This window comes from Protomyctophum bolini, assembly GCF_963924005.1.
Source record: "Protomyctophum bolini genome assembly, chromosome: 11".
In the NCBI taxonomy this organism is placed as follows: domain Eukaryota; kingdom Metazoa; phylum Chordata; class Actinopteri; order Myctophiformes; family Myctophidae; genus Protomyctophum; species Protomyctophum bolini.
This window is the reverse complement of record NC_137872.1, coordinates 45,431,420-45,503,508: the sequence shown is the minus strand read 5'-3', so window position 1 is coordinate 45,503,508 and position 72,089 is coordinate 45,431,420. Positions and strand designations below refer to the sequence as shown.

The window sequence follows — 72,089 nt, the reverse complement described above, 5'->3', positions numbered from 1 at the left end:
AAAATGAAATGTTCTTGGTCTTTCAAACTTCTAATCCGAAAGAAGGTCAAACAACAAACAAAATAATTACAATAAAATAGAATGTGGCTACCAAAATGTGTCTTTTGTCTACTCCCGGCATTCTTATTTATTCAGTGATATTGAATATTATCTTGTTTAAAACCTTTGACTTCAACATGTAAACAAAATGGAATAAGAGTGTTGACTCTGGCTTTATCCAGTTTGCTGCTTTTGAGTCTGGAGAGTTAAGCAAATTCGGGTATATATTTCTATATAATGCCCAATTTGCATATTTAAATGTACAATTTCATAAAGCTTGTAATACATTATATCATTGTCTTTGTGTAAATAGTCTAGCCGGGAAAGTTTCATGGTGATAACTATTACTTTATCATTTTATTCACCAATTCATTTATATAGGGGGAAATGACAAAATGTGTGATAAATATGGAAAAGCTACTCCTATGGATGGGTTATCATAATATTCATTTGCGTATATTGATCCTATAAACAATTTAATATAGGTACCGGCCGTCCACATTTTCGTTAACAAACTTGTTCTTCGGCAAGCAAGCCCGCCCATTTGATACCATAGCTCAATTTTGGGACGCTGGCTCATGTCATCACTTATCACATTTCTGACAGTATGTCAGGAGGTACAACCACATGTTACCACTCAAATCGAAGCTTAGAACGATGGGCAGCTCTCTATTGCCATTAGAAACATGTTGGGTCTCAGCATACACTTTTAAAATGGGTATATTTACTAGCTTTTTTCAAAATCATCATATTTGGGATGGAAATATTGCATTAAAATGCCATTTAAGCATATATAGAAGTTTTGAACAAGTACAATAACCATTCCAAACAATTTCCCATGTTTTAATTATGCAGAAAAGTGGTTTCATTAGTCTTGACACAAGTTAAGGTTCAAAAGTTATCCATATATTTGTTAGGACATTTTGATGGTGACAATATAGGGGTCCACATATTCAACGCATGATAACCACCACTAAGCTACGAGTTTGCAATGGTTATCATGCCAAACTTTAAAGTAGAGATGTACAGCTAGTCAGAAAATCGAAAATAAAATTGCCCACCCTTTGGATGCATAACGTGCAATTTGGGGATTTTGGCTCATAGCCTTATGTGAAGCGTTGCTTGTTGGTGTGAAGAGGCAAAATGGACAGCTTGGATCTCTTTGTGGAATTTACATGAATAGTTCTCAGAGAAATCAATATGGATGAGGCATTCATTACTGGTCATGTTCAGTTTCAATTCCCGGTTGTAGTTGTATTGTGTTTTTATATTGAACACATGTCTTTTGAAATGTTTCAATTGCTTCTGAAAAGTGTCAATCAGGTCCTCCAAAGAGCTCTCCATTTCCTTCTTCACAACTATTTTGACAGGCACCTTTTTCTTGTCTTCACCATGTTTCTTCTCTCTGAGGACAGTGTCAGTTGTCCACTGGATACACGAAACATGAGTTTGACCATCATACTCATTCTGGATTTCATACTCTTGTTCTTTGCAGTTCCTGCACTCTGCATACATGCAAGGCTTAAATGTTGGATCACAACATGTTTCTGCAGCGAGAGACTCCAACTCTGTGGTCTTCAGGAGTTTAAGTGCATGAAGTCTCTCTACCGTGAATGCCAAATTTTCATGCACTTTGCAGAGGCATGTTTCTCTGTCTCCAACTGTTGGATGGATCACCCAGTATGGACGCACCTGGCAGAAGCTTGTATACGATAGTTTTCTAGTTGGATTTTCCATCAGAAATTTCCGATGGAGAATCTTCATTGTGTCATTCATGAAACGCTTCTGCTCTTTGCACTTTTCCTTTGTTAGTGTCTGTTTTTTCCCTGCTGTTGATCGGCTTACGTCATCCCGTGTGAAAAAGGCAACAACACTGTCATGTAATTTAGATTGTGTGGAGTTGTACTTCTTCCTGGAAAACCGGGCTAGGTTTAGTTCTTCTGGATTGGACTTCAGACACTTGTGGAATCGTTTGGCTGAGACACCCAGTGTCTCCTGAATCATTTTCTGGAGCTTGTATTTCTTCAGTATTTTGCCACATACAATTCTGGATATAACTTGCCTCGTCTTTTCTTGTGACGTAGTACGGTATTTCTGTTTTATATTTTTTAACAGAGCATGGTGGTAGACCAGTGTTCTCCGCACATGATCACTGACTGGACTCCTTCCGAGCATCCTTCTTGTTATTTTATTAGGAGAGTCGATGCTGCACAGTAACCGTTCATATCGCTTCCGGTATTTTTCTGAAGAGTTTGTTTGAGCTTCAAGCTTTTCCTTCAGTTTCAGATTTTCCATGTAAATCTTCTGGTATTGTCTTCCTTTCACCCGTCTTCCTTGAAGCCTCTGTCTGAAATGAAATTAACACTTTATTTTATGACTTTTAATATTGCAGCTTTCACATTTCCTTTTTAAAATAATGAATTGTCACCATGGGATGTTGTATTTTAATCTATCTATATAATTTAATCTAGATATATTTTAATGTTTCATTAGTCATTGTTCGGTTTCAGGTTTTTTTCTACATAACCTTCTAACCTTGATGGTCCTGGTTGTGGAACGGGTGGTGGTTGTGGAACTGGTGGTTGTTCATCGCTGTCAGGACTCATGGCTGGGGTCATGTTGACAACAGTAAAAGCCTGTTTCTTTTTGCCTCTGCTCTCTTTCTGGGCTCTCCTCCAGTACTTTCTCTTCAAACGCTTCTCTCTCTCACTCAGTTGATTCACAGTCTTAACTTTTTCTTCCATTCTCAGTTGTTTCCACTTCTGTCGGCCTTTCTCCAGGAATGCCTCCCTTCTTGCAGGATCGGCATCTCGCCGGGCACGATACTGACGCTGCTTCTCTGCAGCTGATAATCGTGGCATTTTCCTGAAAAACACATTTACCTTTTATAATATTTATGGAAAACATTGTTTTTATTTATTGTACAGTTAGAATAGTAAAATAACAGCTGAAAACTATAAGAACATGTCATGAGTGTCAACTATTTACTTACTTACTTACTCTTAGTCCACTAAGTTACCTATACAAGGGTAACATAGTTGACAGTAACATGGTTGACATTTTTGCTGTTTTCTGACCTAAAATCAACATGGCTGCCTATCACCAAACAACACATGGCATTTTTAGAGAAAGATTCTTCTAAATATTAGATCCACGTTTGAGAAAATTTAATTGAAATTAAAAGTTATTTATATCAATATTCAAGTATGCACTGTTGTCATGCAAAAAATCCACACTTGATTCCACACTACTTCATGTTAAATATTGAAGAAAGAGGAGAAATTAACATACCTTGCAGTCTTGCCAGTCTGTTCATCAGTAGTTAATGACATCATATGGAGCAGGTCATGTGATTTGGAAATGATACACCCCCTTGACAAGTGTTTTTGTAATGGGTAACTTCGTTGACAGTGACTTCTCGGACACGGATAAAATGTGTTATTTTCCATATAATAGTTGATATATTGCCAAAAACATCATAGCGGCCATGATTAACTTAGCTGTATGAAAATAAAATGATCAAAACATTTTTTGATTTTATTGCTGTTTAACTAATTAGAACATGGTTGTTATTACATTCGGACAGTAACTTAGTTGACATTTCAGTGATATCCAGCCATTTTTGTATTAATTAATGATAAAATTTGTATAAATAAGTATAGTATTTGTAAAGACATGATCATAATGATCATAAAAAGCATTAGTTTTTTTAATTTTACTAAAAGTACATACAAGTTACATCCCTCGGACTTCAAAACTCCCGCAATTTGATATTGACCCAGCTGGTGCCTTTCACAGGTAAGATCAGTACTTATGTCACTGCTTGTTTTCAATTTGAATAGTAGTAGACTCTATGAGGGGTTCGCGCACCACCGCACTCTTTAACTAGATTGTTAAAAAAAGCAATAGTCCGGCAGCCGACAGGCTTCTTTTGTTTAAAGTGGGAAATTTGGTATAGTTTTTTTTAATTGGCCTAAAATATTGTCTATATCAGGGGTGTCAATGCGGCCCGCCTGCCTCAAGCAGCTAAAATATAGGCTAATAAGTAAGGCTGCATGATATACGGTATCGAACATGTACCTTCATCAGAGTGGAGAATATAAGTATAAATCAAGTTGAACAAAGCCACTCTTCTCTGCCCCTCTCTCTAAGGCGCCTGTCACACCTATCAGACAAGCATCTAATCAATGTTTTATGGTTTCATCTGTCTTGTCGTTTGTCGCATCAATGTACCACAATGCTTTGCGTAATCTGGGCGGTGCGTGGGCGGTACGAGGACATGCGGAAACAGATCCACGTGTTCGTGTTGCCTGTTGTTGTCCTTACGCTGTTAGCTGCGGGACACAGTAGCTAGTAGCTTGTTGGTTGTGTCAACGTGTTTGTGGTGACAAAATGTTTTTTTGGAGGAGAAAGAGGGCTCTTGTCCTGGCGATGTTGGTGGCGAGGAGAAAGAGGGAAAGGGAGACGCGCCAGAGAGAGCTTAGCAACGACTCCATTATTTTTAATAAAGCGCATCCATTTTACCACAACACACGACTTTGCTGCATTTCAGGCTGTTAGCCATGGGGCGCCTGGGCGCACGGCTCTCTCCTATCTGCAGTCAGACCGTTCAGCGTTACTTCAGGAGTGCTTTGGCATTGCCAGACGCCAGTGGACACCTCGATGTTAATGTTATTAAAAATAATGAGAGAAAAAAAAGGGGGGGAATCATAACATTTCATGCCCAAAATGATTGGGAGCAGTAGCATTTTCAGAAATATAAGTCATGGCTACGACTCTTTCATAATCTCCAGTCCAATGCGCACTGCCCATGCGAACTGAAAACATGTTCATTCATATTAACAGTTTTATTTTATTTTAACAACCAAATCATATGGAATGGTTTGAAGAAACTTCACGGAGTCGACGTGACACCTGAATTATTTGATAGCTTGCATGCAATCTCTTTTGATATGCTACTGTACTGTTTCTTAAGTAGCTCCGGTCCATTCTGTCAATGCAGGGTGTGCGTGTGTACACGATAAATATCTAGTACATTTGTATATTCACGTACAGTCGTACAAGTAGGCTACACAGCATAGGCACTCAGATCATAACACAGGGCAGAATCATATAAGCATTAGGAGTGAAAATGCATGCACCTTGAATTATAACGTTTGTTTTAATTTTCTGTTCGGCCACGACGGGCAGGGATTATATTTTCCTGTTGAATTGCTTACTGGAACAGACCAAACTACTTTACTTAACAATAAAATCATTATGTGCATAGGCTCTTTCCTCTTCCGTGTCTGCACTATGCAGAAAAAAAAACAACAGACTCAGAGTGTGAAAAGACCGCCCAGTGCAGCGTAACAAACGGACCTTCTCTCCTATTGGTTGGCGGGTAAACCCAACCCTCAGACAAGACAAAAAGGGTTGGGTTTACCCGCCAACCAATAGGAGAGAAGGTCCGTTTGTTACGCTGCACTGGGCGGTCTTTTCACACTCTGTTGTTTTTTTTCTGCAGAGTACAGACACGGAAGAGGAAACTTAGGAAAGCGCCTATGCACTTTCGTAACGAAAAGTAGTTTGGTCTGTTCCAGTAAGCAATTCAACAGGAAAATATAATCCCTGCCCGTCGTGGCCGAACAGAAAATTAAAACAAACGTTATAATTCAAGGTGCATGCATTTTATCATTCACTCCTAACCTAGCTAATGCTTATATGATTCTGCCCTGTGTTATGATCTGAGTGCCTATGCTGTGTAGCCTACTTGTACGACTGTACGTGAATATACAAATGTACTGTATCGTGTACTGCCTGAACTGAACTGTAACAGACTTCTTGTTAGCCACTGGAGACGTCACATGAGGATCCGATGTATATATAATTCTGTATGTGTATAATAAATTGTGAACCCTTGGCGATACTGTCTGACTGTCCCGTTATTATCGTTCTCCCGGGTCGTACCAAAGGAATAATTCAGAGAGATTATCACACACCACCCAGCCTGCACACACACACACACACACACACACGCACACGCACACTACCGGTCTGCCAGAACCGGACGAGGGTCCAGTACCTAGAGAAACACAACACCCTGCATTGACAGAATGGACCGGAGCTACTTCTAACCTGCAGAAACAGTACAGTAGCATATCAAAAGAGATTGCATGCAAGCTATCAAATAATTCAGGTGTCACGTCGACTCCGTGAAGTTTCAGATCTCTCGTTCCACCTCGTATCAGTTTGTTATTCCACCCGACCCATAATCAATAGTTATCCGTCTGACTGCACGGACCAACGATATAAAAGGACATCAGTGCTTTACACAGAGGATGCAACATTATAAATTAAGGCCTACTTCAAACCATTCCATATGATTTGGTTGTTAAAATAAAATAAAACTGTTAATATGAATGAACATGTTTTCAGTTCGCATGGGCAGTGCGCATTGGACTGGAGATTATGAAAGAGTCGTAGCCATGACTTATATTTCTGAAAATGCTACTGCTCCCAAACAATCATTTTGGGCATGAAATGTTGAAGGATAAATGTAGATGTGATAATGATGTGCCGTGTTGGCTATGCCCAATGGGCCTACTGTACATTAGGCCTACTTCAGATTATGGTTCAAATATGATTCCCCCCCTTTTTTTTCTCTCATTTTTTTTAAATAACATTAACATCGAGGTGTCCACTGGCAATGCCAAAGCAGTGGCATGCACTCTTCAATCTGTCGTCTCCTCTCCTGAAGTAACGCTGAACGGTCGGACTGCAGATAGAAGAGAGCCGTGCGCCCAGGCGCAACTATAGGCTCCAACTTGGAGACGCATGTCATCTCTTATCCTATATTTCGCCTATAGCCTGCATCGACGTCTGCGTCATGGCTAACAGCCTGAAATGCAGCAAGTCGTGTGTTGTGGTAAAATGGATGCGCTTTATTAAAAATAATGGAGTCGTTGCTAACAGAAAATATTAATTTTCCACAATGATGCCATGCTCTCTGCTAGTCTGCGTACCTGGAGGCTACTATACATACACACGGAATCAGTGCCAGACTTGGCACCTACTGTGGTAGGCTGATAAAGTGGAGACAGCCGTGCGCCCGGACGCAACTTGGAGTCTCCAAGTTACGCGCAGCTGTCCCGATCCAGTCTGGTACTAAATTTCGTTCGACAATCAGTACCAGATTTGTCGATTCTATCTGGCACTGATTGTGTGCAGATATACAGGCTAGTAACCCCCCAGGGACGCAGACGAGAAGAGAGCATCATGGCGATGGCATCGTTTGATGAACGACTGATCGTTAGCGTCTGCAACCACCCCATAATATATAATAAGCAGCATCCCTACTACTGCAGAAAGGAGATGCGTTTTGCAGCATTTGTGGCTATTGGTCGTGAGATAGACGTAGATGGTAAGTAGGCGAGATATAGCCTAACGTAGGATAAGATGGCATGGGATGGGTAACAGCATAGGTTGGCACAATGCAAGGAAGGGTCTGTGCACCTCTATTAAATATAGGCAATTTGTTCCAAAATGTAAAAAAGGACATCAAAATGTGTTTAAGTGAAACTCAGACCTCTGCAGTGTATTGCCTTGGGCAACAATTTGAATAGGACAGAATACAAACCATGTTGATTGAGTGAATCATTCTTTAACGTTTTGATAGGCCTATATAGTACATATCTATACCAAATGGACAAAAAAAACTTTTTCCTGGGTGTCCCTTTGGATATCTGCCATGCTTCATTTCCGTGTCTTGCATACTCAGCACAAAAGTGCTTGGATAGGTGGGCAAGCCTCCGGAGCCAATACACCAGGACCAGGAGGGAGTTAAGAACCCCAAAAAGTGGCAGTGAGGGGAGGGTCACACACAAATGGCCACTATATGACATAATGTCATTTCTGGAGCCCCACGTGACGGAGAGAGAAACGTCATCAAATTTTCCATCTCCAAATGGTAAGAGAAATATTTGTTATGACCGTTTTGAGGCAGCACACAACAGGCCAACGTTTTACAATATATCTTTCAACCTTTATAGACAGCAATCAGCAGCAGGCCAGCCAGGACTCCACATGACTCGTGACGGTTTCCAAATTCAACACCAACCCTTAAAGAATTGTACACAATAAATATGTTTGGAACCTTTCTCAGATGAAACTCAGCATCAGCAGCAGTATGCAGCAGGTCCCAGGCACTTATTTGCCAACGGTGGTAAGATGCATATCACTCATGACTGTTTCCAAATTCAACACCAACCCTTAAAGAAGTGTACACAATATATATGTTTGGAACTTTTCTCAGATGAAATACAGCATCAGCAGCACGTAGGTCACAGCCGCCACCTCTTCCCTGACAGTGGTGAGACGCATATTACTCATGACTGTTAACAAATACAAGACTTAACACATATTTAGAGCCTTTTTTCCTTTTTGTAATTTACTTTTATTTTGGAAAAGAACAGATTATTACATTACAGTGTTTTGCTTTTCTATTCAGTCTTTGTGCCGAAGAGCCTCTGCTCCATTATTTGTCGCACACCTTTCGTTAACATGTATTGTGAACTTGCATTTCCAGAAGACCTTTGTAAAGTCATGAGAGAATCCTAGGATGATTCTAGTTCTAAGCATCTGTACACTTTTAATAGTGCTGATTTTACCTTATCTATGATGACATTTCTGGAAATGTGTTGTAGTTCATGTATTTGTTTATCTTTTGAATCTTGGGAATTCTGAACCTCTATTTTCTTTCCCATTTGTTAATAGACAGAAGTCTGCCTCCATATCAGGTGCCCAGCTCGCCGTTTCCTGCTGAAAGAGGTAATATATGCATGTTAATCATAACAGTTTACAAACAACACCAATCCAAACCATACAGGTGTACACAATATATGTTTGAATCTAACTTCATAGAAAGAAGTGTGCCGCTTCACCACGTCCTCCACCCCTACATTGATGACAGTGGTAAGAGAATTATGTATATTAGTAATAAGACAACTAATTACAAATTCAACATCAAGCCATGAAGCTGTATTCAATAACATGTTAACCCTTACTTTACAGATGCCACTCAGATTTCCAGGCAGGACATGCTGTTGAAAGGGGTAAAAATATTAATCAGAACAAATGTTTACAAGAAAAACAAAATCAATAAATGTTTGAACCTTACTTCATAGAAGGGAGCCGGCAGAAGCTTTCTTATTCCTTCGTTGCTCTAAATGTTAAGACATGAAACCTTACTTTATAGACTTTATACAATTTCAGAGCCAACTCAACGTGGAGCTGACATGGACGTGGCAAGGTCACCAGCAGCCTTTGAGGATGATGACCCAGAGTACACCATAGACTTGGTGTACCTGAATTTACCAGGTAACATGTGATAGTTATCCAAATAACTAAATTACACTTTGCTAGAGTTTTAGGTTTTGTCATAAGAAAGCCACGACGGCACTCCAAACATTTGAGAGTTGGATTAAAGTTGCTAAAGAATCCAGAATAATCTCCTCATGTACAGAAAGAGGAGCAAACGCCAAAAAGATTCCATCAATGTATCCTAAATGTAGTTGTGCTTTAGGGCTTACAAATCCAATAGAAAGGTCTACTGACATGTTTGCAACATTACCTAATAGAGGACGAGCCCAGCCAGTCCCAGTCTCTGCTGTCAGCGCCAGCCAGGGAGCGAGGTCCACAGCCTGCTGAACGTGGTAAGATGTACAGACAAGACATTGACATTTAGAAATGAAACAAAAGAAAAACAAGCTCAATATCATATGATTAAACTTCTTCATAGTTGCCAGTCACAGCGCACCACGGCCAATCCCAGCCAGCCAATCAGCAGGGCAGAGTTGGTCAGCAGACCACAGACCCATCACCCCTGGACCCGGGTCTGGGTATATGCAGTCCCCAGCTGGTGAAACTGGTAAGGTGTAAAAGACAGTCATTGACATTTACAAATGCAACAAAAACTATTATAGCTCAATATCATATTATGATTAAACTTTACTTCATAGCAGCCAAAAGGGGGAAAGGGCCCAGTCGGTCAGCAGGCCACAGACCGCCGACCTCAGTACCTGGGTACCAGGCAGGTCACCGGCCCATGCTGTACACAGCTGCTGAAAGTGGTAAGACATTCCAAATGAAGCCATTTCCATTTAAGAATCTAACCCAAAAACAATTCAAGGTCTATATCAAATTGTGATTAAAACTTACTTCATAGAGGTCAGCCACACTGCCACCAGCTGTGCAACAGCGAGAGGGAGAGGGAGAGGCAGAGGCAGAGGACATCTGACTGGACCACAGGCCTCTGCAGAGTCGGCAAACCAGCAGTGGTCCAGTCAGGTGACTGGACCACAGGCCTCTGCTGTGGTTGAGCAGCCTGTGCCATCAGCTAGTGGAAATGGTAAGATCTTTAGACAACTCATTGGGATTTGCAAGTCAAACACCAAATAATACAAGCTCTATATAATGCTATTAAATCTTACTTCATATCAGGCAGTCACACCTACAGGCAATGGAACCCTGCCACCAGGAGCCATCAGGCCAGACCACCAGCCTCTGTTGGTCAGCCTCTGTCAGAGACATCGAATGGTGAAAGTGGTAAGAGTGATAAACACTCAACCCCAATGTAATATTTGATTTAAACTTTGTGTGACTATAGTCAGATTTGACATGATGGTTGTGTAATACAATACAAAGTCAATGTAATAAATGGTTGAACCTTTGTTGAACAGGATCCAGTCAGCAGCAGCAGACGGCCTCTGGGTCTGGGCAGGGTGCAGGCCCTGCAGGGTCAGAAAAGCAGCCCAGCGCGTTCGAGCGGGATGTCCTTCACCAGCTGAAGGACGGACGGGACCTGCAGCCTGACACCCACCATTTTGTCCATTTCATTGGCCATGAAATGGACAAGCTGACTCCATTGGCCAAAAACAAACTTCGCCTGGCCATTCACATGGCACTGGCGGAGGCACAAAACTTGGACCAACCCCAGCCAACGCCATCAACTGCAGGAAATGGGGAGAGAGATGGGGGGGAAGACACGCAGTAAAGGCCGTCAGGACTCAGGATCGGGAGTGGAGCTGGAACAACATATTTTCAGATGGGGGTCGGCGGCCATATATTTTTGGGGTCCTTGACATGAAAAACTTTGTCAGTTTTGCCAAAGTATCAAAAAGAAACTTTGGGTTACTTTTGTTTCCCTCTATTAGGGATGAATAATAAGTGGCTCTGGCCGTGTCGAGAGCCTTTTTGTATATTTTGAGGCTATTCTGCCAGTCTATACATGATTCTTTCTGTTTGGTTGAACGCCATTTCTTTTCGAGTTTGCGAGACGTTCGCTTGAGGTTTCTAGTTTCCGAGTTGTACCACGGGGCTAGCCTTTGTTGCTTTATTACCTTCCTTTTCAGGGGAGCAACAGAGTCTAGCGTAGTTTGAAATGAGCATGTGACACTATCAACAAGTTGATCGAGTTGATGAGAACTATGTGTGTGAAGGTCCTCTATTTTGTTGAAATATACTGAGTTGATGGCTGATGGAACTATTTCCTTGAATTTGCTTACAGCGCTCTCGGATATACTTCTGCCAAGGACATTTTTGTCCAGTGGTGTATAATCGATCAATGTAAAATCGAAGGTGATCAGATAATGATCAGAGAGATCACGGTTTTCTGGAAAAACTGTGAGGTGCTCTATTGTAATACCATAGACCAGAATGAGGTCAAGGGTATGGTTGTGAATGTGAGTAGGTTTGTCTACACATTGAGAGAAACCGATTGAATCAATCAATGAGATGAACGCTCTATTCAGGCTATCAGTTCCTATGTCCGCGTGAATATTTAGATCACCAATTATGATGATTTTATTAGACTCGAGAACTAGACTTGATAGAAATTCTGAAAACTCTGATAAAAATTGTGTGTAAGCGCCGGGGGGGCGGTACACTGTAATGACTATCAGCGGCTGTATTGATTTCCAGCTTGGGTGTGAAAGGTTGAGAATCAAGCTTTCAAATGATTTGTATGTAGCTCTAGCTCTAATTGTTAGGCTTGCATTGAAGATGGCAGCCACTCCACCTCCAGTTTTCCCATTGTCTCTAGGTATATGTGCATTGGTGTGACTTGGTGGGGTGGCTGTATTTAAACTAACATATTCTTGCTCACCCAGCCAAGTTTCAGTCAGAAAAAATAGATCAAGACAATTGTCTGATATGATTTCATTTACTAATGTTCCTTTTTTGCGTAGAGATCTAATATTTAGAAATCCACATTTGATATTTGTATTTTGTGGTACAACTGTATTGGTTTTGATTTGTATCAGGTTTGTATGTACAGCTCCTATTTCCTTTTGCTTTTGTTTGTGCAGCCTATATGGTTTGTTCAGCCTGTACAGAGACTGTATAGTTTGTATAGTTCTGATTTGTGGGACAGGTTGGGTAGGCGGCTGCACTGGAGGAAGCTCTCCCCATATAGGCCACGCCCATTTGCGTCTCGATAGATTTCCCGCCCATTTTTTATTTATTTTTGTATGTATTACCATGTTTTTGTTTTTTTCAGAATCAATTCCTATGTTAATGTAACCCTTATTTGACTTTTTTGTCATGAATTAAAAAACGGCAGAGGGGTGGCTAGACATGTATGTGTGTGTGTGTGTGTGTGTGTGTGTGTGTGTGTGTGTGGGGTTACGCCCTCTGTCCGTAGCCTGAAATGCATGCCTTTTCCTTTTTTTAATGAGCCTATAAGTGACTATTAAATGTACTCACTGTTTTTCTTCACAGATATTTGATAATATCCAAAAACAAAACAACCTTCTGTTGTAGTTTGTCAGTGAAATAATCTTCCACAGGAATAGCCTATTCTGTCAATAGATCCATGGCCTGACCATGTCTCATTTGCATATTTGGTTACGTTTACAATGTCCTGTGGGGAACGCTATCCGGACCAAAAGAAATAAGCAACAATTAAGCATTTGGTCCCTCTCCAGCAAATTTCGTTTGAACCATGTCTAAAAGTAAATTCGGTTGGTAGCAACCTAAGCTCAGCTTACACTATATTAAAGTCACACTTTGAAACAAATTAATAACTAAATAAGTCCTGCGGAGTAGGTTGCAGGATACACTGCAGTTAAGTAATTCCAAATGTGTCGCATTTCAACACTTTTAAAGGGTTACACAGTAGACGACTGAAAATCGAGCATTTTCTATAGCCATTGCTGATCCATTCGTCCTAAATGACTTCGCATGAATGATTATGACATGTTTTTCAATGGCTATTTGTTAATGTTTTGGGTCACATGAAAGTGAGCATTGTCTACATACTTCACTATGGGAGACCATTTGCACCAAGTGTTACAATATCATGATTACCAAGTGACTCAGGAGGTGGAGTGGCCGTCTTGGAATTGGAAGGTTCCCTGTTCCATCCTCTTGTCACCTTTCTCTGATGAACGTACTCACTACGTGACAGCAGCGGTGAGGGGCTATGGTATGAGGAAGCTTTTGGAAATGGAGTGATGGACAATTCCAGTGCAAAGATATCTGTAATAGAGGTACACAATCATCAATGTTAACAAGCATGGTTGATAATTATAGTTCAGGTGTACATGGATGGATTAGAGCAAAAATATAATGCCAGTGAAATAGTGTTGAAAGGAGCGTCCCATATGCTAGTGGTGTTTCCTACACAATGAACAATATTCACAATGATAAATGTTTTAGTATCCTAAATAGTATTCCTGCTGTTCTACATTCTGCCAGCCAGACGAAGGCCTGTGCACCAATAGTTCAATCCACCTACTGTGTCAAGCATAGTAGGAGTGCCATTCCAGGTTGATCTTGTTAACAAATTCAGGACGGAAACCCCTTTTGGTGTTTTAAGCGTTGTTATACTTTAGCTATTGAAGAATCTGCTGTTTTTGAAAATTTGTGAAACTGTGGTGCAAATTTGGAACATATATTCTTTCAAAACAAACGTTTTTAACTCAAATGTTTGCTTCTGGGAGGTCCCTGGAACAACATATTTTGAGATGGGTGTCGGAAGCCAAATACATATAATTCTAGGGGTCGTAGTTTCAGGACCACTGACATAGAAACATAGGTTTTTCATGATTTAGAAAACATTTTGTAGAATCGAGCTGAAGTCTTAATGGGTTCATTTGCAAGGAGTGCACATTATGACAGCACAGTGTCACTGTATCTCACCGAGGCATGGGCAGCTTTATAGCCTGCAGGCTGGAGAAGGCTGTCTGGTACTGGGAGATCCACTGGTCAAGGTCAGAGAGCCTGGAGAAGGCCGTCTGGTACTGGGAGATCCACTGGTCCAGGTCAGAGTACCTGCACACATGTTCACACGTATTTTTATAATCTCTGGACATACAGTAGCATATCTGCAGTGGCTGGGGAGGTGGTATCCAACCACAGCAGTATATCCAATCTTACTAACAGAGTTACACAGGCAGACACATCATTTCCTGACCTTTGCTCTAGAGATCAGGTGGTCTGGTCCCTCCAGGAAGGCCTCCTCTTTGAGCAGCTTGGCCTAGATCTTATCCACTTGGCACATTCTGCAAAGATAGGTGGACATGAATCAAAGACAGCAGATGTACATGTTTGCACTGAGCAATGACAGTGGGGAATGGGAGAATACAGATTATTACATGTTACTAATGCTTTAACAGGGACGTTACCTCGGATGGTAGTTTATTTTGTAGCTGCACTAGGAATCCTTTGGTTTGTCAGCGTGACGTAGGTCAGCTGTGGAAGTAGGAGGAATAGTGTGTAGCTCCTACTGTACATGTGTTACTTGTTCATGGGGACACTGCTCACTGTAGACTGATCATCAACTTCTCGTGTCAACTCAGCTGTGATGAGGGACTTTGGTACGTATGAGGACGCTTTTGCAAATGTAGTGATATTATTTACCAGTGGCATGGTGTCTGGATAAGAGGAAGAGAAAAATCAATCGCAATGTTAACACACAATCAGAAATGACATGTAACAACTTAGTTCAGGTATATATAAACTTAAAAAGCATGTGTATACTGATTTCAGTGATAAGACAGTATATGTCCAAGCTCAGTGTGTTCAATAATGTCAGTGGGGAGATTGATAATGCATATTACTACATGTTACTACTGCTTCACAGGGACATTTACCTGGGATCATAGTGTCATCTGTCACTGCATATATATTTCCATTGGCCAATCCTACGGTTCACTGCAGCACAACAGTCAGTGTGAGGGGGTGGTCAGGAGGTGTCTATGAACTCCACGTTTAAAGGCTTGAAGGCCATTGGCTGTGATGGAGTCAACTACATGCTCTGGTAGGCTGTTCCACCCACAGACAGCTGTGTTGAGAAAGGTTCTGTCCAATGTGCGTGTATTGGAGCCTAGGGGGGAGGGGGGGTGTTGGAGCTGTGCCATATAAAGTGGGTGTTTCGCCATCTGATTTGTGGTGGAGGGAGCATGTCCTGGAGGTCCCTAGGGCAGTGGGGGGGGCATTTTGTAAAGGACTGTAGCAGCTGCAATGTGTCTTCTGTGGCTATGGCTGTCGATGGAGAGTGTTGTACTGGCAGTGTCCTCCTGGTCAACTCAAATTATTTTTATTATTCCTCTGAATATTTTCAAGTAGACTGAGATTTGTAGGTGGAGCACTCATCATGGAGTCATGGAGTGAGGCGTACTCCATGACACTGGGGACCTGTAGCTTGTAGACAGTTGCTTGTAACAGTGCTGTTAGCTTCTGACCGGGCCGGATGGAGATTTTGGTCATTTTGGTCGATTTGGTCTATTTTGACTGCAGGATGTCCAGCTCATTTGTGGTGGTCATCCACTGTCAGGTGAAATAAGGGATGTCATGTGTACATTCACTTTCGGGAGGATACCTTTGCGTTTGACGGGCACACAGACAGCCATTAAGCAGTCATTAACAGATGTGGTTCAGGATCCAGTCGCATAGAGTTCAAGAATAGTAGGGGCTCAAATTCCTGCTGCAGCCTTCAGATCCTCATTCCCAGCTGTTGTGATGCTCCTGGAATGGCAGCATGTGTCTGGTCCTCCGTAGAGGTGTTTGTTGGATCGCACTTCGTCTGGAACCTCCCCCTTGAGCTGTCCGCCATGGGTGACCCTACCAGGAGCAAAGCTCCCGACGGCATAGCTCTCAGGTTCATTGGAACTCACAAGCTTCTCCACCACTACAAGGTGACGATCCAAGGAGAAGACAAATTAAATGGAGAAGAAAATGGAACCTCCCCTTTGACCTTACCGCCATGGGTGACCCTGGACGGCATCGCTCTCAGGTTCATTGGAACTCACAATCTTCTAACTAAAAAGGACAAAAAATAAGAAAATAGAACCTCCCCTTTGACCTTACCGCCATGGGTGACCCTGGACGGCATCGCTCTCAGGTTCATTGGAACTCACAATGTTCTAACTAAAAATGACAAAAAAGAAGAAAATGGAACCTCCCCTTTGACCTTACCGCCATGGGTGACCCTGGACGGCATCGCTCTCAGGTTCATTGGAACTCACAATCTTCTAACTAAAAAGGACAAAAAAGAAGAAAATGGAACCTCCCCTTTGACCTTACCGCCATGGGTGACCCTGGACGGCATCGCTCTCAGGTTCATTGGAACTCACAGAGCTGTATTTTGCGTGTCTTAAGTACCAGGTCTTATTCCCTAACTTGAGTAAACTAAAGACCTGGAGGCGTGATCAATGCTCTCTGGCCACTCTGAATAGCCAAATGGCATTGATCACGCCTCCAGGTCTTTAGTTTACTCAAGTTAGGGAATAAGACCTGGTAGTACACTGGTAAGACACGCAAAATACAGGCCATAATCTTCAAACTAAAAAAATAATAATAAAGACACAGGGGATTACAAATGGCGCTCTTGCCACGGCACCGCACCGGCTGGAGAGTTAAAGTACTCCCTGAAAGTGTTTTGCACTTGGAGACCATCAAAGTTCCTCCTGACTGCTCCCCCTGCAGCAAGCGACGGCTCCACTGGCGGCATGTGGGCTGCGTCCTGCTGGCCCCATTTGATGAAGTTGTGGAGGACGGTGGTAGCCTTCACAACCTTCTCAGCGTGGTCAGGGTTGAGCTCGATGACTCCGTGGAACACTCTGAACTTCGTCACCAGCACACCAAAGGCACTCTCCACAACATGCCGTGCGCGGGACAGCCGGTAATTGTAAACACGGTGGGTGTCCGTGCGGAGCGACTGACGTGTGTATGGGCGAAGCAGGTTCTGGCGCAGAGGGAAAGCCAAATCCGCCACAAAGGCGTACGGAAGTGGCCCCAGGTGCTCAGCATTTTGGAGCGGGGCATCATCAGGAAGGTCCAATGTACCCCTCGTCAGAGCCCGCCCAAAATGAGACACTGCAAGTACTCCACCGTCACTGCCACCCCCATACGCACCTACGTCGACCACACGGAACAAGCCAAGAGCATCCACCACAGCCAGCAGGACAATTGAAAAGTGCCCTTTGTAGTTGTGGAAGAGCGATCCTGATCTGTCGGGTGCCTTGATGGCAACGTGTTTGCCATCTATGGCACCCACACAGTGAGGAAAGTGCCACTTCTCACCAAATACATCGGATATAGCCTTCCAATCATCCTTCTTTGGCACAGGCATGAAGTCCTCAGCCATGGTGTTCCAGATGGCAGCTGCCACAGTGGGCACAATGCCAACCACAGTGGAGCGGCCAACACGGAAACTGTTGGAGATGGCCAGGTAGTTGTGACCAGTGGTAAGATACCTGTAAAATAGGTAGAGACAATAATCACAACGTTAACACACAATCTGAACTGACATGTTACAAGTGATGTTGATAAGATAATGTTAGCTCTGCATTATTAATATTACAGAACCTCAGCATCCATATATACCGGATCTATAATCATAATGGCATTGCTTTAATAGTGGCTCTGGAGAACAATGGCATGGCTGAATGATGAAATCATTTGTTCAAAAGTAGCCCACAGCAACTATTGAGTTCACAAATTAACATCCTTTTCAGATGGTCGACATTTCTGAATTAAAAGTTATAAAAAAAACAGTTTATACATAATGCATCTATAATATGACAGTTTAATGTTTCCCACGACATTCAAATGTTTAACCCATTTAGACCTCTCAAAGGGGTGGCGCCACATTTTTACGATTTTTCAAAAATAGCAGACCTACAAGCTCGTAGCACGCTATGAGCTTGTAGATCTGATATTTTTCAATAGCTAAATTATAACATAATGTTTAAAACACCAAAAGGGGTTCCCGCCCAAAATGGGTTAAGCAGAAGGGGGTTCGAATAGGAAGGAAGACACTGGAGCATCAGACAGTTTGAGAACATTTTGATCATAATAATTATGTATAGGTCACATCTTCGTCATGACCTGACAAAGATGTGCCCTATACTTATCATTTTTTACCTTCACCCTGTGTGTGCATTAAAAAGGGCTTGAACTGTCTGTGATGCTCCAGTGTCTTCCTTCCTATTCAAATGTTTAACTTTGGAATTAAACAGATCTTATATCAGAGTCTGCATACTATTTCAATAGTCCTGAGAATAAATGTCATTTGTCCCAAAGTGACAGTTTGTTTCAAAAAGCTTTATACCATGTTCTAGCATAACGATGCAAAGTGACATAGCTCTGTTTGCAAAATACTGCACCTCCTCCAACTGCATATACTTCCCCCATTTTCACCTTTTTTTAGTGTATTGTGACACTTGCTTTGGCAATGTAAACATTTGTTTTCTCATGCCAATGAATCTCCTTTGAATTGGAATTGGATTATGATCTGTATGATTGCTTTTACAGTGGTGGTTCTCAAAGTGAGAAGTGTGTTGCAAAATGTGTTAATATAGCATCAGAATCACTTGAACGCCTTTAACCCAGCGATTTGCTTTTTGTTTTCATTTTTGTAACACAAATCTTGCATGGTAGCCCATGATTGTGATATCGTCCGAATCGGGGGAAAAAACGCTACGAGTCTAATCTTGGGCTACTTGCATGGGGGTTCCCTAGCCCTGGTCCAGTGCGTCATGACGCACTGGACCAGGGGGTTCCCAACACATCTTTTCACATGGGGATCCTCGGCAGAAAATCATATTAATTAATATGGAGTTTGACATTTTAAAGTGTAAGACCTGCTGCTTTACAGTAGGTAACTATATAAGCTATACAAAGCCATTTGAACAGAGCTGGAAATTTTTATGTTGCCCGCCTGCCTCAAGCAATAGCCAAATAGCCAAAATATAGGATTTTATTTTTATTTTTCATTAGCACTGGATGAGAGCACGGACGTACGCAGCTGCTCATTTTTGTACAGTATGTACAGTACAAGCACTATGCAGCTCTGTAGTGGCCCTCACAGGAAAAAGTTTGGGGACCCCTGGCCTATATAATATTATCTTTCATCCTCACATCCATTTACATTCCTGGTGCCGTTATGATTTCCAGCTTACAGTAACATATTTAAGTCAACATGGCATTCCTTGCTGCACACGTTAGCTGATTGGCGAGTTAACGATGCATTTACTAGGTGGGTAATCAACAAAATGAACGTAACATAGTTACTGTAGTAGTTACCGTAAACAGATAGCAAGACGTTCAGCGGGAGGTATAGCTTCCCTGAAGAAAGTGTCTTGCTTCTGGATGTCTGGAGTCACCCTCGCCAGCAGGAAATCGAATTGTTGGATAGACATCCTGAATTCCTGGTGGAAACGGGTTTCATCCCTCCGTAGCTCCCAATAAAGTTAGAGACCGTCCCCGAGTTGTTTCCGAACTCGGAAGATCGGATCGACCCACACTCGCCTCCTTCTACGGACCGGAGGGGCCATTTGAATCTCCCTCGCTCGTATTCTCTCCTCCTCCTCCTCCTGCCTCAATCTCCTAGCCACAAGCTCTCTCTGGCGCGTCTCCCTCTCCCTCTTTCTCCTCGCCACCAACATCGCCAGGACAAGAGCCCTCTTTCTTCTCCAAAAAAACATTTTTTCACCACACACAACCAACAAGCTACTGTCTCCGGCAGCTAACAGCAGCAACAACAGGCAACACGTGGATCTGTTTCCGCATGTCCTCGCACCGCCCACGCAGGCACGCACCGCCCAGATTACGCAAAGCATTGTGGTACATTGATGCGACAAACGACAAGACTGATTAAACCATAAAACATTGATTAGACGCTTGTCTGATAGGTGTGACTGGCGCCTTACAGACACAGTTAACGATCGCTTGTTAAGTGCCTGCCAGACAGACAATCAGATGAAATGAAGGCAGGTGTAGAGTAGAGTGTAGACTAGTGAACTGAACATGTTCTCTTTATATCAAGTACTTCATACCAGCCCCTTATGAAACTACTTCTCCCCAAATCCAAATGGATTTCATTTTCCATCCTGAATGGCAGTAACTAGCATACAATGAGAACTGAGAAGATCTCCACAAAGGTTTACTCATCAAAGCTGATTATAAAACTGTAACCATCAAAGCATGCACTCAACATATAATGGTTATGTGACCATGGCATGTGCATAATATAAAATCTTATGAGTTGTATCTGATATTGATTAATATGGGGGGTGTGTTCAATGAATCGATTATTAATCGGCAGAGCTGTCGACTATTGTCAACATATTCCCCAATTTCCACTGAGATTATGGGGTGAATGAATGTGGCCAGACCCATCTTCTCTTTCTGTCATAGTGACATTGTCCTGCATCAGATCATGTCCAAATCAGGTTCTCCAATCTCCAGTAGCCTCTTCAGTTTTTTGAAGATTTTTTGAGTGGTACAACCACTCCCTTACGGAGCTATGTGTGTGGCTGGCTGGGTCTGAGCACTATGTGTGTGTGTGGCTGGCTGGCTGGCTGGGTCTGAGCATACATAGACAGATATATAGATAGATTATAGCAGTGACTGACTGAGACATCGAGTGTGCATGCGCAACTGGTTTTGGCCCCCATCAAGTGACCTTTTGACCAATGCGGACCTCGCCCCAAGTTGAGTTCGACACCCCTGGTCTATATGTATACATTCATGAATCCACTTGCTGACTGGCTGTCACTATTGGGCATTTTTGTATTGGGGTTTCATGTGATCCTCCCATTGACATGCTCTGGCAGGCAAAAATGTCAAACTAGGGGGTTTTCATGATTCTGAATCCATTCCAAGCATTAGTTTTGCACAAAAAACACTCCTTGGAGTTATGCCAATGAGGTCAGTACATTTGGGCAAGTGCTTATGGCTTTTTTATTCTCGATTGTTGGCATCCATAGGAGCTCTAAAATAAAGATTTTGACAATCACAAGAAAATAAAGTGGTGCGAAATGTGTTTTATTACCACTATGACACCTGCAGGATTTCTGTCTGGAACACCAGTGAGACTGAGGGCTGGATTTTGAAGGTGCGTTTTACCATGTGGTAATACATAAATTGGCCTCGCTCTACGCACAATCGTATTATGAAAGCCTTATCGTCCCGTGTTGAACGCACACACATATGGAATACGACGTTGCTGAATATTTTAGCATTGTGGGAGTGTCCATATGTTAATTATTTTCGCTTTGCGCAATTTGCTATTAAGCCCCTTGACCTGCGCATAACGATTAGACGTGGGTCTAGGCACCTCATAAACGCAAAAAGAAGATAAAGCACTGTTTGATTTTACACTTGAGCGGCTCTGGGACGCTGCTGGAGTGTTGCCAAGTCTGTTTATTATAAGCGGCTTCTTTTTCTGTAAAGTTGCTTGTAAATATTGGTAGTTGTGGTTGCTTTTCTTGTTTCTAAAGGTTTCTCCTAATGTTGTTTAAACCAGTGATCCTCACACAGCACATTCCCATGTCAAGGATCCCCAGATGAATGCATTTGCCCAACTAAGGACGGCTAATACAAAAATGTAATTAAAATTTTACTTTTGAAAATAGCAGATCTACCAGCTCACAATGAATCACATTCATTCATTAAAACTATGAACTCTGACTGCAGGCGGATATATAATGATCATTATAACAATGTGCAAGAAAATATTTAAAAAGATGGAAGAATTTTATATTTGTGGACAATCAAAATATGTTTTTTATTTTAATGTGGTGTCATTAAAATTAATCTGGATATAGCAGACTCACTATCTAGAAAATAAAAACATGGCACTTAATTTAAAATAGGTTACAGACCCCTGTTATATGCGCTTATTTTGGGATTCTTTTTATAGACCTATTTACTTGTTTCTATGAGACATGGCAACAGCGCAGCAAAAGACGCATCCACGGCTTTTATTTTTGAAATGTTGAGATTAGAAACGGCCATAATTATTTCATTTCTCAACCTTAAAAAAAAAAAAAAACATCGCCATAATCCTTGGGAAGTGTGCTTTCATACGCTGTATCACACTCAATCCAAGTCTTCTTCAATAAAATGCTACGAGCGAAGACCATACGATCACGGGCATACACCACGCATTCAACTCATTACTCATTTCAAATATAATATAATTATAATTTAAATTAATTTAAATATAATTTTACTGGTGTTTCTCAATAGAAACAACTTATTTTGAGGCATAAAGGTGACAGCATGCAGTGCAATAGGAATAATTAACCCAAATGTCATGTCTTCTATGGTGCCAGCCTGAAGAAATGTAATATAACGATCCCCAAAGTGCGCATTCCGTATGTCACATCAGCTGACTGGTAAAGAAAATAGTACGGACATGTTGATTGGGTAACTCTCAAACACGCCTTAAACACTCCCATGACTTCAAGGCCGTTTTGCGCACTCCACGGGGTGTCGAAAGCGCTTCTTAACATGCTTAAAATTGCAATATGACATACCCCAAGCCCCCAGCTCATATTACTGTAATCTTATATGTCATATCATATGACGTTCAAAATGGCACCCTGAGTCTCTTTTGGAGACTGTACCACGCTCAAATTAAGACATTTTATATTATATTAGAGGTCCTGTGGATGGATACCAAAAATCCAGACTAGAAAACACCCTTGCTTTTCTTCTCGTCGTGTTATTAATCTCGTGTTTTAAATTGATTGTTTTTTTTTTTACCTTTTTGACCACTGTACAGCACTTTGTAACTGTTGTTTTGATAAGTGCTTTATACATAAAATTTACTTACTTACTTACTTACTTACTAGGGCCTCTAGTGGTGTGAGTATCCAAGATTTCACAGAACCAATTCAGTGATAGAGCAGAGAAGCATTATGATGTTTTAGGAATGCAACAAGATCAAGAATAGGTTTATGTTACGAGTTGATTGGATGTGAACGATAATGCCATGTTTAACTGATGTGTTTGTTTGCTTTCTTGCAGTTGGAGACATAACAAACAAGTTCAAGAACCTACGGACCGTATTTCAGCGGGAACACAAGGCTGTCACGGACAGCAGGAAGTCAGGTACCGGAGCAGATGAAATCTACATTCCAAAATGGAAATTTTACAAAAACTTTTTGTTCCTGAGTGGTGTCGGGGAGCCAGATAGAAGTACTGATAATCTGGAAATTCTCCCATCTCCAGCATCAGATGAAAATCAACCCCCAAATGAAAATCAACGACCTCACTCTCCAGCTGCCCCTTCCCCTCCCATTCCCCTGTCCCCGTCTCTTGACCCTACTGTATGCCCTCCACGTCCAACAGTGCGACTCAGCAGCGAGAAAACAGCAGTGAGAAACGCAAAAGACCTTCCAAAGAACGGGCTTTAAGGGAGGCTATGTACTTCGCGATGGACTTAAGAAAAAAAACAATAGTCGTCTCAAAACATGCAGGTTTTTTTAAATACATTGAAGAGTACTTAAATGACATGCCTGATGACAAGGTTAAAAAGATAAAAAGAAAAATGATTGAGACTCTCCATGCATGTTCAGAGGAGTAAGCTCACATGTTGTGAGCTTGTAGATATGCTAATTCCTTTTTTTATATATAATTTTTATCCCACGATTTTGCAACCCATTTTTTCACCCAGTGTCAATTATCTAATGTAATCCTGGGCGCTTCACTTCCTCTGCCAATACCTGGGGTGCAGCGGACTGACCTTAATAATAATAACTGAAGTTATTATGTTGTTATTGTTTAAGAATGTGTTCACAATTCCATGCTGTATTGACGTTGGTACCAAAGGAGAGATAACAAACTTTGACCAAAATAAAATGTCTTCTACATTCTCTAATTGTGTGTAGACTTCTTTTACATTAAAGGGGGTGTCAGTGATTTCAGTCAAAAACCCTTAGGTTTCGTTTTTGCCTTGGGACACAAGCTTTCATCCAATCAGGATAGAGAACAAAAACGAAACCTAAGGTTTTTTGACCCCCAGGGGTTAACTGGGGTCAGGGAGGAACTCCTTATATGGTCAGCACACTCTATAGTAGAGAGGATTATCACAACAAAACAAAAAAATAAGTGATATTTGAATTAAGTGAAATCACTGACTCTACCTTTAAGTAATGCAGATGTTTAAAGGGACACGCTTTTAGCTAAAAAATATATATCAATGACCTTTATAAGATTTACTACACTTTCCTGGCGTTATTTTTTGTGTAATCTCTGGTTTTAGATATTTTAGATTATCCGATTGGCACTGACGTCAGAGACAACGTTTTCACTACACGTCCGGACTACAGGGTGTTTCGTCAGACTGTAGTCTGACCAGCCCCCAAACACAGCCGTCACGTACACCGGGGTGTCCCTAATGCCGATATATGTCACTCTCCACGACAGCTTTGGAGCGCAAATAGACAGACATGTCCTGGAAACCTATTTCAGGATTCCCAAAAAAAACTGGGCGGAACAACCCGAACCAGCGGGTGTGGATGGACTGTTGACTCACGAGTAAGTTTATTGCTAGAAAATAGAAATGTAGCATTGTAGCCGCTCTTCAACTTCTTACGTTGTGTCTTTTCGCTTTGGGTATGCTAAACCAGCTGAAGGTACATGGAGCCAACTAGCCCTGGTCTAGTGCTAGGAGGCAACACGAGTCCTGAGTGAATTAGCCTGTTTTCTAAATACAATAATAAGCCTGGTCTATCCTACTTGAGCAACACAACAATATGGCAGTGGTGACTAGTGGTGGCTTGCATTCCTTCTTCTAGACCAGTGGTTCCCAAACTTTTTCATGTCAAGGACCCCCAGTTTGACATGCATTAGTCTACGGACCCCCATTTTAATGGCATTTCTATCTCTGGAAACCCCCATTTATATTTTAAAATCAATGTTGTACACATGGAACAGTTACAGATCAAGGGTCCATTTGGTTCTAAACTATCATTTAGCTGGGGGTCCCCGGACCCTACCTTGGGAACCACTGTTCTCGTTTTACATGTCAATATAAGACTGTGTATATTTACTGTAAGCATTGAAAGTCAATTCTATCCAAATGCTATGTATTATTTTTTTTGTCTGATAAAGAAGTAAAGCAAAATCGTGAATGAGACCTCATTTATGTATCATTTATAACTCCTAGATAAAGATGAGCACCAGTCGAGACCAAAGTATAGTTTCTCATCCTTCTCAATTATGACTCCTGAGAAATAGACACTGTTTAGTCTCACAGTGAGAACAAATTGAGTTGATTGGTGAGTTCTCAAAATTGTCTTATCATTTCTCTTTTAAAAGGTCTCAGCTCAGTCTCTCAGTGATCACTGTTTGAGTTCTCTAAATTGTCTTACCGGATTCTCTTTTTTAGAGTCTGAGCAGGAGAGCAATGCAAGCTCTCAGAAGTGTCTCAATATGATATCAACAATTTTGACGCACTACCTCAGTTATGTCTCAGTGAGAGATATACCTGGGTCACATTGGTCAGTCTCACAGTGATCCCTATGTGAGTTCTCCAAATTATCTTAAAGGCGTCTCGCTTGTATAATCTCATTACAAGCTCTCGAATGAGTTTCAAATGATACCATGATGTATCAGTTTATCGCAGACCAATCCAATGCCTATTTAAGAATGTTAAAAGCAATCAACCCAGAGGAAAGCATAATCCAACTTTGAGATCTCATCTCTTGCCCTCTTTTCCTTTGAATTTGATGCATTGGTGATTTACACTATTGCAATTGTGTATGAATGATGCTTACCTGGTGTCTGGGTCACACTCACACAATGGAGCCATGATATGCATACAGTCTCATTCCTGTGTTAATTCACAGTAGCGTCTACTCTATCGTCTATGAATTGATTGCGTGGGGCCTTTTTTTTTGCTATCCCTTTTAGACTTATGTAAGCATTTGGACCCACCACTATATCTTATATATATCACCTTAGCACCACCCACCTGAACAGAAACCGTGCCCACAGCTGATGATAATGGGTAAGGGGTTAGGGGAAGGGATGATTTTACTGTGTCACTACAGTGGTGTATTTCAATGGGGCCTCAAAACCAGGGCACTACAGACATCTGGGCACCTGGACTGCTGGGCACCTTGACGTGTGGACAGTGACACCTGTATTATTTGTTACCTACGTGCAGGTCTAGGTGCAGGTGCTGTGATTATTATACATTTGGCAAATGTTTGACCAGTCATTGTGTTTCATGGATCAGTGCTGTGATTGACTGAATTACGGGCCCATTGATATCAGTGCTGTGATTTACTATACTACAGACCCCTCCCTCTTTTTCATTGTAAGAGGGTTAAAGAGGGTTTTATCTTTGATGAATAGTATATAGCCGAAATTGTAGCATATACCTATTTCAGTATATCATCATTACATTGATTATATTTTATTTATTTTTGTGGGGTGCTAGCCCCTCCTGTGTCCAGCTTTGAGGGTGTGTGTGTGTAAACACAAACATTGTCCTAACACAAACATTGAAGACGAAGGTGAGGACGCAAATTTGAATTGGCCGGAATGAGATGATGTATGATGATGTATGATGAAAAGAACGCCCCATCAATTCACACGGCTGGGATTTTTATTGTGACTGTAGGTCGGTCGCATTTACTATGAAAACCTGCATTTCCCATTTGATTGTTCGTTTGTTCGTTCACCCATGCCTCCGTATATGGTCACACCTTGTGACTTGACACCTCGTGCCATCATGCCTCCATATATGGTCACGCCTCATGACATCACACTTCCATATATGGTCAAGCCTCGATTGTGACATCACACCCCTATAGTATATGGCCACGCCTTGTGACATCACGTGACATCATGGAGACCCTTACAGTTGTACCTTTTAACAGCGGGAGACCTTAGAGACCAATGGCGAGTGTCGCTTGAATTTCATTGGCTATCACCCACTATCGGCGGGCGACGTCGCCCAAAAGATTAATTATTTTTATCTTTTCGGCCGACGTTCCTCCGCCCACTTTTCGATCATCGCCTTTTCGCCTGCTAACGCCTCTATCGCCAGTAGTTGCCGGGTCTGCTGTTAGATCTCCATATATGGTTGTCAGTCCAACCACTGTGGTTGCTGAGATTTGCAAATGAACCAAGTTGGTACAACACATGCATCTCCATATGTGGAGCTGACTATCATCATCTGGATCTTTTATATGAATATCACGACACTGACCTCATTAAACCCTGGATAGCCATACAGTACATGGTTTATATATGTATTTATATTTGGAGCCGGCCAGCAACTCTTCATCTGACCTCTGACACCAGATTAATAGTTTAACTCCTGCTTCTCAACTGTGCCTGTTTAATTGTTTCAGAGCGACCTCACCCTTTTGGGTGCTTCACGCCTTCAGGGTGTTTTACTGGTTATAAGAATATGAACAAGAACAGAACCCAATAATAACCCTGCAAGCGAGCCTGCACTGGCCCCGTCAGGGCCCACTTAGGGCTGGCTTAAGGGCCCACCGTGGGCTGCCCACACAGGGCCCCAGAGGGCTTGCTCATTGGCAAAGTGTGGGCCCCTAAGTGCTGGCCCTGCATGGGCAGCCCTCACTTAGCCCTCACATAGCCCCGACATGCCTACAGTGGCCCCCCGTTGGCCCACTTGGGGCTCTGACTAAGCAGCCCTCACTTAGCCCTCAGGAAGCCCCATCAAACTATAACACCAAAATATTCTATTAATCTAAAATGTATGCAGTCACTGCATTACTAAGATCTGTATTGTAAAAGAAAATTCAATAGTCAAAGGGATTCAAATCAATGATTCAATGTAATGTAATACAAAACAAATATAAAACACATTTGCAAATATAAAACCAGTGCAACCTTTCTATCAAAACCGGCAGACACAGGGGAACTGAATCAAGTTCAATTCCACGGCCGAAATTAATACTTTGGGGTACAACCCACTTGTATAGAATGAATGAATGAACGAACAGTCTCTTTTCTTCAGGCACTGTTAATTTATTAGTAAAGTACATTTTCATCAAGTTCACTTCAACTCATACAATAGACAATACATACATACAATAACCTGCCTCTCGCCCAACCAAACGGTGGAACAGCTAAAGATGGCAGATGGACAACAAAAGAATGGACAGTGATATGCAATAAATATATTTATTGCATGTGCTGCTTACAGCGGCCATCAAATGCATTACAATTAAATGTGGGTGGAAAAAATATGGGACATTTACCAGATGGAACAAATGACATATGCCCTGAGGCTTCAACCAAACATATTTAGTAAAAGGTGGAGTCCTGTACTGCCTCTACTAATGAGGTAGCAGCTGAGATTGTGAAAAAAAAAAGAAAAAATCAGTTGTAAGAAAAATGTATAGGCCTACTTGTAATTCTGTGAAGTTCAAAAAAAAAGAATGGACGGTCGACTCTCTCTCTCTGTCCTCCCTTTCATCCCATCGTGCAACGGTCACCCACTCCAAACTCCAGTCACCTGGAAATATATTTAAAAAAAATGTTTTAACATACATACATACAATTACATACATATTTATACTTAAGTATTCATTGTCAAAGCTTACTCTTCCACTGCGGCCTCACTGCTAGCCAGCTGACGGTGAAATCGCTGCTTTCGTCCACCCGCTCTGTCTCGCGAGTTCCGCAGCCACACCATTATCTCCTTTTCCACATCCGACTCCTGAGGACTAGGCTGAATGCGGCACTTTCTTACAGCCTCTGAAACATAAAAACAAATAGGCTTATATGAAACAATTATTTTTGTAGTAAGCAATTTATTATTCGTTGCTGTCGGGCAGATCAACATCAACATCCTTCAACTTTTTGTGATTTTGTTCTGTTTTTGTAAATGAAAGCCCTACTTGATACTAAATAACTTTACTGGAACACAGGTTGTATTTTCCATGACCATTTCCTGATGGTATAGACATACAAGGTTTTTAACCAACAGCAACTTGCTATGCTATTTCTATTTGCTAGCTATTTCAAAGATTGTATCGCAACTCTTTATGCATAACGCATAAGTGTATTTTTTTTAACCCTACTGCCTGTTTTCTAATACTCTTTAACAATGGTTCTCAACCTGTGGTACACGTACCACCGGTGAAATCCCTCAAGGTTCAAGGTTCTTTATTATTTGTCTCCCGGGGAAGACATTTGTCTTAGACAAAGGGCCGGCATGCAAGCGTAGCCCTTATGTCCATTTCGCCGCAGTGCAGCGCCAAAAAATCCCTGAGACCCAAACCAGTGAAAATAGCTGATCGTCAAGCTCACACAGCGTCGCTTTGCGCCACATTGTGAGCTTGTAGATCAGCTAAAACGTGCAATTCACCAATGCAACAGTGTTATTGACCAACGTGTACCTTTGAAATGAGCAACTTATCATGTTTAAGTCTGGTTTATTGGGCTAAGCTGAAGTCAACAGCTAGCTGTCAAAGTTAGCTGCTAGTAGCTAACTATACTATAGCCACAACTCAGCTGATGTTGCTACACTAAACTTAGGTCTACTCGACGGAAATTATATCTGAATTTGCTAAATGTACTCAAATACAACCTCAACACAACATCACACTTAAACTGTAACAAATGTTTGCTGTTAAACGTAATTATTATTCATAAAAAACTCACCAGATAGAACTTAGACAGATACGATGTTATTGTGTTTTCTTTCCTCCCGCCGTCCCATGACGTAGCGCAACAAACTACAAAGTAAAAGGGCTTCTTTCCTACTGTCGTCTGTCGACCAATGAGATTAATACTTTTCGCCAGATTGACAGTTCAGCGACAAATGATATCTAACCATGAGGAGAGAGGTGGGACATCCATCCCAGACAGGCGGAGTGATACTGAGCCTCGAGGCTCTACAGTGAGACGTTGTAGAACGCGGAGTGATATGATAAAAAAGAAAAAATAGTTCCAAGCTTAGGCGCACAACTGGACAGATTTCTTTCGCATGAGTTGTTCTATGCTAGAAAAATAATGCCTTGTATTTTTTATTTTCAAAGTTAATTTAAAGCAGTGCTAAAAAATGTGGTTTGGTGCAGTGGTGGAAAGTAACTATACACACAAATATATACATACATACTAGGGGTGCAACGGTTTTCAACCGAAAACCGAACCGTTCGGTTCCACATACACGGTTCAATGCGCTCTAATGAACCGCGCTATTTCGGTTTGCATTAATTAATTTATTACAGCTGCGAAGAATGTATTTCTCGGTCACACACTGGCCTACTTAGAAGTCTAGCACTCTATCGGTCACACACCGTCCTACTAAGAAGTCTAGCACTCTTTCGGTCACAGAAGTGTAGCACTCTGTCGGCCCACCCCCTACACACACACACACACACACACACACAGAGAGAGAGACGGCATGATGAGGAGAATCCAGCACTCGTCTTTAAACGTCGTTCTTGGAATAATTATTGATCGTCATACACAGAGACACACACAGCGGAGTAACCTCGCGCCAACAGGCTTCTAAGCACGGTCGTTGTAAGTTTGTTCAGATCTGATTCTGCATCTGCACTCGCTGTTTGAGTGCTAATTAAGAGGGAGAGTGAGAGCAAAAACAACCCGCAGCAGGACATTCATTCCGTCAGAAAAGTACCAACAAAATACTCCCATGTCCAATCCATGACTGTAGATAGAAGCCCTTCTTCTAATAATATAAGCATAATATCCTTAAATCCTCATGTAGACTTATTGTAAACTTTTGTAGGCTATTTTTCTGAGACACGACGCATTCACTGTGAATGACTCCCCTCCCAGGAGACACTCTCCTCTCCTCTTTCCTGCATGTGCTTAATGCCCCGTGTGAGCGCATAGGTGCATTTATTTCCCCTTAAAAATAATGATGAGGCACATTAAAATAGCAATATAAGGTTTTTTTCCCCCTTTAAAATAATGAAAAGGCAGAAATGCCTAATAAAATAATATATGCTAAAAAAAGAGAAGAAAAGAAAATGCTATAAATAAACTTTTTTGAGTGGTGCAAGCCACTGCCTGGCTGGCTGGCTGGGTATGAGCATGAAAACAGCGTGGTTGTTTTTCACCACCTGTGCACAACCTAACACACACGCACATTATTAACTGTATATATGATGATTTCGTGTGTGCCAGTACAGTGACACTAGTACAGTACAGTACAGTAGAGGGTACAGTAGGGCGCGTTCCTGGGGATCACTTCACAAGGGGGTATTTTTTTTTACTGTACCGAAACCGAACCGAAACCGTGGCCCCCATACCGAGGTTCGAACCGAACCGTGGTCTAACTGAACCGTTGCACCCCTAATACATACATATACATTAATATTGTGTGTGTGTGTGTGCGTGTGCGTGTGCGTGTGTGTGTGTGTGTGTGACTGTGTGTACATATAACTATACGTACAGGGGAAAAGAGCGGCAAAATTATTATAATATATAAATTATTTTTTATGGGCTGCCCACACAAAAACGCACGGGGGCCAAAGGTACAAATCTGCTCTTGGCCCTGAACGGACAGACCCACACTGGCCCACTATGGGCTTGGCCCAGCCCAGCCCGCAAGTGTGGGCTGCCCACAGCAAGCCTGCGGTGAGACCACAGCTGTGGGCCTCACTTGGGCAAACCCGCTATGGGCCTGTGCAGGTTTGGTGCGGGCTTGGCATAGCCCTCACTGCCCACACATAGCCTGCATGGGCCCCGCAGGGGCGCGCTTGCAGGGAATAATAATAATACATTTTACACAGTAAAAACGTGGGAGTTATTTTCCCAGAGAAGTTTTTATAGAGTTATTATTTTACTCAAAAAAGTCAAATGTACTCTTTTGGAGGTTTATTTATCTCCAATGACCAATAGAGTGAGAGCAAAATTCCAGAATAATTTCTATTGCAGTATTACAGCAAGGCCACGCCTACTATGCCTAGATTTTTTGAATCTGAAGGCGCCATTTTCTCCGAAGGCACTAAGGCAGCTAAAGCAGTACACGGGTACACTTCTCCTCATCGGCACCGCACTACTATAATGGACATTTTATTTTAAACCTTTTCTTCACTTTGATGGATAAAATACCAGGTAAGATTATTATTGGTTAACTTAGTAAATGGCAATGTTTGTAACTGATTTGGAACATTACAGCTTCCAGGCCAGCTGGCCAGTGGCCACAACTACTTGGATGTTAGCATGTTGGCTAACGCTACGTTAGCAGGCACACTATTGATTAAACAACCTTTTAATTAATAGCATAACGTATTAACGCAATGTACATCGGTGCAACACGAGTATTACATTATGAACAGTATTGCTATCATGTTTATTCATTAATGTTGTACCAGGTAATGTAATGTAACCACTGCTGACCAGGCGAGGGAGGGATTCACATTAAAGGGCCACTTCACCCCTGACACAACCTGATCTTATTTTAATTATACCTATATTTATAGTGGGAAAAAGTAGAAACGTTTGAAATTAGTGTTCCATAACTGGAGAACAAAAATAGTCTGTCGGTCTGACTGATCATAGTGTATCACTGCCTATTACTTCAACTACCAGAATGCTTTGCGCTCTCAACCTCCCCGATGGGGCGCGGTCCTCAGAACGCATCCACCCTGATCCACTATGGAACCGCCCCATGATCCACCCAGATTGCATATAATTATATCACCTAGGCGACACAGCTGGGCATGAACATGGCCAGGTGTTCCACATCAAATCTATGCCCAGGTGTTTGTATAAAAACCCATGAGTGCCATATTCACTTTGTAGAGTAGGAGTTCAGAGCAGTCTTGAGGTATATTATCAGACTTGTTTCTTGAGAGTATTTGTGATTTTGCGACGTTATTGTGTAAGCATGCCTGTGTGTAATTGCGCAGTGCCCCAGTGCACGGCTTGGAAGAGGAGGAATCATCCTGGTATGGTTAGCGCCTTCTCCTTTCCAGTCAATGATACAGAACGTTGCAAGATGTGGGTCAGGGCCATCAAGAACCCGAGGTTCAACGACAGCACACCGCTTGAGCAGCTACGGCGCGAGACAGTGTGCAGTCTGCACTTCAAACCGGAGGAGATAAACCGCTCCGATGTGAAGCACAGCCTCATGGGAGGTAGAGCGCCTCGCGCAGTGTTATTGCTCACCGCGGTTCCATCCATCCACTTGGAGGAAGAAGTTGAAGAACCCGAGTCAGTGGGACCACCGCCAGCGAAAAGGAGTCGGGTACAGGTACGAATCTGTCCGATAGTGATAGTATTGTTTTGTTTAGCCATGCTTTACATGACGCTCGTCAGCGTCAGTCACGAGTCAACATTATTTCAGTGTAGCCCTGGCCTGGAACATGTACGAGCGGCGCGTCAGATGTGAAGTAAAGTTTCAGCGTTATATTTTGTTTTGGTCACAGCCGTCGTGTGATCCATGTCTCATTGAGAAAACGTATAATGGGTATAAACGGCTTTCGTTATTATTGCATGTGTAGAGACGTTGCCTCATGGTGTAGATATTATTTATTTCTGTGTCGCGCACCAAAGGTGCCCATGGCCACATGCAATTCATTGGCGTAATGAATTGTTTTTAAAACAAACGTGTTTTTAAAACAAACATTGAACTAAAAACAAACTAACTAACTAACTAACACAAATTATACCTGTGTGTGTATAGGAGGGGCTATAGCGCCCCTCAAAATGTATACCTAAACCCCTAGCTCTGGTCCATAGCTCGAGCTACAATCCCCCGTCCAATTCAATACATACACGTTGTCAAAAAACAAATGTAAACCTTTGTACCACTTGATATCCATGGGAACATGTCTGACTGCAAGATGTTCCACAACACTAAAATGATTGTATTTGCAGTATGTCTCTATGTGCAGACTAGTGTATGCTCTTCATAGCAGAAGCAACATGATCGTGATCAGTGTGTCAGGAAAAGGAAATACAAGTCAAACTTATATAATACCAAAATATATAAAGTATATGTCTTGGACAACAGGATGTCTGAAACAGTTTGAATTGGGTCGCTAAACCGTTCCTCACACTTTTTTTTCTTGCTTTCTACTCATCCAGGCAGAGGAACAGTCGTTGCTGAATATTGTTCCAGTGGCAGTGCCAGGACCAAGTCAATCTGTAAGTTAGCGTAGCTGTTTGAAAAAACACTTTACTCTGGTGTCATCCATTTCTTGCCGCATAGAAAATATGCAATTAAAAGTTGTTTTTAAATTAAATGTTGAAGTGGACATCTGGAATTTTCTCATTTGAATACAATCATAAGTTCCATATGAAAGAGATTGCTACAGTATCAAGTTCTGTTTTTCATTCAGACCACAGGACATCTTGCCAGTGACCTCTTCTGGTCTGAGACTTCTTCTCAGACCAGTGTGGAGGCAGATGATCCGGGGGATGAGAGCTTCCAGCCCGAGACGACAACATCATCAGAGGAGGAGGAGGAGGAGGAGGAGGAGGATGTGGGATCCAATGGCAAGGTCCTTGTGGATGAGGAGAGAATTATGTCCCTGTTCAAGTTCTGCCAAACATGTGGGAAAGCAATCATTTATATCAAAAAGTACTATGTTGGGGCACAGTTGAATATAAAGTGGAATTGCACTGACGGGCATAAAGATACATGGAGGTCATCGCCAGATGTCAGGGGAATGCCAGAGGTCCATCTGCAAGCTGCTGCATCTGTGGTGTTCACGGGGGGCACCTTCACAGATTTTTCAGCGTGGTCTAAGGCCATGAAACTACATATGTTTGGTAGCACTACATTCCATGAACTCCAAAAGGCATATCTATACCCAGTCATCGAGGAACTTTACCAGGAACAGAGGCATGAACTCCTGGCAAAGGTCTTCCTAAAGCAGTCACCAGACAATGACGAGTGGCCCAAAGAACGGCCCCAACTCTTGGGTGATGCTCGATGTGACTCTCCTGGATTCAGTGCCAAATTCTGCCATTATTCATTTATGCTGGACGACACAAAGGAGATCATTCACACTGAAATATTACAGGTAATTCTGATGTTTTTAAATGTTGTTCACAGCAGGATGGTCTGTTTGTAACATTTAGTGTAGTATCATGTGGTTATTGAAATAACTTTAGACTGCTGCGTTTTGTTTCTTGCTCCTCCTTCCAGGTCACCGAAGCATCCAGCTCCGTTATGATGGAACCAGGGGGTTTCAAGCGTGGACTGACAGGTCCTCATTATGCTTTATTGCTGTTATGTTGCCTTGTTTACTTTGAACTCTATAGTTTCATTTTCATAATTGTACAGCACCTTATAACTATGTTTTGTAAGGCACTTCATAAATAAGGTTTCCATACTTGCAGCGCTGCTTGGTATGGGGCTTGATGTGGAGGTGATAGCCACAGACCGCTCTCCCTCAATCAGAAAGATTATGAGGATTGAATACCCGGAGATCAAACATGAGTTTGACATATGGCACACTGCTAAAGGTTGGTTTTTATTTATGGAGTTGTACTTGTAGAACACTGGCAGTGTTGCATCAGTATGCATCAGGTTCAAAGCTGTTTACAGTATATACTATTCAAGTATTCATGTTATAATCGGCGTGCAATAAAAGGCATCTGTGTGTGTTTACAGGTTTCCTGAAAAAATTGAAAACCAGAAGCAGGAAGAAAGGCATGGAGATATTGCACGGGTGGACAATGTGAGTGTTTTGGCAAAGAAGGCACATATTTCAAACGTCATTTGTTCAGGTTGTCTAATCACTTTTTCTTGATCGATGTTCTACAAAGGTCCATTTATAACCACATGTGGTTCTCATGTGGAACATGTGAGGGTGACACAGAGGTGAGGGATCTGCATCTGTAATATTCTGGATTGTTCTCAGAGAGTTGTAATTTATTTCCATTGATATTCACAATTTCACACTACTGTAGCTACTGCAGCAGCGCTGGCTGTCCATCCTGCACCACGTGTGTGATGAGCACACGTGGGCAGAGGATGGCAATACACACCGGTGCAGTCATCTTCAAATAAGTGCAGAAAACCAGAGGAAGAAGATGTGGATGAAGAGGGACTCTGCATCCTTCAGGACACTGTCCTCACTTGTACAGGACAATAGACTTCTCAAGGACCTTGCCCAAATGGGGCTCTTCAAGCATACTGGTAATAATAATGAATTGCATTTTTATAGTAAGGATTTAGCACGATGAGAAATCATTGTCGAGTTGACACCTTTTCAAATGATACATACAATTGATTTTGTTTATGCTTTTATAAACTCTGGCACAGGTGAGCTGGAGGTGTTCCACAGCGCCCTGCTGAAATATCTCCCCAAGCGTCACTCATTCTCATATATTGGGATGAAGGAGAGGGCTCATCTAGCCATTATGGAGCACAATGAAAACATTGTGAAGAGGAGGCAAGCCACTACTAAAACAGGTGTGTTTTTAGAGCAGTTATGTCTAAAGTTTATTTGTTCCACTTGCAGCATAATTTCAATGGCGAGTCCTTCTCGAAACTTTTCTCTCCTTCATTTCAGGTGCACTGCGTTACAAAAGGGCTGTCTGCAGGCGCTCAGGGAAATGGGTGGTGAAAATAATTTATGAGCCTCACACCACCAACTTTAGGCGCAGGCTCATGGAGATGGTATTTGAGCGTCGCCAGAATCCACAAATACGCTACAAAGCCCCGACATCCTCCCTTGCACAGCCTCAACCTATTCTACCACCCAACATTGGCCCTTCACCTGCTCCTACAATGCAGGAATTACTGGCCAGGCATACAAGTCGGTTCTAACGGGTAATAGTATTCTCCTTGATGTTGCCAAATATTGTTATAGCTACATTCTGATGCAGATCCCGTTCAGGGTGGGACCATGCAGATGACTCAACGTTGATGGCCCTCATCAGTGATGGCAAGACTGCCTACAGGAATATGGTGAATTCACTGACACAATTTCAAGTTCTTGTTGTGCTGTATATACATTTGATCTGCTCATATTGGGAACATTTCATGTATCTGACCATTTTCCTTGTCTTCTTTCTATGGCTATTTTCTCATTAGCAAGAAACTGAAAATGGCAGCTTTGTTCAAGTACACATCACCGAAGACCTCCACTGTGGTCCACAAAACGCATGTGCTGAAAAGGCAGAACACTTTCCATCATCAGGCTGAGTGCTGAGTCTTGCTGCTATGTCACTCTGGCTACATGGCACATCAAACGTGCATTATCACTTCTATTATATTTTGTAACTGCTAATCATTTCACACATTGTTTCAATCCTGTAAACTTGTGGTGTGACAATAACAGTCCTTAGCAGTAGCCATGGAAGTTGACCAGATATGTATGTATAGTTGGAGTACAAAGTGGTTGTTTGATACCCATACACTGTTGCGGCAGAACATTGTGTTCATTCATGCTTATTCTGCAGCCAGGCATTGTACAGTTTATTATTGCTGCTACAATTTGAGGAACCAAAATCATAGAATGCTAATATGTATTTCAAGGTGTGACAATTAAAATATAGAATCCAGCAGCAATGCAAATTGTTTACCTGTATCTCATTGTTTATAATTTGAGTGGATGGTTGGTAATGAATTTTGCATACTAGCTTTAGGCAACATCCTTGTACTGTGTGTCGATGTGGAAATAAAAACGGCAAAAGAAAATTCTCATGTTTCACTGAGTCCCCTTCCATTGTTTACATATACAGTATAGTATACCAAGCTGTAAGGTGCAACCAATGTTATTTGTCATCCTGTGAAGTTGATAATGGTATTTATATTGAACGCAAACTAGACTTGTATGCTTTGTAATAGTTTTTTTTACTCATCATATACATATTTCACTGTTATCTCTGATAAACACTGTTTTGTATCAGGCATGCCATGATAAAGGAATCCTGTGCCAAATGAGACTATATCAGACCATTTCTAATGAGACCTTTCGCATTACAGTGACACAGCTGACTTACTGTTCAAGTCATGAAATGTACAGTGCTTATTATAGGCATATCTTCAATTAATAATTGAAAACCAAATGTGAAGCTCAAGGTTTTATTTACAAAAAAATAAACATTTCAACTGCAGTAGTCTGTTAGAGTTGTCCAAAAGCGGCACGGACTTCCTGGAATCCACGGTACTGTCCCGTTGGAGATGGAAATTTGGACCGGATGGCTTTTATGACACAGGCCGGTAAAACAATACGTGTGCCAGCACCAAGTTTTTCGCCTTGAAGAATCCACTCCAAAAAGTGTCTGTAGGCTACCAAGCGATATTGACTGAAAGAATTGACAACAGAGTAGACGTGATTAGATCGATGTCACATAGCCTATACCAGAATATTCCACTAATATTCAGACAGCTCAAAGAAAAACGTCCAGAAACGCATTGCTTACAGTATTTATACTGCATTTGCATCTGCTTGTATTAAACTACGTTAAACTCATCAACATTGCAGCTGTACTGTAGGCCAAGCTTGAATTATCCACTTTCAATCTGCAAAGCTTTTGTTTCATAACAATCCACGACATGTTATGATACTTTCTGACAAGAAAATTCCATGCTGTGTTTTTTCTGAGTGTTGTGGTTTGGAAGCACTCGTTTTTATTTACGGGCCGTGCTGCTGCCGCCTCCATTATGTGAAAATTCGAAACAGGTGGTACGGGGCCGTTCAGGTATACTTTGACAAGTGCTTCCAAAATCCAACACTTAGAAAAAGTATCGCCTGCACAGAAATTCTTGACAGAAAGTAGCTCATAACATTACAACATAACGTAGAAGTTGACACATTCTAGCAATACTTACTCGTGAGACAATAATTGTCCACCCACACCCGCTGGTTCTGGCTGCTCCTCCCAGTTTTTTTTGGGGATCCTGAAATAAGTTTCCAGGGCATGTCTGTCTACGTGATATCCAAAGCTGTAGTGGAGAGTTACACATATCGGCAGCTCTGGTTGTGCACCCCCCCTGGCATCTCGCTCGTCCAGCAGTTCATCCAGTATGAATTGTGCACGGGGAAACTCGTGGCAACAGAGCGAGTCTCGTTCAGTCTCCATGGGCATGCAGTTTGTACACATGCACCAGGAATCATTGCCGATGCGCTGCTCCTCCACGTCCGCCCCAGCAACTACTGCTGCCTGCCTGGCTGCATCAGCGGCAGCCGCTGCTGCCTCCTCTTCGTCTCTGTACCGGAGTTGCTCATCTGTGTACTCGGGTTCAAATAAATAGCCCTGCTGCCCTTCTGCCTCAACAATAACTTGGAAATAGTCCTCTTCGTCCATTGAGTGCTGCTCAGTATCACTCTCCGGTGTCCCTGCAGATGCCATGATAGTAGCCTACACAAACTATCTGAGGAATGCAGCGGTGCGTGGTGGGTGGGTCAAATAAGGTTGTAGGTGGAACGGACACCCCTCGGGGGGCTGTCTTCAGGTGTAGGTGTTGCCGTGTGTAGGTGACGCGCATACTCTACGGTGACGCGAGGTTAGACTGTTGTAGTCCGGAGGGGAGGGGCCATCATGTTTGTGACGTACATAACATGCAGAATTTACCAGGATATCTGAAAACAGAGATTGCGCACAGAAAAACCCAGAAAAAGTGTTTCTAGTGCCCTAAACATCATTAAAATAAGATCAGGTTGTGTCAGGGGTGAAGTGGCCCTTTAACAAGAAGCTTGCTTGGTCATAAAACTATCCAAACAAACTGACATCGATACAATATGCAACAAGACAAGTAGACATAGTACAGGAGACGGAACAATTATGTTACAGTAGGCAGCAGACTTTGCTGAGATAGTGGCGAGACACACGTGTGTTTCACTCTAAACAGAGTGAATTTGTTAATGATTGTTCTCCATATTTCTCCGGCCGTACATCTACTGTACATACACGCTCAGATTTCAAATATAAAGTGCTTCGTTTTTACCCCATGGATGTTACAATTATGTTTGGGCCTACAGAATGACCCGTATATTCCGTATTGTCTAATAAAAAGCATTTTAATCCGATCGGTGGTCATTTTCCTCCGGGTTTTCCCCTATGATTTCAACTACTTCAACTTATCGGTTCAGATGTGTACTGCACCTAACCTGACGCTGCCAGATCCAAGAAGCTTGCTACACAAATTTGTTTCACAGCTTATTGGGATCTGGGATCGCGGAAGCAAATTCGATGACGGGGCTGTTCCTTTTTTTCAAGATACTTGGTAGATGATTGGATCACGGTCTATCACGGTCTATCACCGTGTGGGCGTGCAAACACAACCAATCATATTGACGTGTCTATATAGCTTCACATCCGGTTTCGCACATATCCCGCCCTTAGCTCACGCTGATTGGTTCGGTACGGAACGGATTGGTGTTAGCTGAACTCCCTGAGAAATCCCAGATGGAAGCTGTGTTGGGGAACATGCCCAATACCGCCCCCATCTGGCAGCGTCAGGTTATACTGCACCCTGATACAATGCAACTCTATGAGGAAATGGCCAACGATTGGATTCAAATGATTTTTATTGCACAATACGGACGATAGGGATATTTGTGTGGGACCTTACAGTACTGTGACATCCTGGCTCAGGGCTAAAGCACTTTATAATTATTTGAAATGTCTCTTTTATTGTGTTTGTGGATCGACTCTACTGTGGAACCAAAGTGGTTCACTTGTTTCCGCCCAGACCTTTCGGTCGCACACCCACCAGTAGCACAATATTATGCTAGGCTTCTAGCACAACAACAGTTTGGTTGTTTGGTGTACGAGTCGAGGCGAACTCAAATGAAACTGGTTCCACACACGTTCTTTCCATAGCAGCTCAGAGATGGGGTGTGGGGTTTTCGTAAAAGACGTGTGCTGTCACGGTGTCATCAACAACATAACGTATGTGAGTTGAAAGATACTTTATAAGCTTTCAAACAGGATTTAGCTAGATGCACATGCACACAAGTGGTATCGAGCCGACATGTACATGGGGGTTTTGTAATGGTTTCTATTTGTAACACTACTCGATGAATGCATTGTTGCGCTCTCGGTGGTTTTCAACCTGTGGTCCGGGGACCACCAGTCGTCCTTGAGGGGGTTCCAGGTTGTCCCCAGCTAAATGATGGAGAGTTGATAACCAAATGGACCCTTATAGATATTTAACTCTTGACCCATATAGATATTTCTTTAACTCATGAGGTTTAATTTTACACTCAATAATTCAATTATTGTTAAACATATGCATTACTTCAATTACAATTATACATCATAATTAGAGAATGTAGAATTATTTTTGATCAATGGGTTGGGTCTGAGAGGCTAAATCTCATGAAATGGTGGTCCAGGGCTCAAAAGCTGAAAGAATAATGGGCCTTGATATGAAATGGGTTGAAGACCACTGCCCTATATGTCATAGTAACTCTTATTATTTATTTTTCTTAAAGGATGCAGGCTGTAAGGGTCAAGTGTAGAGACAGACAGAAGTTAATTTGCTACGAAGGGCAACTGACCTTCAAATCATTTTTGGAGTCTGGTGAGTGAAACAAATTTCACAATGGCTATGGCATGCCCTATATGCAACAGCATATGGCCCCTGGGAGTCATATGTTTCTATATTAATGGTGCTTTTCTTTTTACCCATAGAATTATATGTATTTTGACTGCAGACCCCATCTATAAATATGTTCCAGAGACCTTGAGAAAGATTTAAGTTACAAATGTTGCTTTAAAAAAGATATATATATATTAACAATTTTGCACAAATGTTAATGATTTTTCTAAAATGGCAGGTCTACAAGCTCACAGCACTCAGTGGTGCGCTATGATCTTATATATATATATATATGCTAATTTTGAGAAGCTATATTTTTAATGCTTAAAGTGGTTCAAATCTAAAGTGACACAGATGCGTAACCTTTAATAAAAATCAAATAAATTGCACAACAGATTTATGTGGCAGTGCGACCCAAGTTGCTGCGGCCCGTGCACTCTCAGCACAATGACAAAGTCTGATTCTGATCAATCTTATGTCTTCACATTTTCCAGGAAATTTGAAATTCCTATTTTGGATTTAAAAGTCTATGATGACTTGAACACGGAAGTTGATGAGGAGGCGTTTGCGTTTCTTGTAAAGAAACCAGACCTGGGTGTGCTTGAGGTGCGTTTAGGCCCATATCCTGAAGGTGAGTTATTTACTAATTAATTTGGAGTCTACTTTAGTAAGCATCGGAGGAAGAACTATATTGGTGTGTGGATCCATCCTAATCCAACGTGTCTTTTCACATTACACTTGTCACAAACGATCCCCTCACTAGCCCTGAAACATGACTGCCATGATGATTATCATGACAGTCATGACGAATCTTCACCCTATTTTTGGCACTTGCTGCATTTACAAACTTTCCGTATATATAAACATTCAGATTTCAAATATAAAGTACTCACATTTTGTCTCACGGGTGTTAGCTAGTAGCAGCCCAATCGCTAGCACTGCTGCATTCCGCGTTCTTTAATAAAAAGCATTTTTGTCCGGTCATTTCTGTGTTTTTCCCGGTTTTGCCTTCAACTTCCGCCTTTCGGTTTCAACTGCACCTCAGCGCCCCTGTCGGTTGTCACTTGCAATGATTTTCAATGCCCAAAGGAAGAAGATAAATCTGGCCGTCTGCCACGTCTACAATTTATGTTTTGTCAATGGAAATATGTGAGACGGATCAAAAGTCCAATGAAGATGGCGAGGAAGATGAGGATGCTGTCTGAGAACCTAGATGACTGGGATGTGTTTTGTGGTCTGAAACCAGTCCTATAATAAATTAAACCAAAACTACAAAATAAAACTGTGTTGACTCAAATGTTACATAAGGAAAATTGCAGAATAATGTATAAATATTTATTTCTTTAGAAGTAAGGTTAAATAAGATGCACAATGTAACCACAAATATTTTGAAAAAAGTAGATGTTAGGTAAGTTTTTCACCTGAACAAAATTAATATTTATATAACAATACACCATACACCAATGCAACATACATTGGTGGAAGAATTACTCATTTTTACTCAAGTGAAAATATTGATACAGCAATTTAGAAATGTACTTGTATTCGGGATTCTTTGACTTTATTCTTTAAAGTTTCGGGGCTTTTTATGCCTTTATTGATAGCAAACAGTACATAGACATGAAAGGGGGAGAGATGGGGAGTGACACGCAGCAAGGGCCGTCAGGTTCCGGAGTCTAACCCGTGGCACCAGTGTTGTTTTCGTCGACTAAAACTAAGACGAAAAATGTTCATCGACTACCTTTTTTTCACTGAAACTAAATTAAAACTAAGCAATGATGACTAAGACTAAATATATTGACAATTGCGTCAAAATAAAAACTAGACTAAAATGTTAGGAAATGGACAAGAATATAAGACACAAGTCATTTTACACTTGTTTTCATGCATGTAATAGCCGATCTATAAGCTCAACAGGTCGTGCTGCGACGCGTTGTGAGCTTGTAGATCTGCTAAGTGTGAAATATGTCTTTACGACGGAATCAAGCCCCGCCAAAATACATTTTGGTAGACAATCAACCGTCGAGTAAAACTAGATTAACACTAAGACATTACAGGTGACTAAAATGTGACAAACTAATATCACAATTTGCTGCCAAAAACAACATTGCGTTGCACACCGTCCGGCTGGCTTGGCAGCCTAGGTGACCAGACGGTTGAGGCCCCCTTTTGGTGTTTTAAGCATTTTGTTAAACTTTAGCTATTGAAAAATTGCAGATCTACAAGCTCATAGTATGGCACAGAGTAGATCTGCTTTTTTAGAAAAATCATGAAAATATTTGGAGGATTTGGAAATGAAAAAGGAACAAACACCCACACACTGTCTTCAAATGCAGTGACCAACTTTTATTTCATACATACATACATACATACGATACAGCAACGTTTCGGCCTATGCGACCTTCATCAGGTCAACAAGTACAACATCAACATTGTACTTACCCAATTAAGGTAAATCAACTGGTCATTTGCATCTTGCAAAACGAGCAACAACCCTGGTGTCCACAGAAGTTGTTGTAGTCAGTGCGCATTCCAGTGATGTGCAGGAACTGTAACACACACTTCCTAATACAAGCACCAGCTTTTACCATTTCTATAATTTCAACCATTCTAAGGTCAATGAAGGCCCTGTTGACTGACCCAGAGTAGAGGTATGTAATGGCTCTTCCTCGTACGCCATCTCGAGCACAGCGTCCTACCTCCTGCCAATAGGACAATATGTCTGCAGCCGGGCCCCAGTGCAGTACGTGGCGTACGTCAGGGACCTAGACGCCAAGCCCAAACGCCACAGTGGCAACTACACACCTAAAGTTTGTGTCGACATTAGGGAAGGATGTCAGAATCCTTTTCTGGCAGCTCTCTGCTATGTGGCTGTGGAACATTTGAACGATCCGGTTATGAGCCGTGTGTTCCTCAGCGAGCCAGGCCTCCTTCCCCAGCTGCTTCATTAGTTGCCCATACACTGTTACAACATCTGAGATGGTGCTTTAAAAACATAAAAATAAAACGTTAAAAGTTATTAGTCAGTATAGTAGGATTTTTTACCAATTAAAACATTAATAAAGAAATCCATTTAAAATCTGGCCTACCGACAGTAGATTATCATTTTCCCAGCAGTTTTACCCTGCCGCAGATGGGGAATAATCCAGTCTGCTGTCTGGGTGATGTTGTTTTTGGCCACCTGCACTTCCAGAAATATATTGGGCCTGTTTTGATAAAGTATAAAAGAATATTTATCAGCTACCTAGATAAGCGAAAGAATAGTTCAACATGCACATGATACACCATGTTGTGTCATACCTGTCTGGAAGATGAGCAAAAAACCTTACTGAAGTTCTCTGGAGACGGAGGAGCTTTAGTATGTCCGTCACCATGTCCTCTGTGACGGTTGCTGTCAATAACAGCAATGGTGAAGTGATCTCAGCCCTCAGACAGGGGACCTTCAGATAAGACTCACGAAAGCTTCTACCCCTCAATTTGAAAAATTATACAAACACACATTAACTCTAAAATTTAGACATTTTTATGTTGACCGTTCTATTGAATGCAGGACGGTCTAATATTAAGCATGATTCACTCTGGGACATCTATCGTGTTTGTGTAAATATATATGCATATAGTTACATGCATGTCGTTAAGTACATACGTATGTGTGTGCGATACTATACTTTGATCTCCATGTTATTTTGGACTGAAAGCCAATGGCTAGAATATGATTATGAACTAAATAAACCTATGAAGGAAAGTACATATTCATCTTACCAGCTCGTCATACAGTGGACCTCATCTAGGGCCAAGAGACAGATGTTGGTCTTGTGCTCCTTGACCCAACCCCACCACTTCTTCTCCACTACTGCCTCTGGGGACATGAACACTAAGTCCACTGTGCAGTCCAGAACACCTTAAATGCATCACAGATACACTGGTTAAGCATTCCTTAAAAATGTAACAGAACAGGTGCATATTAATTGTGATAGAATTACTTACTTTGCACGTCCTCCTGTGACATATCACCGGTGACTGCAGCACACCGGATGCCAAGGTCAGTCCATCTGGTGACCTGGTCATTCATCAGTGCTTTCAATGGACTGATCACGAGCACAATGTGCTGTGCTCCTGGATGCACCTAATGTGAACATTTGATTTAAAAAAGACATGAAAATGATCACACACACACACACACACACACACACACACACACACACACACAGTCAGTGAGTCATTGTTTTATATATCTATCAACCAGTCACCAAAGGCTATGTTTAAGATTAAATAATATAACATATCCTTTTTTTTTAAGTCTTACCATATCCATTAAGGCTCCAAAAAACCCAAAACACATGCTTTTTCCAAAACCTGTTGGGAGGACCCCAAAAACATTTTCACTTTCCATTAGGCTAGTTAATATTTGTTTTTGGGTGTCCTTTAAATTGATTGGAAGGGAAGCAAAAGCATCTTCCAAAGACATAGGTCTATACATACCAAAAGTCTATAATGTCTACTAAATACAATTTAGAAAATAAAGTATTGAGTATAATTAGGCTTTGTGGCGACGATCTCTTAACCAGAAATGTTTGAGGAGTGGCAGGAAAAGAATCCACGCATTTTATAGAGAATTTACCTGTTTCACTTACCTGTTTCAGACTATACGGTTTCAGAGTGCAATGTACACCTCCGGAACGGTAGGGCGGCGCTAAAGCGCAGTTGAAAGCAGCACTTGGGAAAATGAGGAAGTGGAAGGGAAAACAAGGCAAAAACGGGCAAAACACAGAAATGACCGGACAAAAATGCTTTTTATTAAAGAACGCGGAACGCAGCAGTGCTAGCGATTGGGCTGCTACTAGCTAACACCCGTGAGACAAAATGTGAGTACTTTATATTTTAAATCTGAATGTTTATATATACGGAAAGTTTGTAAATGCAGCAAGTGCCAAAAATAGGGTGAAGATTCGTCATGACTCTCGTATGAATACGAGAGTCATGTTTCAGGGCTACCCTCTCACATGTTATTATTATCACACCTGTTATGTCAACATGGCTAAATCCAGTGAGCCCCACTCCAAGCCCCTCCATTGCCAGCTGCAGCAGCTCCTTTCTCAGCTCCAGTGCAGAAAATGGAGGAGACTCTGATGACACCATCATTTTGCAGCCGAGTCCTGCGCAAAGCAACAGAGCTGACCAGACTCGTCTCGCTCAGTTAAGCTTTGCAGATGACTGTTTGAAATTGGTGATGATAGAATTGAAGATGGTGATTCTGATAAGGGTGGAAATAGCCAAGTACAATTGCGGAGAAAAGGGGGGATGGTGGCCACTCTCATGCCAGTTGCCCGTTTCTCTAGCCCCCGCACCCACCTGAGCGAGGAAATATTGTCTCAGCTGAGCAACTGAGTCGCGGGATGGGGGCATGGTTTACATTTTTGTCACTGTAACTATACTTGGCCACCAAATGTAGGGCCTGTTGCGCCAGTGTTTAAAAATATGACTGTCTATCCCTGTGGATCTCGTGTGTGTGTGTGTGTGTGTGTGTGTGTGCGTGTGCGTGCACTATAGGACGAGTCCTTCAAGGCGTATCAAAGAGGAATACAGGGCTGCCATATTTCAGAAAATGTCAAGAGTGAGACTCTATAGTGTCTTAATGCGTTCGACGCCGTCCGAAGAGCAGCGGCGAAAATAATTGGCCTTTTTTAATGTGGATTTGTCCCGTTTTAACGTTGATATTTAACCTTAACATTGATGTCTTCACCTCCATGCCAGCTGCTCTCCCTGCACTGACAGCCTCCTCATGCTTAAAGTAGAAATGAAAAAGATATCTATCTATCTATCTATTCTATATGCTCAGACCCGCAGCCAGCCAGCAGGCCACACACATAGTGCTCAGACCCAGCCAGCCACACACATAGCTCCGTAAGGGAGTGGTCAGTGGTTGCACCACTCAAAAAATCTTCAAAAAACTGAAGAGGCTACTGGAGATTGGATAACCTGATTTGGACATGATCTGATGGAGGACAATGTCACTATGACAGAAAGAGAAGATGGGTCTGGCCAGTGGCCACATTCATTCACCCCATAATCTCAGTGGAAATTGGGGAATATGTTGTGAAATAAAAAGTCAGAAAACTGGAATGTGGGAAAATGCCTTATTTTTACATTTTCTTAGTTCAAACACATCTGTGGGCTCTCTCTCTGAACAGAAACAAGTCGCGATGCGCCCCCCCCCCCCCCCCCCCCCCCCCCCCCTTCACTTCACGCGCACACGCGCACACACACACACACACACACACACGACTTTGTCCCTATAATGTGCACGCACGGGCTACTGGCACCGTTCCACTTCACTTCCTCATATCACGCAAGAGACGCCAAACACCTAACTTGTTGTAACTTGTGGGGTCTATATTGTCTTCCATGAAAAATGGCGATTTGGTCCACTGTTTACCCTCCTACTGCATATGCTGCATGAGATCTCATGCAGATCGGCTATTTTACCGTTTGTGAGGACGCACACATGAGCGCGCGTTATTACGCGGCAGAGCCGCGGAGAAAATTGTTATTTATAATGCGTGTGAAATGGCATGTGTGGCGTGGTGCGTGGTAAAGGGTTAAATTGCGTGACTGTCACGCTCAAAGGGTGAGACATGGCAGCCCTGAGGAATATGCAAAGGGGTGTGCATTGTTCCCTTATCAGGCAGACCCCCAGGGCAATTTGGGCTATGTAAGTAGATAAAACAAGTCCAAACTCTTTACTCCTCACTTTTGGAATTGCACAAAATAGGACTGTTTTCAACTAAATATTATTTAACATTTCTGTATGCTGAGCTTTCTCCTAGTTCAGCACTGCAGATGTCAGACCTTTTGACATTGATTTTAGCAAGTCTCCATGAAGGGCATGTGTTTAGCAATTATCCATGTGTTTAGTTTTAAGGAGAAAATTAAACACTTTCTTATTTTATTTGTTAGGAGCAGTTTTACAATCCAGTAGATGGGAGTGGGTTTCTGGCATGGAGAGTTAAAACACTTCAAAAAGATGCATCAGAGGGACAAAAGAGAACCAGAAACATTCAGCCACTGACGGGTAAGTGATTTTGATTGTAGTTAGAATGTGCGCAATGCATTTTTGCTACAGTGGTGGCAAATAAGCAAGAGTGGCCCTCTGGTGTGATTTTAGTAATTTCATTTATAAACAAAAGAAACCTGAGAAATTCCATAAATTAGGAGATAAGTGTTTATAAAGTAGTGAAAGTAGCTGATCTACAAGCTCACAACGCGGCGTGACATGCGGTGAGCTTGTAGATGTTTTGTTTTCACTAGTTTGGTTCCTGGGCAAACATCTTCTAGATGCATCCTTATAGTAAATATCACTGGAAAGTATTGCAGTAGTATAAGTGGTTTCAACATTGTTACAGGTGGTCCAGATGCTGGTGACAGATCCCCCTTCAGTGAGGAAAACCAGCTAACCACAGAAACCCAGTGTCGTGAGGCCATCGCACTGATGAAGCATACAACTGATGAAGCAATCATCAAGGAGAAGATGAAACAGACATTCACCCATCGCCAAGCAATGGTTCATGATCCAGTGAAGTCCTCTGAAATATTCACCACCTTTCCAAGATTTCTTGACATCGCAGGAATGGTATGTGGCTCTTTAACTGACTTGCATTAAAGTAAAACTGAAATGAAAAATAACTACCGGTAAACAGATCACATCCCTGGTGTTATTTTCAACCATGTTGTCGTCTGTATTCCATCTGCAGATAGAGCAGGATTTCAGGCTGATGTTTGGTGATGACATCTCTGCAAAGTTCTTGGAGAAGTGGCCTACTTTCTACATCCAGAAAGTCCTGAAAGAAAGCTGTGGGCTCACCCAGACATCCGACCTTCAAGATCTGTTTCATAACGCTGAATCCACATTGGAACAACTGGAAAATGGTACGCTAGAATTAAAGAAATATAAAAGAGTTTGGTTTTGAAACCAAAATGTAAACCGATAATTTTCTTGTATTTTCAGGATGGGACAGTGAAGCCCGACACAGCGCGCACAGCCGCCTCCATTATTTTCAATGAACCTAACGCACACCGGCTCCGTCCGCCGCGCGGAGCCGCGCCGCCCGGCGCGCCGATAGAACACAGTTCTATTTTCCAGGCGGCGGCGCCGCGCAGCAACGCGCCGCGCCGCACACGGTCGCAGACGGTGTGTGGTGGGCTTTAGATGTCCTCCATCTTGCTCATGATCCACCTCATGCCACCTTCACCACAAGGCAAAAACAAGAGACCCGGAAAGCTGTCGGACAGGACATTGACCACCTGGTGAAGTTCATCAAGGCAAGGCTCACCTCTTCAGACTCCAGCCCATAGCATTTAACGTAGCACTTGCATATAAAAAAATATATATTTTTTTTAACTGAATAGGTGCTTGGTCTTCTATACTATGTTTTTCTTATATTACTAGTTCTATCAATAATGTATTACCTTGCTTATTGTAAATCGCTGAGCATTTTGTGCCAATAAGTGATTCTGGTGGATATCCCCCATAACAGTTGGGCTCTAAACTGTTTGCAAAACATGACTAATATTAATAGCGAGACTAATTAAGTTATCTTGTCGTCACAGACTGGGACCAGTGTCGAGGGGCATCTGGACAGCATCACAGAGAGCCTTCAACCCTATCTACTTGCTGTGGGGACCCAGAAGAGTGCGATACACAAATACTTTGTTGTGATTGACAAACACACAATCCCTTGTAAGTCACCAGATTCTATTGCCTCTTTCGATGAGCTTTTTAAAGCTCATTTCGTCTTCAGTGCCTCGTACAACAGGGATCTGTCCAATGTGTACAACTTTGTGCAAACCACTTGTAGCCGGCTGGAATTGAGCCTTTGGGGCCACCGTAGACTGGCTGCCCTGCCACTTCCTTGTCAATCAGTGGTGACTATTTAAAGGCCCTGCAGTCTAACAAACACAGGTTTCTTGGTGTTTGCTGTGGGTCCTGCAGAGATCATGTCTTGTGTTTTATCTGTCCCTGCCTTGGTGAGTAACCTGATGGATAGAGGTTATTTAGATTGTACTAAAGAAAAGTGTTTTCTAATTAAGTATTTTTATTATTTGTTACTATACTACCCTACCCAGTGTGAGTTCATGTGCCAGGAAGCGATGAGCTCATGTGCCAGAGGGGCCGATGTGAATGAACACAGACTCAAATAGGTACCGGTATATACATCATATCAAATTGTTGTTGCAATGATTTATTTGTTTAACTTCATAGTGTACTAAATGTTTTGTTTTCATTTCCTTATAGATGTCACCACTGCTGTTTTGTTTTAGTTTGTTTTGTTTTGTTCGTTTAGACTGATTTTAGTGTTTGGTTTTATTTAATTGAGCCATTTCCTCTTGTTTTGCTGCATGCTGCGTGATTCAGTGCGTGTGTTTAGTTGTGTTCTTAGTTTTTTAAGATATTGTTCGCATTTTACTGCATTAGCCTATATATATGAAATTGGACATTAGTCTAATAAATATTTGTTATTCCTACTGTTCTTAAAAGTTTAATAAATTCCTGTTTTGCAACTCAAGTCTCAAGTCCTTATAACAAACTTGCATTTGTGGGGAACCCAGTTTACTGGTCTGTTTAATTCCTTGAACTATCTCAAGGTGGCGTAGTCATACAAAAGTAAATCCTTTGGTACACTTGGTTACAATCTGTCGCAGTCGGCAGGACGGAATAAGGCACTGGAGAGTTTGTTAATTTTTTTTCCTTTTTGTTGGAAATGGCTCAATTTTGTTTAAATAGCCCAGTTTAAGTTTTACAAAACAGCAGTTGGTGCGCCGTGGGACCAGCTGACCGCCTTCACCTTCCAGTGTGACAAGTGTCTGGCGGTAGGCAATGGCTAAGGAACTCCAGGAGTTGAGAAAGTTGGTACGGCAACTGCAGGCTGAAAAGGAGCAGCGTATACCGGCTGAACAGGAGGTGGCAGAGATTAAAAGCATGTTAAAACAGCAGCAAGAGCAGCTAAGTAAACTTGCACAAGTCCTCCTAGAGCTACGAGTCAGCCTCTAACCCTTCTCAGCCAACCTCTAGACATTTCCAGCCTACATTTTCAAGTGCAGTGGTATGCTGGCGTTGCCAGAGGCCAGGACACTTTGCCAGACAGTGTGATAACGCTCGGGTTGTTCCAGCAAGCCAAAAGCGACGAGGTTACCGACCTATAAGCATCTTAACACAGGGCGGTACGAGAACCCCACTACCCGTGACTGTGCAGCAAGCTGCAAGTGCGAGACAGCTAAAAGCCACTCAGACAGCCAATTATGTCCTCCCAGAATGGGCAAATGTTGACCTGGGTGCCCTACAAGCTGCTGATGCCTCTATAGGTGCTCTTCTTCCATTCTGGCAGGAACAACGGATGCCAGGGCGTACTGAGAAGCAAAGCCTCCCTTCCGAAACTCGGGGCCTCCTGACGCAGTGGGATCGTCTCGCCCTGGAGGACGACCTGCTTTACAGGGTGTACAGAAGACCAGATGGAGGGGGGAAGGTCCATCAGCTGTTGCTTCCGGAGCATTTGAGGGAGGAGGTATTCCACCAGCTACACGACAACCATGGTCATCAGAGTACAGAGCGAACCACTGAACTGGTCAGGCAGAAGTATTACTGGCCAGGTATGGGGCGGACCATCAAGAGATGGTGCCAGAGGTGTGAACGATGCAACCTCTCAAGGGACACATGGGCCCCCAGCATCCATCACGTCACCAAGTACCCTAAACCAGGTGGTGGAGGTCAAATGGTAGCACCACAACACGACTCGTTTCAGGTCCACCAGCCACACAGCTCGCTGATGCACAAGCCTGTGTCATGCGGCCGTTCTGTTTCTCCACCTATGGGGAGGCCAGTGTCCTGCGGCCGGAGGGACGAGGAAGACGATGACGACGAGCTATACATCATGGTGGGCCCTGCTCATCCCACAAGGCCAGGTCCAGTTGGTGTCCCAGCCAGTGACATCCCCCCCCACTGGTCCGTTGGTGGTGCCGAGGCCCCCAACTGCCCCCGTACATCAACCAGTGCTGAGCCCTCCAACTGCCTCTGGGTATCCACCAGCCCCTCCTAGCGAAGCAGGTGCCATACAAAGGTCGACTCAGGAGACAGCCGGACAACACTCCAATCCTCATAATCTGCCAGTGGCGATGGGGGGTGCAGCTACACTCTCCCGGATACCTGGTGTGAGCAGCTCCACATCAGTAGTTTTTAGCAGGCCTTGGTGTTAGACTAGGTTATTGTCGGAACGACAATAAAATAAAAAATGGGGGTGAATGTAGCCGGCTGGAATTGAGCCTTTGGGGCCACCGTAGACTGGCTGCCCTGCCACTTCCTTGTCAATCAGTGGTGACTATTTAAAGGCCCTGCAGTCTAACAAACACAGGTTTCTTGGTGTTTGCTGTGGGTCCTGCAGAGATCATGTCTTGTGTTTTATCTGTCCCTGCCTTGGTGAGTAACCTGATGGATAGAGGTTATTTAGATTGTACTAAAGAAAAGTGTTTTCTAATTAAGTATTTTTATTATTTGTTACTATACTACCCTACCCAGTGTGAGTTCATGTGCCAGGAAGCGATGAGCTCATGTGCCAGAGGGGCCGATGTGAATGAACACAGACTCAAATAGGTAGCGGTATATACATCATATCAAATTGTTGTTGCAATGATTTATTTGTTTAACTTCATAGTGTACTAAATGTTTTGTTTTCATTTCCTTATAGATGTCACCACTGCTGTTTTGTTTTAGTTTGTTTTGTTTTGTTCGTTTAGACTGATTTTAGTGTTTGGTTTTATTTAATTGAGCCATTTCCTCTTGTTTTGCTGCATGCTGCGTGATTCAGTGCGTGTGTTTAGTTGTGTTCTTAGTTTTTTAAGATATTGTTCGCATTTTACTGCATTAGCCTATATATATGAAATTGGACATTAGTCTAATAAATATTTGTTATTCCTACTGTTCTTAAAAGTTTAATAAATTCCTGTTTTGCAACTAAAGTCTCAAGTCCTTATAACAAACTTGCATTTGTGGGGAACCCAGTTTACTGGTCTGTTTAATTCCTTGAACTATCTCAAGGTGGCGTAGTCATACAAAAGTAAATCCTTTGGTACACTTGGTTACAATCGTTTACCAAATTGATGCCGCAACCACCAAGGTCAATCCCAGGGTCAAAGAGATGAGGGCTCGGATGCTGCACTGACTTTGAGATGCTTTGGTTTTGAGGGCTCTGATGCTATACTGAGAATATATTCTTATTTGAGGGCTCTGATGCTGCACTAATTTGATACTGAGATGTTTTGTTTTATTTGCAAAGGCCCTCAGGTGAATGCCAATGCACTAATTAAGCACTTGAAGTTGATCAACGGACTTTTTTTATTTTGTGTTTTAAAGGGAAGTTCACCCTCTGACTTTAACTTGTCCCATTGATTCCTCCCCCATGGAGCCTTGAATTCATGGAGATGTCTGTTGCTTTTCTCCCCCCTCCCAATATTGATAAAATCATTAACAGTCCTGTGCAACCCCCCCCCCCCCCCCCCCCCATGGAAATTCAAGCTCATTTACACTCCTGTCTTATGTACTCTTAATTAATTATTGCTTTCCATTCATGATAAATACTCAAACACACACGCAGCGCCGCACGCACAGGCCATTCAGAATTATTTTTGTTCTATTGATCCTTGTCTTGAATAGGCCGTCATCTTTGATCCAACTCTGTTACAATACATATTGTTTTCTCTCACACATTCCTGAGCCAATCATTTAGACTTCACAAATACTAATACATTGTGATTCAGAGCAAATGTTGTCTTCGGTACCTTGTACAACAGGTACATGCAGAAAGTCCTGAAAGAAAGCTGTGGGCTCACCCAGACATCCGACCTTCAAGATCTGCTTCATAACGCTGAATCCACATTGGAACAACTGGAAAATGGTACGCTAGAATTAAAGAAATATAAAAGAGTTTGGTTTTGAAACCAAAATGTAAACCGATTTTTTACTTGTGAATTTTCGTGTATTTTCACGATGGGACAGTGAGATGTCCTCCATCTTGCTCATGATCCACCTCATGCCACCTTCACCACAAGGCAAAAACAAGAGACCCGGAAAGCTGTCACGCACACGCAGCGCCGCACGCACAGGCCATTCAGAATTATTTTTGTTCTATTGATCCTTGTCTTGAATAGGCCGTCATCTTTGATCCAACTCTGTTACAATACATATTGTTTTCTCTCACACATTCCTGAGCCAATCATTTAATGACCGGTGGAGTAAGAGACTTCACAAATACTTCATTGTGATTCAGAGCAAATTTTGTCTTCGGTACCTTGTACAACAGGGATCTGGCCAATTTTTACAACCTTTTGCAAACCGCTGTTTACAAAATTGATGCTGCTAATACTAAGGTGAATCTCAGGGTTAAAGAGATGAGGTATCAGATGCTGCACTGATTTTGAATACTTTTGAGACGCTATTGAATTGTTTTGATCTATTGTGGTCTCCTATCGGTTGAGTCTCCTGGAGACTCACTTTTATTTTTGTGTCTTTCAGCTGCTGCTCGACAGTTTGACCCCAAGCTGACCGACAAGGACTACAGCGAAACTGTCGAAGTGGCTTCGTTATGTGCCAGACCGGGAGGGAGGCATCTCAAGGAACCGGAGTGACCCAAACCCAAGTCAAGCGAACCAGAGTCAAACTTAGGGTACCCCAGCACACACCATTTCCCTGGTTCATACAGTACAAGGCTTACCCTCATGGACACTGTTCTTCCATGGACAATATGTTCTGTCAGTCAAAGGAGTCAAATATGTTTACAGATGCATGCATCTACTTGAATGACTTGTCGCTTCAGCCTGTTCTTGCAGTGTTGTTCCTAGAGTTGCCCTATAGTTCTAATAAATTACAGACCCTGTTTTGAATATATATACTGTATATATATGGCCTCTGTTTTGTGTCGCTTGGTGTTTGCACGTACTGCACTGAGCTGTATCCGAATATCCTGTGTATTCTGCATTTACCCATCCATAGCTACAGTAATGGAGCAATTTGGGGTTTAGATCAATGGTAGAGCAGTGCTTCTCAAATGCATTCATGTTGACAACCAAATTGACCATTATTGGCCTGTGGACCCCAATTAGAATTTGATGAGTCCTTCATAAGGGAGATATTTATGGCCTATCAACTGGTTTAATGCATCTGAATTTCCTTTTTTTGGGGGGTCAGTGGAATTTAAGGGTTTATTTTAATTGTTTTACTGCAGTTGGATGTTGGTCGGTTGGTACTGTGGACACCCTTACCTGGTTAACTGGTCATTGGTAACTGTGGGAGTATGATGAGACCCTCTTGAAGGAAAAAATGTAGAGATCTCTCAAATCCATGGTGTCAATTCCAAACCTCCCACATTGAACAGTGTGCTGGTTATTTTTAATCTCTGAAAAAGCATGGTGTCAACCTGTTATCAGTGTCACAAACGATATTTGTCACCATATCACCCCCACCTAGTTTAGAGTGTTGCTCAGGGACACGTTGCTGGCTGTCTAGTTTGACCTATGACTGTTTTCCGAAATAAAATGTAATATAATTTTAATGCCATGTTGTCATTTTTAAGTTTGTGTTCACACATTTTTGGAAATATAGTAATGTAAGAATTTTGAAGAACAGCTAATACACCGTCTGCCTATATATATATATATATATATATATATATATATATATATATATATATATATATATATATATATATATATATATATAAATAAATGCATGAGATGAGGAACACAGATGAGGAGACATTGAACAAACTATGATGAGATCTCTTCTAGGGCTCATAGTTCTAACATTTGTCTCATAAATGGCTCATATTTGTCTCATAAATGGCTCACATTCATCTCAAAATGATCATCCAACCATGGATGGATGGATAATTGAGATCAGGGGTATACAACTATGAGATCTCCTCCGTTTCTCCTACTTCTCAAATACTGCTAAAATGATCATCTCAACTCAACCTCGTATGTCTTAAAGATGTCTATATTGTTGATCTCTTTTTCATCTATATCTATTGCTCCTAAATCCAAATTTTCCCCAAAAATAATTTGGTAGTTCGTTTTGATCTAAATTTCCCCTTTGACTAGGTCCATTAGTATTTGTTAGTTTTTTGGCTTTGTTTGACTTTTGATACTTGAGTATTTTTGTTGGCTTCATTTGCTTTGTTTGAAAGGCAGCATCGGGTTGGAGTTTGGTCATTCGGTTTTGTTTGGTCTGGTGAGTAGTCAATTTAGTAGTGTTTTTCTGTTCTCTGTTTTGGCAGTTTTAGTAGGGTCTTGAGTTGTGAGTAAATGTCTGATTGGGTAGAACATAACAGTGTTTCTCCTTCTGTGAATATAGAGGAGGTCGTAGATTCAGCTCCAGTTTTTCCCACTTTTGAGTAAAAAACGTTACAAATTTAGAATGAAGCCTGGTTGTTTAAATTTGTAATATTCCAGGTTCCGTCAGGTGCCAATAAGGCTGAGTTGAAACAGTGTGTTGTTGAGAAACTTGCAGAGAGGGTTTCATGCAGAGTGTGATACCAGCGAAAGTGAACACATCCGTGCGGCCGGCTGGGAGTGTGAGGACAGCCTCACATTCCCCGGCGTACTCTGATCGGGGAGATGGGGGGTCCTCCTCCTCTCCTCTGGATGTGAGTTGGATGATATCCAGCACCATTGCTGGGGGGGGGGGGGTCTCCAAGTGGAGGCGCTACAACGTTGTACCAGGGCTGCGGAGCTCGAGAGACGTTCCACCCCCCCCAGCCCAGCTCACTGCAGTCGGCAGGAGTTGGAGAGTCATCTACTACCACCCAGGGTGCAACGAACTTCGAAGTCAGTAAGCACACTTTCTTTGGTTTCTCTTCTCAAAAAAAAAAGAAAACGGGTTGATTCGTATTTTGATATTTTTGAAGGTTTTCGTTGTTGCAATGCAAACTGGTGGGAAATACTGGAGAGGTTTGTGCAGCCTTTTCTATTGACTATGGGTTAGAGTAGGATGTTTGTAAAACACAAAAACATACTACGTGCTTGAGTGCCGGAGGCTTATACTGCCAAAGGTTATGTTTTTTTCTGTACAGACTGCCAATATACTGTATGTAATTTGCCAGAGAGAAACTGTGGTTGGCTCAGTGAGCAAAAAGTTGACTATTCATCAGATCCGTGAGTTGATTTCCTTAAGGACATTTTAAATCCTGCCTATTTGATCGTAGTCTACTCATCAGCTGTCCGCTGTGACCCTATGGCGGCAGAGTGGGGAAAATTCGAAATTTGCTGTGTTAAAACCCACCTAGTTTTCGTTCTGTTACTGTCTCCTCGGAGGCGTGAGTGTTTTTATTGCCATTTTGAGGGTCCCCTCATTTCGATGTGTCCCGCTCTGCAGCACAAAGATGATCAGAAAAAGAAAGAGAAGAAAAAAAAAAACTGTTGGGTTGTCCCTTTCTGAAAGGCATTGTCTCTCTGTCAGGCTAGGATACCGATCGTGGCCAGATCATAATCCTATGCGATACGGGAGTTTACAATCTCTCGTCATAATGATGTGTTGCCTATTTCAGAGAAGTTCTGTTTTTTCTGGAGTTTTTTGTGATTGCTCTAGTGTTAGGAGTGGAAATGTGTTCGTTAACGCTCTGTTGCGTTTCTGTGGTTTACGTTCGCCCTGGTCTCTGTTTTGTGCTGGTGGGTACAATTTACAATTTACAATTTAGGCATTTAGCAGACGCTCTTAATCCAGAGCGACTTACATTAAGCAAGAACAAAAAAAGCATGGGTATACATCACATAAAAACATTTATCATGAGCGTACAATTGGGTACTTGTGCGTGTGTGTTTACCAGATGGAAGCGTAAGGTTTGATTTTCGGCAATGATCTAGCTGGGGGGGAGATTGTTGAAAATACTGTGATAAATTTGGATCAGTCGCTGAGTATGGGTGCCACTGTTGTTCTCTGCTTGCGCTTTGACCCGTGCCACGGGTAGGGAAAGGCTGTGGTGAAATGACCTTGAATAATACCTTCATGTGTTATGGTCAATCAGTAACTCCTTCTGCCACCAAGCCTAGACAAAAGGTTACTGATGTGCTGCCCATATAGGTGGGCAGCACATCATTTTGTGTGTGTGATGTGATGTTTGATAAAGAGGCTTTTTGTTCGCACCCACTGTTGGCAATCTCGGGTGAAATTCGGTCCAGCAGGTTGTGGTACCTCAATTTTGTTATTCGTTGTGAAGTTCTGTGTTTTGAAACTGTCTGGCCATTTAGGCATTCATAAAATGTATTGTCACATTTTGTTTGTTTCTAGTATTAAGTTGTGGGTAAACCTAACGGATTATCCCTTTGACTCCTTTGTTAACTATCCCAGTCATGATAGGTCCATTTGAACATAATTAATTACTCACTTAATCACAGTATTGGCTTTCACAGTATCGGCTCTTCATATTCACAACGGACAAATTACATGTGTGAAAATACTCAGAACAGATCAACCACCAAAGTAACCAAAATTCAATAGGCCTACGTGGGGATATGCCAAATAGCCTTTCACATTTATGAACGAATTACTAGAATTTAAGGAAAAGTTTAAGCATTTAACACAAATGTACAAAAATATGAAAAGAAGAGGAGATCACTAAGTCTAAGGACATGTCAAGTGGAAAAAAGGGGTCACTATAATGGTATCGAGTGGAGAAAAGGGGACCAAAACAACAATCAAACAGACTTAAATTTGAGAAGTGATATACAAAATAATGTTATGTTCAAATGGACCTATCATGGACCTATCATGACACAATGGGACACAATGACCTCAAAGATGGCTGTTTAGGAAACCATACGCCACCTGAAATGGACACGGTAAGACATAACAATAATTAGAATTGATAACAATTTATGTAGTGCTTTTCTGTCTACTCAAAGTTGCTTTACAAAACAGCAACAAAATATATACATTATTAGGAAAAACTAGTTAAATGGTTTTAAGTTATAGAAGTAAAGGGGGGAGTATAAAAGGGGGGATTGGGTAGGCAATACTAGGCATGCAATGAGAGTCTGAAAAGGTGGGTTTTGTGTGTGGTTTTAAACGTGGCGTGTGTGGGGTTTGAAGTGAGCTGGGAGTAAGATCCTAGAGGGAGCGGGCTGCCACCGAGAAGGCCCTGTCACCCCTGGTTAATGAGTTGACCCGGGGATGTCCAGGAGTTTAACATATAGCTACTGTAGGTGTAATGTTAGAGTCCACAGAAGTGAACCTTTCAAGCCTGTTTTCTCAGCTCGCTGTTTTCTGTAAGACATTTCTCTATAAGCCATAACTCAAAAACTGGTGGGTCAAACTGAACAACCAATGTCAATTTGAAGCTATGATTCCCTGCTTTCACATGAGATGAAGAAACGAACAATACAAATAAATTCAATGACTTATATAGCCTCAGTCAGAAATTGTCACAAATATACACAATCATCACCCAGCAGCACGAGAGGGCCCAGGAGCAGGGCGACCACGTCCTCATGCTCCGGGAGCTGCAGAAGCTCCCTATTTATACCCAGTCAAAGGCTTTTTGAAAATCAATGAAACATGCATATGTAGATTTCTTTTCTTGAAGTCTCGCGCTAACAATGGTAGTGACTGAGTAAATATGGTCAATACAAGATCTTACTTTACGGAAACCGTTCTGTTCGTCAACAAGAAATCCTGACCGTTCAAAATGATCTGTAAGTCTATTATTTACTACTCCTACTAGGGCTACTCCTCCTCGCTCCCAAAAATACCCCCGCCGCCACCCTCCGCGAGACCAGCGGATGCCTCCCTGCCGCTGGCCTCCCTGCTCGTTGGAGGACGGGGTGAGTCCAGCTGACTACTGTACAGTAAAGGCATTGGGCATGTCTGATGGATACACACCGGGCAGCACCACAACTTTACTTGTAATATATTTGGTAATGTGAGTGTGAGCCTTACGGCCAAGCTACACCAGGCTTTTCTCGTGCGTTTACTCTAAACGTGCGGACCGTGCGTGCGTAAGCCAAATGCCCTGGCTACATCGATCTGTCTGATTCTGGGGGTCCTCAGCCAAAAATGTTGAGAACCCCTCTTATTGTCTTTCATCACAATGGGTAGGTTTGTTGTAGGTGCCGCTGTGCTTGGGACTCGGGAGTACACCATCTCAGGTTTGATTTCACTGTGGTGCATCCTCGGGTGTCCACTCCACAGGTGGTCTGTGATTCCACTCAGAATTATGAAGTCCATCACTCTGATTTTACGCCTGAATGAAATCTGTATGTTTTGTGTCTCGAGAACTCACTCTCCACTACATCCATCCATCCATCTTCAACCACTTATCCGTAGTCGGGTCGGCGGGGGCAACAGCTCCACCAGAGAGCTCCAGACTTCCCTCTCCACTTAGTCCGGAAGGCGGGGGTGGGGAGTGGGACATTTGGTGTATATAGTATTTCTTTCCTTGGCCTAAAATATTGTCTATATATACATACGTTCATGAATCCACTTGCTGACCTGCTGTCAGTATTGAGCATTTTTTATAGGGGTTTCTTGTGACCCCTACCATTAACATCCTATATAAGTAAAGTACTTTCCTTATGCTTTAAGTAGCATGTGGCATGTCAAACTAGGGGGTTTTCATGATTCTGAATACATTCCAAGCATTCGTTTTGCACAAGAAAACACTCCTTGGGCTAAAAACAGCCATAGTCACTTGCCCAAATGCGCCCAAAATGTGATGAGGTGACCTCATCACATTGGACGTTTTTAGCCCAAGGAGCATAAGGAAAGTTTGACATTTTTGCCTTATACAGGATGTTAATGGTAGGGTAAGCCCCTAGAAAGAAAATGCTCGGTACTGACAGCCGGTCAGCAAGTGGATTAATGAATGTATATAGACAATATTTTAGGCCAAGACTATACCAAATTTCCCACTTTAAACAAACAAAAGAAGCCTGTTGGCTGCCAGCCTAACTCCAGTAACAACATCAGTAACTTCCTCCTGGGGGATCCCGAGGCGTTCCAAGGCCAGTGAGTCAATGTGATTCCTCCAACTGTGCCTTGGTCTACCCCGGGGTCTCCTCCCAGTGGGACGTGCCTCGAGGACCTCCCTAGTTACTCTATACTAGACCACAGTGCATGTATTGTATTGTACAAATCAACACACACGCGTTCAGTATACTACAGTATCTAAATGTGTATATAAGCTTGTTTTTTTCAAGTGATGTTATTCCCACTTTAATGCCACACAATAAATACAATATTCTTAGATTTTTTTAAATATTTCTAGATTGTCTATATGAGGACTGTTTTTATACCATGGTATCACTCCTCATACTGTAGGACCTATGTGCACTCAATATTAACATACTATCTATAAAGCTAGGAATAACCAAATGCTAGGACATATTCAAATGGTGCTCTTTCGTTTTCAGGGGGAAGTTACATGTAAAAACTGTACAGACGACAATAAAAACCTTTTGTATTTCAATCTTGTGTTAAACTGTGGAACAGTATGTGAAAACTCAAGCTCAAACCAATTAATAAATGTTTAAATTGTATGAGGTTCAGGGATATTAAAGGGCACGAACATTCATTTGGTGTTTAGATGGATTACCGTTATTATTCTGTTCTTTTTTTTTATAAAATAAATATAATCATCACTTTTAAGTATACCTGCACAGCCTTTGTGATCTACTGTACTGGTATATCACGTTCTACCTTTTGGGGCACCCCTGATTTAGACGTACATACATGTAGTATCTTGTTACGGTATGGTACGGTGTAGCCCAGACCAGATCCATTGCAAGACAGGGTTGGAAATAGATTAAAGAAGTTAACGCCCTATTATTATATTTTTTCTCCATTGATTTCACTGAGGAGTTTGAGTAGTGTCATTCCTTTCATTTTCACAGAATGTAACAGACATTTTCAATGCCTTTGCATTTGGTGCTATGGTTTCAGTGTGGTCGCTGTTTCACATCCAGGCCACTAGAGGGCGCCTACGGTTTTGGAATCATAATGCTACAGTGGTGCAACTCCTCTCTCTCTCCCCCCCCCCCCCCCCTCCTCTCTCTCTCTCTCGCCCAGGGTCCATATATGGAGCTTGCCTGTTCTGACCTTACAACACAATACTCCATATTTGGGCATGCCTCACACATAACTCCATATATAGGAATAAAGGGATACAGAAATCTGACATCATATTGACATTGGGCATACAAGGGAGTAAGGGGGACATAATATCTGGGTGGGGCATGCGCATTTCCAACTTGCATCATTCCGAGTATAGGCCAGTGCCCAACGGGCACCGCCATAGAGGCCCCACAGGCACCTCTCTAGTTAATGTAAATGAGTGTAATGAATATGTGTTTATTTTGAGAGAACATGGGAATGTTTGGTTATATAAGAACAAGGAAACATGACAGATGAGGTTTATTGCATTATTTGCATAGAAGACAAAAGCTGTTTCTTTATTTTTATTTTGGTAATGTTGTGAGGATCAGAGGACCATTCACGTGAATACTATAGGCCTACGACTATAGTGCCTTTATTGTTTTCTAAAGTGAGAAACTGAGTGGGAGAGAAAGCATTCTATATTGTGATGTTTATTTTTGTTCAATAATAGCCTACTGCTTTCATTGTATTTACTGGGAATACTGTGATGGAATGGTTCTGTAAATGAGTCTGAATGTGGCCAAGCCAATACATTGTCTGATAAGCAATTGCATAAGTGACTGTTATGGTTCTAACTCAGGGTTAAATGGCCATATAAAGTTGATATTTGAAATTAAGAGAATAAATCCAACAGTGAAAATAATGTTTTTGCCAGTGTGCCAACTGCCAAAGGCAATTTTCCATTTTGTCCAAGATTGGACAATGGACACTAAAAGTGTTCTTATCTTACAATTGTATCCCCAGTCCTTCGTTGAAAAAAAAAAAACAGTTATCGTGTGTGTGTGTGTGTGTGTGTGTGTGTGTGTGTAGGGCCCCAGTCCCCAGAGTAATCTAGTAAGAGAGTGGCGACACTAGCGTTTCACTCCCATTGTTACAAATTAATGCGGAAGTGCTCAATCTATCTGGGACAGTTCCAGAATTCCAGCCATAGGAGCAATGTTTGGAACTATAGCCCATAGGCACCCGCTTTGCGGCGAGATCAAAGCGTGTCGCAACTATCTTACTCTTCTACACTCTGGGTGGCCCGCGAGCGCTTGCCGCAATCGGCCAATCAGAGGCGGCGTCGGAGAGAGAGGAGGAGCTGTTGTGTCTTCACCGCCAAGCCGAGTTGTTGGCTTTTTGCCGTTTTGGAGAAGCGTCTGGCTGCAGACCAGGAATGATTGATCAGGAAGTTGCTGCAAGGGTGGGGGCATTGATCAGGAAGTAGTTGGAGACGTCCCCCCCCCAAAGGGGCCAGCTAGGCACTCCAATGTTGAAGCGCTGGTCCCTAGTGGTAAGAGGAAGGACTGCAGGCGGACCCGTGGATTCTTGACGAGGAAACCCCGTGCAACCGAGCGCCCAATGTAAAGCCCAGGTGCACTCTGGGTGCACTTCCGCATTTGGACACCAAAATTTGGTGTCCAAATCAAAGAGGACAGGAAGCGAAGACCGTAAGGGCGCCGCCATGTTGATCACATGGTGCTCCATGGAAGGAAAGAAACATGCGCAGTTGAGACCAAGAAGTTGGACATGCATATGGCACAAATGGCCCAGCAGATGGCGTGAGGTGATTAAAGACCTTGCTGAAAGTAGGGACGCTTGTTATTTCTCACTCTTCTGCCAGCCTATATGCTGAAGCCAGCTTGGCTCAGTGCTCACCATGAACGGACTGATCGACTGAGACAGCCGTGTCGTGATCAGTGCAACTATAATATCTATATAATAGAATAATCAATTAAGGGGACAAGAGTGAATCAAAACGTATGTTTAGGAATACAATATGTTCAGTAGGCCAGTCCCGGACACACTATTGAAACCGAATTGTATGCCCGAATAAATCAACATGTAAAATTGATTTTGCCCATTGTATTGTACACAATAATTGAAGCCTCCTATGTAGCATGTGCCTGTATTCCCCGGAGGGCACCACAGTGTGATCATTCATCGCAGGCTTGGCATATTTGCATGACATTCAGTAGAAAATACAAGAAGCCCTATAGGCCTACCATCACATTGTAAGGAATAGAGTTGAAGCCTATAATAGTTTGAGAGCACATAACCCTAATAATTGCCTTTATAATATCATTCGGCTAGCCTACTGCACTTCGTGGTCTTTAGGAGAAACCTTTAGAGTTTAGAGTAGACCATACATGTAGGCCTATATTGCATAGGACATAAAAGTACAGAAAAGGGACTTGTGGCACATCCAGTCATTTATTTGATAAATGCAGACACATTTCCAAACAGATAAATAAAAGTAGGCTGACGTGGCACAGAATTCAGTCATTTTGGCACATTTCTGCCTTTCTACAGAAAGCATGCAATAAATAACATTATTTTCTTTCTTTTCTTTTCAAAATATTTTATTAAAGTTTTTGTGACAAACCCAGGGGCAAGTATTAAACAGAGTAGACATATCAAATATGAAAATAAAAAATAAAACTCAATCCCCTATCCCACCCACCCACAATCCCAAGGATAGTCGGAAAAACAGTCAAAATAAATAACATTCTAGCTGGTATAGGAGTGGCAAGTGCCGGGTCCCTGCATGTTGGGGCTGGTGGGCGTCATAGCTGGGGAGATCCACTATAATAAACCGGCACATGTCCATTCCCCATAAGGCAATACCCATTGACCATACTGTATTATCTTTCAGTTGACTGACGTGGCTCTTTTGGCAGACCTGCTGTCATGCTGTACAGCCACAGCTGATGCCTCTTTGACCAGCATATGAAGTCTCAACATTGCCAACCTTTTAACCACTCTCTTAGAAATCCTGTGGCAGACAGGGAGCCATTCGGTGTCTCTGTCGAGAGTGGTCATCACTTGACCGATGGGGTCATCAGATTGTAAAAGGGTTGGCAAAGACCTCTGCATTAACTCATAAGGTGAAAGATGGTATTCATGCATGCGCTTGCTGGGATGTTTCAGACCACCATTGCTGTGAATTATGGTCAGCAAAGATGGGTCATCACAGTGCGTAGTGGCATAGCTGTGGTCTATGGAGATGGAACCTGCAGTTGACAGACAGAAGTCCTTGCAGGTCTGACAAGAGCCCCGTCTCAACGTCTTGAATACTGCCCAACCTGTCAGATAATACAATGTCTGGGATGTAACCAGTGGCAGTGGCAGTGGGGGTACCGGGTTGTCACATATATCCTCGATTTCCACCGGTTCCTTGAGTCCTTCCTCTTTGCTCCTCAGGTGGTCACTGTATTCAATCAGTAACGCACCGTCATCAGAGCCAGACTTCTCAAACTGGGCAAGTATCATCAGTCTCAACCGTGCACGACACTGCTTGGCCTGAGGATGCATGTTGTTGTTAGCTCTCAGCTGTGAGTGCAGTTTCTCATTTGCATCAGTTGACACACGCCCAGTGAAGAGGAAGGACATGTTCAGGGAACCAGTGTCCATCAGGTGTGACAACCAGTTGGGGTTTGGTGGGATGAAGGATGGTGGAACAGATCTGGAGCGTAGGTGTGTCTCAAAGAGACGCAGCTTGACACAGAATGCTTTCATGTGCGCCTACAATTGTGGTACAAGCTGGTCTTTGCCTTGTAGGCTCTTGTTCAGTGTGTTAAGATGACCAGTAAGATCCACTAGAAATGCCAGGTCTGCCGACATAGAGGGTCACTCAGCTCATGAAGAGGTCGGTCCTTCTCTTTCAAAAACTGGTCAATTTCTGATCTCAGGGAATAAAACCGCTGCAGCACGTAGCCACGACTTAGCCAGCGCACATGAGAATGGTAGAGTACGTCCCCATATTCAGCATCGACATCAGAAAGTAGGGCTGCGAATCTTTAGGTGTCCCACGATTCGATTCGATTCCGATTCTTGGGGTGACGATTCGATTCAAAAACGATCTTTTCGATTTTTCCGATTCTCGATTCAAAAAAGATCTTTTTCGATTCTAAAGCAGTTTTTTTTTTCAATTAAATAGAATTTTAGCATGATCTACTCCAGTCTTCTGGCATGAAAGCAGAGTACATTTAGTAAAAAGCTTGTATAATTGTAAAGGTTTTATCAACTGAATGATTTAAACACACAAAGGTTAAATCCAAGAGTAAGAACATGTCTCATTTATTTAGCTTGCACAAATTTTAACCAGTACAAAAGTTACAAAATCTCTTCTCACTCAATACCAGAACAATACATTAGTATTAAAACAGGTGAAAAATAAATACAATTGGCAGGCTTAGCTTAGCTGGTAGTAAATGCACTATGCAGAAACCTAGGCCATAATGCATTGCATGCACAGGTACATTTGTAAAAGTTTTTTTTTTTTTTTTTTTTTTAGAAAAATAGATTTTTGGAAAATGAGAATCGATTCTGAATCGGACGGCATTAGAATCGCGATTCTAACTCGAATCGATTTTTTCGAGCGGGATCGCGCCCTTTGGGGCTTAGGACCTCGTGGGAGACATCGAAGAGGATGGACGGATGGGGAAGGATCAACATGTCAGAACAGGTCAAGTCCATATATGGAGATCTAAGGGTGGCAGCGGGGGGACAGCGGGGGCAGTGTCTTGTGTCTTGAATGTACAGGGTTTCATGAGGGCCCAGGTAGGGGACCTGCAGTTAAGAACTTAATTTTGCCTTAATTTAAGCCTTAATTTTTTGCTTATGAGATAAGTAGGCCCTTAATAACCAGGTAGATGCAAAGAATGTTAGTTAAACTGTTAATTAGTGCATAGTTAACCAATAATACATGTATAATAAATGTTTTTAATACAAATAAACAAACATGTTACAACAACACTCACATTCAACATGGTTGTTTGTCCTTTGGTCCATGTTCCTCTCGTACACGTTCGACATTACAGGCGGGAAGGTGTACCGGCCAGGTTCCAAGTAGGTGTTCCTCATGTAGATGAATAATTCCTCCAACTCTGGATACTGTTCCACGACATGTCTTGTACCCCTGGTATTGACCAGAGTGTCGAAGTTCACCCTCGCCACAAGTAGAGGCAGATATTCCAGGGCCATGAGCTTTCGAATGAGCTTTGCCAGGTGACGGTCTTGGCAAAATGGAACAGCCAACCCGAGCTGTTGGACCCTCTTCCACAGGGATTGTTAAAGTGGAAGTAAACGCAGACTCTGGCTGCAGGGAACTCGGATTCGAGGGCCGTCCTCAAGCCAACCTCAAAGTCACAGATGATGACTTGAGGGTGCCAGTGGTGGTGTGAAATATGCCTTATGGCCGCTTTAACCACTTGGAATGCGTCGCGGTAGTGCCCAATGGTACGCTGTTCCATCAGTATGTGGACTAGTGGCAGCACAAATCCGTGATAGTTTCCCAGGATTGTGAGCACCTGAGTGTATGGCCGAGGACAACTCCGAAAAGTGCCATCCACATAAAATGTTCCACAGTTTTGCCGCTTCATTAGGTTTTCATCGGTTGCAAATGTTGCTACGCCCAAGTCAGTGCTATTTTCCAAGAGGTAGTGTTCATTGGTACATGTTTGGGCCCATGGACCTCCGATTACCACTTCCTCTGCTGTACCTGCAGGGATCGGTGGCATTTCATCAGACCTGCCTCTCTGCATGGGACTTCGGACAGCATTGAACCCTGGAATTTCTGGTCGGTCACCGACTTGCTGCATGGGCCTGCCGACGCACTCGCACAAATTTAGCGTTGTACACGCGTCTCACTGGCACGGTTGGATCACGCCTTACTGCTGCCACAACACCTTGACGGAATTCAGCTCTTTCAATCATAGCCGTTTCCGGGGGATGTACATGGTCATTGGTGTCCAGAATGTTAATGATGGGATTTTCATCCTCTACATTGAACATGTTGGTGGTCAATCTTGACCGGCAGTTTTGGCGCCAGCACCGCTGTTAGGATATAAAGTTCAACTGGAGCCACAAACCACCAGGAAATAAGGATTTTGTATTATCCAGTTTTATTTGCAGGATAAAGGTTGACATTTGCATGAAGATTGCCTTTATGATTGCCTTTATGATTGCCTTTATGGTTCTATAAACAAAGAAAGGAAACAAATTATAATATATATTTCTATATAAACATTACATTATAAAGTATGGCCTTTAGTTCATAATTATACATTTCCTATTGCATATTCAAATAATAATTAGCCACATATGTAGTATAAGTTCATACTATAAATCAGAATATCAGTTATAAATCAAATGCAGTCTTAAATATAACCCACATCATGGAGGTGACTTACATTGAAACAAGTTCAAAGACGCATAGGAAATCTGCATCATGCACACAGCAGACAAGGGTATGGCTGTGTGGTTGGGGATAAAGGGACAAGTGAGCATCCAGGCCTGCTTTATTGAGAGGAAGTGAGGGGGAGGAAGTGAGGGAGGCAGTGAGGCACTGCCACAAGTCCTTCCTGAACCACTGTGGAGTCTCCTTGTGGAGCGGAGGGGAACTTGCCCTTTACAGTTTGTGACAGCCGCCCCCAGATTTGTGCAGCGAATATGTTCAGTTGGTGGTTTCTTCTGGGATTTCGGGGAGTGGGATTAGTCTGGAAACGGGGCGTATGTATCCTCTGCCTTGGATAGTGACTTTAGCACTGCGAACCTTTCCGTCCTTTCCAGGGTAGGTTTCAGTGATCCTTCCAATGGGCCATGATGCTCGGGGAAGTTGAGGGTCTACTAGCATCACAACCTGACCTGAATCCAAATTCGCCTTGTCAGTCTCCCATTTTTGCCTGGCTTGAAGGGTCGGTAGGTAAAGTTTGATGAAGGCTGACCAAAATTGATCAGCTAGAATCTGACTGTGACGCCATTTCCTTTTGCCAAGGAGTTCACTTGAACAATAAATTGCCTGGGGAAGAGAGGAGTCAGGCCGCCCCATCAGCAACATGTTTGGTGTGACAGGGTCAGGGTCAGCAAGGTCAGAGGAGATGTATGCAAGGGGTTTTGAGTTCAGAGTGCCTTCCACTTCAATCAGGGCGGTGTGTAGGACTGTTTCTGTTGTTGGTTGGTTCCCTAGAACAACACGGAGGGCCATTTTAATTGATTTGATTTCTCGTTCCCAGCTTCCACCGAAATGTGGGGCAGATGGAGGGTTGAATTGGAAGTTGACCTGGGTACGGGCCAATTGCTGCTTTAAGTCTGGTGCCATGGCCTGGTAGGCATTTCGCAGCTCTGCCTCTCCTGCTTTGAAATTAGTGCCACAATCAGATAAAAGTTCAAAGGGTTTACCTCTGCGTGAGACAAATCTTCTGAAGGCCATTAGGAATGTATCTGCATCCATACTGCTGAGCAGCTCAAGGTGTATACAGCGTGTTGTTAGACATTTAAAGAGCAATCCCCACCTTTTCTCTGTGCGGCGACCGATTTTGACAGTGAAAGGCCCAAAACAATCTATGCCTGTGGACCAAAAGGGGGGCTTGAACAGTCTAAGACGGGCTGGAGGAAGGTCTGCCATTTTGGGAATGACTGGATTTGCTCTCCATCTCTGACAGTCTCGACATTGGTGCTGATGTTGGCGAATGGCTTGGCGGCCACGCAGGATCCAGTACCTGCGTCTAACTTCTCCTAGAACACGCTCGGAGCCTGGGTGGAACAGTTTCTCGTCATAATGTTTAATAATGAGTTTTGTTATGGGGTGTTTAGGATCCAGGATAGTCGGATGGATGCTGTCATAGTCGAGGGACTCTGCCCTTCTAAGTCTACCTCCCACTCTAATGAGACCAAGATCATTGTCGTATTCAGGAGACAGGGGGAGTAGTTTGCTCCTTTTTGGAATGGGTTTGTTTGTTTTGAGGGCATTGAACTCCTCGGGAAAACACTCTGTTTGGGCCCTTTGCAGAAGATGCTTCTCTGAGTTTATGTAGTGTTGGGCCATGTTTGAGTTGTGATCTGCCGCCCCATGAAGCATATTGTTTGTTTCCTCCATGAGCTCATCCCAGCTGCTGTACTTGTTAGGATCAGGGAGGATTGTATTGTCGGACAACATCGCTGTGCCACAGAACATTGACTGCCTAAGTTCCTCCACAGGTTCTGATTCAGTGAGCACAGCTGGATTGGCTGGCCAGCAGTCGGGGGTCATCAAGAGGAATGGAGGGCCTTGATTCCATCTGTGTGGCTGAGACAGTTCAAGGAGGGTTTTACCACGTGTTAAATCATCAGCTGGATTACTTTTTGAGTCGACATATCTCCAGCTCTTTGTGTCAGTCAGTGTCTGAATCTCAGCTACTCTTGTGCCGACAAATACCTTGTAGCGACAGGAGTCAGATGTTAGCCATGATAGGACAGTTGTGGAATCTGTCCAAAGGGTCACTGACTGTAGTGGGATAGTGAGTTCAGAACTGAGGAGGTTAGCCAGTTGTGCACCTGATAGGGCTGCACACAATTCGAGGCGGGGGATAGATAACTGGCGTTTAGGGGCTATACGAGACCTGGCCATGATGAAGCTGACATGGGTTTGGTGATCTTTGTCTGTAGTCTGGAGGTAGGCGACTGCACCATAGATGCGCTCAGAGGCATCACAAAAAACATGAAGGTGAGATTCTGATGTGGCTGCATTCATAGAGGGGGGTAGATAACAGCGAGGAAAGTGAATGTCAGGAAGCTTTTGCAGTTCCATTTCCCATTCTTGCCATTTCTTCAGTAAACTTTCCGTTTTAATGATGTTATCCCTTTCTCTTTCCTGCTTCCATAGATCCTGCACTATAATCTTTGCACGAGCTGTGAAAGGGGTCAGATAGCCCAGGGGATCATATTGGCTTGCCAGTACCTTATAGATGTTCCTCATTGTAGGCTGATGATAGATAATGCACTTGTTCTTGTAGCTCAGCATGTCGGTAGAGCAGTTCCATTTGAGGCCTAGTGTCAGCTCTTTGGGGTCTCCATTATCTGATAGCCACAGTTCACTGGTTTTGGATTTAGCGTCTGGTGGGAGATGGTGTATTACAGCTGGGTCATTGCTAGCCCATTGTCTGATGTCAAACCCACCATCAGCCAGCAGGGGTCTCATTTTGTCAATGAGGGATTTGGCTTCATGAGAGGAAGGGAAACTTTGAAGGCAGTTATCAACATAAAAACAATGTTGGACAGAGTTAAGAATATCCTCATTGCCCTCAGAATGATCTTGAACGTGTTTTTGAACTGCGTAAGTGGCACAGCATGGGCTACATGTGGTTCCGAAAGGCA

General features: G+C 42.5%; 2 long non-coding RNA genes across 3 annotated transcripts; both read left to right on the top strand.

The window, feature by feature from the left end:
• Positions 1-32,280: 32,280 nt before the first annotated feature.
• Positions 32,281-49,709, top strand: LOC308323779. Of its 2 annotated transcripts, none has more exons than XR_013964842.1 (4): positions 32,281-32,391; positions 48,746-48,860; positions 49,192-49,418; positions 49,540-49,709. It is a non-coding gene; the product is annotated as an uncharacterized lncRNA (long non-coding RNA). The 2 variants fall into 2 exon arrangements; XR_013964843.1 differs by lacking the exon at positions 32,281-32,391 and adding an exon at positions 48,437-48,500.
• Positions 49,710-49,992: 283 nt separating this feature from the next.
• Positions 49,993-56,323, top strand: LOC308324680. Its single transcript, XR_013964951.1, has 3 exons — positions 49,993-50,107; positions 50,396-50,525; positions 55,347-56,323. It is a non-coding gene; the product is annotated as an uncharacterized lncRNA (long non-coding RNA).
• Positions 56,324-72,089: the final 15,766 nt, after the last annotated feature.